Source organism: Chamaea fasciata, unplaced genomic scaffold, assembly GCF_029207755.1.
Source record: "Chamaea fasciata isolate MVZ Bird 193981 ecotype frontalis unplaced genomic scaffold, bChaFas1.0.hap1 SCAF_4, whole genome shotgun sequence".
Classification (NCBI taxonomy): Eukaryota; Metazoa; Chordata; class Aves; order Passeriformes; family Sylviidae; genus Chamaea; species Chamaea fasciata.
In genome coordinates, this window is record NW_027094089.1 from 50064242 (window position 1) to 50126102 (window position 61861).

A 61861-nucleotide genomic window follows, 5' to 3' on the forward strand; every position below is an offset into this window, starting at 1 on the left:
CTTTTGAGCGCACCCCGCCCTGGCTGAGTCTCCTACACCGTGCCCGGCAGCAGCGTGCTGGAACGATACGCTGTAGCAGCCCCCAGAAGCGCTCGCCTGTAGCAGAGGGTGTAAAGCAGCAGCACCGAGCTGCTGCGGGGCAGCTAGGGCTAAGTTCGTACTCATGCCCCTTGGAGGGCTGCACGCAGTCTTCTCTTGGAGCAACTCTGCATAAATGTAGTTCTCTGTCAGCAAGGCGGAGCTTGTTTCAGCTCGTTTCCTGGAAAGCATCAGGACTAGCTTTTCGTTAAATGCATCACAGCATCCTAGCAGGCCCAGTGGCAGGGCCTTCTGGAATTCTCCAGTCAAACATCTTGCTTGGAGCATGACTATTACCGGCAACAGGTGAAGTCAGCTGTGGTTTTGTCCCAATGAGTCTGGAAAGCTGCCCAGCATGACGATCTACACCTCTCTGGTGCCATGTCCCAGAGCTGATCCACTTTTCTGAGGAAAGATTTTCCTCATGTCCATCATCAAGCCAGTAGTAGTACCTGTGCAAGCAGGTCTGAGCACCATCCAACATCCCTCAAAGTTCCATGTGTTTTTCATAACTAGTGAGTCCTTGAGCCTGGAAAGAAACCGCCGTGGTTCTACAGGAAGAAACCAATCCTGTCTCGGCCAGCAGAGATGATGGGGGAGGTTTAGCAGTGCTGCCCTACTGCACGAGCAGCGAGCAGCGACAGTCAGGGACACAGCACTAATCTCGCTGCTCCCCTGGGTGCTGCAGACATTTCACTCAGAGCGGACTGGAAAGTAATCAGTGATATCGGTGATATCTTATAAAAAGGTATCGGTGACTCACAGGGTGAGACTGACAGCTGACCAGGCAAATCCTGCTCGTGGTCTGGCAGACTTGCAGACTTGAAACACATGAAGTGTTTCAGGTACACCATGTGACAGTCAAGTGGTTTTCAAGTGCAATAAATAATTCCTGCTACTAGCCCTTAATACTGTTCATTTGGTCTCATGAAAGCAAAGTAACTGCAGGGAGAAAGTGAATCTCATTCTTCTCCTTGGTTAAAAGTACTTTGTAACACACACACACACACAAACACATAGACGTGGTATTCCTTTTATCCTCAGCCCTTGTGGATCTGCTGATTTCAGCGGCCTCTGGTGCTGCCTGGTGGGCTGCCAAAGCGACATGAATGAGCTATCCTGCTGCCAAAGGGCATGACCAGAGACATCTGCTTTCTCTTTTCTGTTCATTTAGATGCTTCTCAGTTCTTTCTGACACATTCTGCAAGTCACTCCAATAATCACCTTGTGCTTTGTTTAAACCTGATGTTACGAGCAACATGATGGCAATGCCGGTGTCGGGTGCCCGTGACACTGTGATGACACCACCACTGATGGCACTGATATTCTCAGTCAGCATTCAAACAAGCATCGGCTCAATAATTGCCTCATTCAATGAGTAAACCTAGCTTTCAAAACCTTCAGGCTCTCCAGACATCTTTTATGGATCAATTGGCAAAAGGCAACCCACAATGTGAACCAGCAGAAAATCCATTCTTCAGAACTAGCAGGTCAATCCAGAGTTTCAATGTTTCTCTACTGTCAGAAAATACCTGGAGCTGTGCTAGTGAAATTTGTCTCTCTCTTCTTTCAGTTTTGAACTGCGCACTTGTAGGGGGGGAATCAGACCTCAATTGTGACTCAAGGAAGAGTCAATTTGATTTCCCATGACACTATTATATATGCCATATTTCAAATTTGTCTAGCAATAGCAAAAGAAGTGACAGCACAGGATTCAGTAAAAACATCAGAGAGTTAGGAAATGTCTAAAACATTTTTCCATGGGTCCACTTTAGCTCTTCACCATGAATCCCTGCTATGTTTTATGTGAATCCCATAAAAATATTGCCATTTTTTCTATGGGACCACTGTCTTGCTTGGTCTCAACATGTCTCTGGAAGTACAGCAAGGCTTTTTGAATAAAAAAGGCCCTGTTGCTGGCAGGGATCATTCACACTCTGTACCACTCAACTATGCAATGATGTGCGAAAGGGTAAACAGAAACTTATAGATCCAAGGAGGTAACCACGCACCTATTTTTGGCAAAGAAGTAAGGTGTTCTAATGAACCCATGATTGAGGAAAGAGAAATATAGGCCTTACAGGAGAATTAAAATGAGCATATATTTGTGCAAGGTCTGGCTGCTCACACTGCATGTCAGCCCTCTCCAGCTTTTCACCATTGCAGTTGACACTCCAGCCCAACCTGTAAGGAGTCCTTGAAGATCTCACTTTTCCAGTTACACCACAGTCCGCTCCGACTCATCATGTTGTGATGTTCTTTTTTGACAAAGTCAATTTTTAGTTAATTTTTTTAGTTAATTTTAGGTAATTTTTCTCCCTACAAAAAATTACTGCTTGATTATAATGCTTTGCTACACATGAATACATCTGTCCATCCATCATGCTTAATGACTTGCAAGTCTGGTTTTAATCAAACTTGGCAGTTGGAAGAGATTATAAACATCTAAAATACCTGCTGAAACAAGCCATCAGGGTGCAACAGAGTGAAAGCTCACTGGTAATGTGGCAAGACATTTTTAGTTAGGCATCAAAGTATGAGGAGGAAGAAGAAGAAGGAAGTTATAAGCCCCATATTCTTAGAAGAAAAGCAAAGTTCTCAAGGAGAATCCAGGAAAGGATGTGAATATGAATGAAATGTGAGGTTCTCAGTCAGGCAGCTCATGGAAGGCTTCCCAGGTCTGTGCTGGGGTCAGTATTTTAGCCAGAGCAGTAGCATAATGTATTTCCAGTGGGAAATACTTCCACTTCAGCTGAAGAGTAGCATGTGATCACCATCACATGAAAATGCAGTGTCCCACAGCAAAACATCTGGGTGTGTGGTCTTGTGGAGTTGAAGGTGGCTGGGACAGTGGAGGTGCAGTTGCTATTCTAGCCCTTCTGAGTCAAACCTCACAAGCCCCTTTCTGGCCAGGGAGGGCACAGAGAAGCACAGCAGCTCTCCTGTCTGCCAATTCCAAGCTCAGCATGCATCATGTCAGCTTCTCCAGGAAGAGCGGGAGTTTGGGCTTGTGATTCTGCTCTTTAGCGTGGTTGTGGCAGCCCTGAGCATCTATGGGACAAGAGCAGGCCCCACATGTGTGAGCAGACCTGGATTGTGCTGGAGTGAAGCCCACAGTCCCAGGTCACTGACAAGACCAAAAAATATGCAGTGCATGTCCCCAGGGCATGAAAGTGGTGTCTGCGATGAGCACGGCTTGGGCAAGAAGGAGGCAAGAGGAGAGGTCAGAAGGTATTGTCAGGACTGTGGTGTGTGGGCGTACATGCCAGGGTACCCTGAGTCACAGGTTCCCTCTGCTGACACCATGCTTCTGGGCGCTGGTGGGGAGCCCAGGCACTGCACAGCTTCCCAGAAAATCCAGCACAGCTCCCTCCATGGAAATGCTGCTTCCAAGGATGCCAGCAGAACAGAAATATGCTCCCTCTCCAGCTGTATGGGCTGGGGGACACACACCCTCTTTGACATCTTTGTTTCTGGGATTTACAGGACCTATTAAAGTGGTCTGATAGCTTTCCATAATGTATAGCTTTCCTTAGTATCAGAACTGCAGTAACCCAGATTAATGATACTGGGAATTTGTTTTAACTTTATTTATTTCAGAGTGTGCTTGCAGTCCAGAAAGCCAGTTGCATCCTGGGCTACATAAAAAGCATTGTGACCAACAGGTTGGGGGAGGTGGTTCTACTCTGCTCAGGTGAGCCCTCACCTGGAGTTCTGCGTCCAGCTCTGGGGTCCTCAGAAGAACAAAGACATGGACCTGTTTAGATCGTAGTCCTGAGGAGGCCATGAAGAACATCAGAGTGCTGGAGTACCTTTCTTATGAAGACAAGCTCAGAGTGTTGAGGTTGTTCAGCCTGGAGAACAGAAGCCTCTACGGAGAGCTTGGAGCAGCCTTTTGATAGTTAAATGGGGCTTTATAAGAAAGATGGGGGCAGATATTTTTTTTCATCAGAGGCTGTAATAACAGGAGAAGGGACAAGGCTTTCAAACTGAGTGTAGATTTAGACTGTACATGAGGAAGTAATCTTTTTTTCAGGGGGCGTGGGGGGGGGAGGGGTGAAACACCATAACAGGTTGCCCAGAGAAGCTGTGGATGCCCTATTTGTCAAAGTGCTCAAGGCCAGCTTGTATGCGACTTGGAGCAACGTGGTCAAGTGAAAGTTCTCCCTCTTCATGTCTGGGGGTTGGACTAGATAATCTTTTATAAGTCCCTTTCAGCCCAAATCTTTCTATGCTTTTTTTCTATTGCTCCCTTCAAGGCCTGCAGAAGCCCAGGGACACCCCCAGTGCCTGTCTCTCGCTCACTGACCCTGGGCCACGCTGTGTGGGTGGGCCGGAGGCATCCCTGCGGCACATTGCGGCACTATGCAGGCACATTCCTCTGGCTTTTTCCCAGCGCCGTCGTGGCAGCAGCGCAGAGCAATGTACTTCCGCAGGGCAGGGCCCCGAGGCAAGGGCGCGGCTCCGTGCTGCCTGCAGGTCACCCTGCTGCGGGGACATGCATGGCCTGAGTGCCACAGCACAGTCCCCTGCTCCCGGGATCCTGCTGCACGAGGTCACTGCCCGCTCCTGTGTGTGTTGAGGAGCCCTTCTGCCAAGGCGCTGGTTCAGGACGAGGATTGGGAAGGGCTGACTTCATCTGGAGGGACACATAGCAGCAAAGGAAAAAGCAAACAGAGGCAGAAAGCGTTGCAGATCCAATTGCAATATTCAGCTGCTTTTTGCTGAGAGCCCAGAGGAGTCAAATCAGGAGCAGCACTGTCTCCATGGGAAGAGTTTCATGAGAGACCAGGCCACAAGCTTTGGCTACAATTTTCAATGATCATTACTTGACATAAAGACTTGAAGACCTGAACAGAGAAACTTGAATCACCTTACAAACCTGGAAGTCCTTTTGCACAGTTCTGCTGCCACCAGTGAACTGTCTTTGTGAGGTTTTTGCACAGTGCAGCAATTTGGGAAGGGTCCCAAACAGCCCTGACACAGTGAATGTTGACACAGACCAGCTTCTAATCCTAATGGTGCTGGCTGGTCCTGTTACAGACTGAAGGTGTCCCATAGTTGTGACAGGAAAGACACATGAGCTTGTACCTCCTTACCCAGCCCCCTAGCAAGCTTATTCCCCCTTTCCTCTCAGTTATATCCAGTTGTGTAAGGTCTGCATCTTTTTAGCTACATGGTGCTAAGCTGTGCCCCATGTCTCAGGCCTCACTTTGTGTGCTTGCCTCAAAAGTGAAGTGACAATAATCTTCTACAAGAGGCATAGAGTCAGGCTTGCCAGAGCAAAGGGAGGTGCCTGCAAAAGTTTAGTTGAGTGTAGGTTGAGGAGAACAAGGGAAAAAAATTGCTTCCTCTGCAGAGAAGCTCATCACCACGCAAGAAGACATGTTCCATACATGCAGCTACATTCATCTAAGTGAAGAAAACTTCCACCGTTTCTTAGTTACAGTCTTTGATAGTTTTTAATCTGAAAGTTTTCTTTATCTGTTTTGGGGTTTTTGGTGTCATACAAAACTTTTTCTAAACACTAGAATAAGGTTAAATAGGCCTTGCCAAAATCTGTCTCCAATGCCAGCCTATGTTTGGTTACTGCTGCACATTCCCAGTTCCCTGCTCATCTTCTGTTGGTTTGGGTGGTTCCTGCTGTAGTGCCTAACATACAGCCTGATTATTTGTCACAGAGATTTAATATACAAATCACACAAATCCATTTGTTATAAGGATGCTCAGCCTTTGTGCCTATCACCGATGTGATTCTTCTCTGTGCACTGCTTTGCCTCCCTGGACAGACAGCAGCAAGAATAGCATGTGTCCAGAGGTGCCAGGACGTGGCTGGACCCTTGGACACTGTATTTTCTGGAGGAGAATCTGGGATGGCAGCTAAGCTCAGAGGTAGGGATTTTTCCACTGTTGAGCTGATTTTATCTGAAGGTTCCCAAAGGAAAGGCTTTGTATCAGCATCTGGCTACTTAAGAGTAAGCTGCTCTCAGTACTTTTAGTTCTGCTCTGATCTGCCAGTACACATCTAGATAATTGCACTGTTGGAGTGAAAAAACAGAGCTTCCATGAGTTAACAGAGGATATTGCTGTCTCAGTGCAAATGAGGTATCTCAGAGACTACCAAATTCTCTCTACAACTTTTAAGAGAAATGAAAGCAAAGGCTGCAGGAATGTGTTTAAAGAAACATGATGGGTTTCACTGAGCGTGACTGTGCCCTTCTGTTAAGTGCTATTTGTTGTGGTTCCCTCCTGGTGTTAATTCATACATACCCAAGTAGTAAATAGGTCATTTGGAAAAAAATTACACCTGCACAGTAGGTGGGCTCTGAAGTCAGAAGTAGCAGGCAACATCAAGAACACACATCTCTGCTCTTTGTGTCGATCTGTAAACCTGCATCTTCCTTCTCTGGCAACTTAACTAATAGGGAGGTGCTGAGCAGTTTGTGTGCCTGCACATTCACTGGATAAACAGAACACTAGAGAGTGTTTTTTTCACTGTTTTTTATTCAGAAGGATGCTGTACCTGCAGATGTGTAGGAGAAAGTGGAGACATATGAATGCTAACCAGCGGAAATGTGAAATGTGGCCAGGCATGACTGGGTGACCCTGCTGTCAGAGATCTATGCAAATGCAGCATCACAGAACAGCATCCCCTGAAAATGCAAGGAGAAAAAGAAAGACTTCTCCAATTCTCTCACACTGTGTCTCTCATTACATCAATTCACTCTGGGGTACCTTCAGGGACTTTAGCAATTGTCAGACTGGGAAGACCACGCCTCTCCTGCAAAAACCAAGGGACCTTCTCCACAAAAACTCACCAAGAGCAGCTGTCACTTTGAAGCGGGGGCGGGGTGCGGGGGGGGGAGGGGGCTGGCAAATGTGCTACCCCTTTTTCTCCAGCGAGGTGCTAAATGCAGGGTGATGACAGCATTCAGTCCCACACAAAATGGAATTAGCAACACCGTTCTCAGAAGGTATAAAAAACTGGGGCCCAGTACAGATTTGTTCATTCAGAAACAAACTCCAGGGGAAAAGAGACAGAAATCTTTTTTTTTTTTTTTTTTTTTTTTTTTTTTTTTGGTTGGTAAATTACAATGTGTAATAGATACATAGTATTAAATTCGTGGACTAAAATTGTGTGTGTTAAACTTTGCAGTGGAATGTAAAAAACCCCTGAATTCCTAGAAACAGTTCCAGGGCATCTCTTTGCATACCACAGTCTTTTCTTAGTCCAAAGGTGTTACCTCGACATCTGCCAGAGAGATAACCGGGAAACGGCCCATTAATCACGGGCTGACCACATCTTCACAGTTCACCAGGAGATCCGATACCAATCTGGGCAGAGGGCGGCAGAAACCTTCCGACAGAAGATTCGGAGACTTTTCATTCAGACGTCTTTTCAATTTCTCAGGAAGCTCTTTCAGATATCCCTTGCGGATACCAGACATTTCAATGATTATGTTATGTACATGATGTCATGTTCTTCGGGTTCTTTGTTACCGTCTTGTTTATGCCTCAGGGTAGAAAAATGGTATAAAACACCTACCCTGAGACCCCGAATTTGTGGGCAGTTCTCCGGAGACGCACCCTTTGCTGCTCCCGGATTGTCCACCCAGCATTCGATCGATGTTGTCCAAGTTTATCGTGGCGTTTCCCGAAATTGCTTTTCAAATTTGTTAAATAAATCTTTGATTTTGGAAATTGGCTCTGATCATTAACAAATGGGTGTGACTTCCCAGATAAACAAGACTGAACATAAGTATGCTGGGGAGCATACCTACCGCTGCTGCCAAACCCCAGGTTATCTGTGTCAGCTCAGAGCAGGAGGGGACAGTACTGCAACAGCAAGGGAGCTCTGCCTACTCAGCCCAGTCACACAGCCTCATCCCATCCCTGACACCAGCACTGGGGCTTGGCCCAAGCATTTACTGGCCATTAAGTAAATCTGTGTTTTTCTGCTGTTTTATCTGCTGCACTTGGAATTTGGTCACCCAGCCCTCAAGTGTGAGCACGTGGAAAAATGCAGGTCAAAGCCATCCTTAAGCTGTCAAGGAGCGGCAGAGCAGACTGCAGGTGCAATCCCAAGGTGACCTTGGATCAGAGCAAGTTGCAGCAACTTCTACCCAGCTACAGCTGTAATCTGCAGCAGGGAAAAAAGGTGTGCAGTGGATACTCCCTTAGGCAGTTGCACTTCTGAGATCCACCAAAAGTTTCCTCACTTGGCAGGAAGCTCTAGTATCTTCCAGACTGATGCCACCTTAGCTCAGACTGCATCTGGTGAGAATGCCAGCAGGCAGGATTAGTCTGTGTACTCACAGTCTTATGTTCTCCCAGCTGACAGTGTCACAGAGTAATTCTTCTATCATAAAAGAAATAATGAACACTACTCACTGCCTGACATACTGCAGTATTTACTCACACTATTAAAAAGGAGGAAGGTGGCCAAAGGTGTGGTCTGAATCCAGAAAGTCTGGGAAAATTGCTGGGAACTGGTGATGGCTGGTTGTTTTCCCAGTTACAGAGTGAGATTTCAAGTGTTCAGTTTTGAATTCACAGTATATCCAAAGGCAAACCTCTGGTGGTCACTTGCTTCTCTGGTGTTGATTTTGGTTTTGGGTTTTGGTTTGTTTCTTCGTTTGTTTGGTTTTTTTTTTTTTCATACAAAGGAGAACAAATTGCTCCTCCCTCTTACTTGAGTGGAGACCTCAGAGTGGTCAGAGGAACAGAACAGAGACTGTTATTCTCCCTATAAAAATAATCTATATGCAGGGAGTGAGCTAAAGATGAAAATGAGCATGGCATTTGCCCTCCTCTTTTTGCCTTGCCCCATTGTGCAGCAGGAAGGTAGATGGTGGGGTTTGGTTTGGGCTGCACAAGCAAGGAAACACTCTGCTCTCAGGGCACTGCAGTACTTGTGGGACCCCAACATCTGCTGGTATGCCAAAGCCCTGGGAGGACCAGCAGAACAGAAGTTAAAATATCAGTATGGACGCAGAATGTGAGAAGATCAAAAACAGCCATGAAATCTGAGAAAGGCAAAAGATAACAGCAAGGAAACGGCAGGTGCTGGGTGGAGTGGTGACGACACCAAGGCCACATCACTGATAAGGCCACGGGCAGTGGGGCAGGACCCGTGTGATGCAATCCGATCTGGCCGGCTGCCATCTGTGCCCACTCAGATGGAAAGCCTGCAAACAGAGCTTCAGTTCCCTAGGAGGGAAGAGGTGTAATAAGGACTTAGGATATGATGAACAGTCCTGGATGAGTGCATGGAAGTGGGCCAGTGGGTAGCACTGGTGTGGCACAAGTGCAAAGGCTGGGGCAGTGCTCTGAGGGAGCAGGCCTAAGGTTGGTTTCAGAAGTAGAGATCTCCTTGCTTGCTGCCACTGTCTCCAGCAGGGCTTATGTGTCTTGCTGGTGGTGACACTGGGTCTCCAGCTCCTCAGGCAAACCCAGAGCCTTCACATCTCCCCATCCTATGTCTTGAAGCCTTCTACATCACCATCTTGCTGGTGCAAGTACAGGGAGAAAATGCAGAGCCAGCCGGAGTTCCACAGCCAGTGTGAGGGAAGCAGCCACCAGAAAACCTCCTGCCCCACCTGAGGAAGAATTTCCCCACCTCTTCTTCGAGGGGTACAGTAGGGAGAACTTTCATTAGGGGTTGCAAGTTTTTGCATGGCAGAAAATCTTGAAAAGACAAAAACAGTTTGCAAGAGGTCATTTACCCTTAGTCAGTTCTTAGCATATCATTTTAATCTGCTTTGTGAAGGCAGTGGAATTTGAATACTACTGAGGAATGAGGTGGAGAAGATCAAGCCTTATATGAGCCAACAGGTTTGCTACAGTACTGCTGACCTTGCTGCCTCCAGCACAGAGGAGAAGCAGAAATTTCCCGCCACTCTCTATCCAAGGAAAGTGATGTGGGGTGCTCAATGTATCCCAGCAGCAAAGGCCCAGCCTGTTGTTTCTGTGCTGCTGCTAGCATGACCAAAGAACCAAGCCATGCTCAGAATCAGAGGCAGTGGAGGTGGCACCAGAGGCATTAAAATCAGCATTTGGATGTTTTTGTTGGGAGTAAAAACTTTGAAGAAGACTTTAAAGGTCCAAGATAGCCCTCATCTAGAGCTGTGAAGTGTGTTGGTGCGTGAGCAGTTTGCAGGTGGGGGCTCTGTGTTGTTCATGTTGTAGAGTGGAATCTAGGACCAGATTTACCAGATGTGAATGTAAGGACATACATCCATGTGTGCTGGAGACTGACAGCTGCTTGTCCCACGGACCCAACCTGCCGGTGGCAGCGTCCTTCAGGGCTCACCCAGCAAACCTTGTGCACAGTGAGCCTTGGTCAGGTACACATCCTGCTCAGATGGATTGTCCCAGGTCTCTGCTGGTTTGGTTTGTTCACCCTTTGGGATGAGGCTTCTTTCCTGATTCCTGACTGATCATCTCAAAGCTAGAATCTGTGACAATTTCTTTTTATTCTGTCATCTGGCACCAGCAAAAAGAGGTTGGCTCCATCAGCTTCCATTCCAGCAGTTGTAGGCTGCTATCAGATCCCCTTTGGCCTCCCTTGTACTAGACTAAACAAGACTAACAGGACCCCATGTGCCTTGGGAACAACTGCTAATGCAGTTAAATATTTACTTTAGTTGAGGGATTTCCAAAGTGGAATAATTATGAAAGTCAAAGGTTATTGAACTGTGCAAACTCCGTAAAGATGGAATATAAAACACATGTGCTGCTGCCTTGGCAGACTGGAGGAATGATTCTGCAAGGGGAACCCTGAGCTGGTTACGTTTCCCCTTCCCAAAACCTGGTCACAGCCCTGCTGAGTTGTGTGAACGAACCTCCAGTAGAAGGATGCAAGCAGCCTCTGGCAGGGCCCGTACCTCTCTGGCCACAAGGGATGCTCAAGCTGCCCCCTTTTGTCTCAGACAGACAGGGCCAGTGTGTATCTTCCTCTGGGGAAAAAACATCCTATGCACAGTCGTAGTCAGATCCTCAACAAATGCAAATACGTGTGCTCCATGCATCTGGAGCTCTCCCAGCCTGCGGTGGTTTCTGTGGGCACCTACCCCCTGCTCACCCCTTGCACACGTGATACATCCCATGGGGAAGGTGATTCTCTGTCCCTTCTGGCCCAGATCTCATTTCAACAAGTCTCACCCAAAGGAGTTTTTAGTCAACATTGGTCTTACACTGACATTATGACCAGTGGTCCTCTTTTCCATCCTCCACCCTTCACCAACTGATTTTTTTTTTCACCGAAGGAAAGTTGGGACAGATGTAGAAAACAAAGCTTCTGAGAAAGAGCAGATAAGAATGCTTACCCTGATGTAAAGTGTCCAGTCTTGCAGGCAAAGCAGCTGGGATATTCTGGGATCATGATGCTTGTTGAAAAGTCAGTGTTTCTTGCCACTGAGGATCATCTCCAGCCTCTCTGTCCCCTCCCTGCTCTGTGTGCTACCTCTGTGTATTTAATCTGGGTGTCTACACACAGCCCCCTTCCAACACACTGAATCTTAAAAGGTTTATTTTGCTCTGTCAATCTCAGCTGCACCCAAGGTGGTGAGTGGAGAAAAGTGTTAAACCACCTCTGACTATATGGCTCCTCTGAGCATAGGCAGTGACTGCACCTGCAGCTCTGGGCATCCAGGCAGCTGAATTTTGTACCTTCCAGACCCTATTCACCTCCAGCCTTTCCCATCCCACCCAGTGACTGTGTGGGCTTGCTGCAGCATGGTGACAGGCCTCCTGATGAGTTTGGGATCCTGACCAGTGCGTCAGGCAGCTGAGTATCCACCTGGCTGGGTCTCATGGGATAATGCTCATGGGATAATGTCACAGTGCCACCACCCAAATCAGCCTGAATTTCCTGGCTTTTCTATGTCTAGTCTCACAACTCAAGTGGAGATACCTATCACATGTGAAGAACAGCAGCTGCAAAGCTGAAGGGATGGTTTGGGTGAGATACATTCAGAGGTAGCTGACTGGGGTAAGCAGAGAAGAGCAGCATTGCCCAGCCCTGATATATTGGTTTTGCATGGCCTGGTATTTCATACTGGGGGACCATAGAGGTGGCTTCTGTGAGAAGCTGCTGGAAACTTCCATCATGTCTGGCAGAGCCAGCCCCTGATGGCTCTGAGGACGGACATGCCACTGGCCAAGGCTGGGCCAATTAGAGACATTGATAACGCCTCAGTGATAACATATTTAATAAGAAAACCAAAACAAAGTGAGGTGCACAGTGTTAATTCAGCCAGAGAAGAGGACAAGGTGAGAACATGAGAGGGAAACAACATGGAGACACCAAGGTCAGTGTAGAAGGTTCAGTGGGGCAGGAGGTGCTCCAGGTGTTATAAATGGGCAAGAAACAATGTTTCCTCTTTAACTGATTCCAGCTCTTAGGAAAGGGGGGGGTCTCGAGGGTGGCTTCCGCTCCTCCTGCTTGGAGCTACACTGCTTAGGGGGATGTGCAATCCATCCTGCACCTCTCCCCGCAAAATGTGAGTTCTCTTTCTTGCGGGAGTCCCAGAAAACTGTCTTGGCTTGCAGCGAGCCCAGGGATGTCCCGCTCTCTAAGAACTTTTGAAGTTACAGCAAGATACAAGCGATTGTTCATACATCCTTCTGGGTGTTGCCAGTTCAGTGCTGTCCCTCGCAGATCTAGATTCTGAGTTGGCTTGTTTCTATAGGGGCTTCTGATATAGATTCAGTCCCATCATGCACCTGGGCTTTGTAATTTACATACTCGGGCTGGCACTGGTGAGTGGGGGGGGGGGTGTCAGTGTGGGCAGAGACCAGCTGGAGGGGAGGCGGAGAGTAGGGCTCTGGCGGATGAGTCTGGAGCAACAGGGCAGAGAGGAGACGGAGTCCTGGTGAGGAAACTAAAATGGAGGGGGGGGCGGCAATGTTGGGGGGAAACAGCAGCAGTCTTACCTAACGGGGAAGCGATGGGAAAAGTTAGTAGGATTTTTAAGGCAGAGAGTACAAAAATGAATACAAACAGTTTTTAATACTATCATTACAATTTTTAAACTAACTTTGATCATGACTTTATAACTTTGTAACTAACATCTAGGAGTTGTTTAGACTTCATTTCTCACACAGGCACTGGAGCTGAGATTTCTCTGCAGCCTGTGGTGCAGCCCATGGTGAAACAGCTGTGTCCCTGCAGCCCATGGGGATCCACAGGGGATGCAGAGATCCACCTGCAATCCCTTGGGGGAGGTGCCCATGACAGAGAAGGTGGATGCCTGGAGGAGGCTGTGATCCAGTGGGAGACCCAGTAGAAAGAAGGGCCCTGCTCCCAGGCTGGAGCAGCCTGTCCTTGGAGGACTGCACCCTGTAAAGAGTGACTCACAAACACAGCAGTTTTGGGAGAACTGTTCACCCATGGGAGGGACTTATGATGCAGCAGTTTTGGGAGGACTCCTGCTCATGAGATTGGAGCCATGCTGGAGAAGTTTACAGAGAACTGTCTCCCGTGGGAGGGACCTCATGGTCTCACATGGGAGCAACTTTTCTCCCTGTGCAGCAGAAGAACACCTCAAGTGACAAACTGACCTGTACCCCCCTCTCGGTCTCCCCGCACTGTCAGTAGGAAGGAGGGAAGGGCTGTGGGGAAAGAAAGGTGTTTTTAAGGGCTTATTTTCCTTCTCATTAGCCTCCTCTAATTTTGTTAGTAATAAATTCACTTTGTACCTCTAAGTCAAACCTCTCTTGTCCTTGGAGTGTTTTCTGCCAGTCTTTATATCAAATCATGAAGCCTTCATTTAATTTTTCTCTCCTATGCCCAGGTGTAGCAGGGGAAGTTGAGTGAGAGGTTTCTGTGGCTGCCTGGCATTTGGCCAGTGTCAAACCACAACATCTGACTACAGTGCAAAGGGATTGTAAAGCAGCCTCCGGTGCTGCCACCTGAAGCTGACAAGTGGGAAGTTTCAGGGGAAAGTTTATCTTATGTGTGAGAGTGCCTAAGTGATCCCTTAGGGTGTACAGTCCAGCTGCTCCCAGCAGGAACAGAACACTACTTTTCCCAGTGTTCTTGAGATAAGGCTGTGCCCTCCCCTATAAAGGCAGCCATGAGCAGAGAGAGGTGTATGAGCAGGTCTGCCTGAACTGACAATGCCTGGGAGAAAGCTGCTGCTGCTGCTGCTGATGGCAGCAATCGTGACTCTTGTTGCTGCTGGAGGTAAATCTGCTCTGCTGCTGGAGGCTGGTTCATCGGTGGTGGGTTGGAAATGACAGACGTATCATGCATTTCCATGAAAATGCATGATACGGCAGAAAGACCCAGAAATTCTGATTTGGAGAGGAGGTGAGGTTAGGGAAAACAGTGGTAGCATGGTGAGGAAGAAAGACTGGAGCAAACACACAGTGCCTTCCTTATTAGCAGCTTGTCGCAAGGGTTACAGGCTGGTTCATCAAATGGATTGCACTTGGGAGTGGTCTGGGAGAGGGGAGAGTCCACAATGTGAAAAGGAACCAGACCCTGGGAGAACAGCATGTACACTGCAGTGGCAGCTGCTGCAGTTCCTGCCTCCATGAAAACTGGCAAGTCTTTGCAAGAACAGTATGTGCTCAGCATATTTACATGGGAAACACCTGTTTGTAGGTGCTGGGAAGCCATTGCTACCTATGTGCAGGTAGTGGTGGTCCTGCAACTGCTTGTGTGTAAGCCTTCATGCTCCCAGGACATCTGTGCACTGCACAGGTGGGCTGTGAACTGCTGCTACTGCTCTGCTTGCCTGAGTAAAAGAAACCCACAAAATACCACTCTCCCTAGAGGTGGCAGTTGTCCAGCTGTGCAAGACTGTAAGGGTTTTGGCTTCTTTTCTTCTCTGCCAAGGTCAGGACGAATAATACTCAGGAAATGCCAAGCTCGAGCTTGGATTTGGAATGTTTATTCTATCTTATCTATTTACAGTATTTACAGGCTCACAAGCCATGAGCTTAACTAGCAAGCTATGGAAATGAGGTAAAATGGAGAGCTTCTAACTCTTTCCAAGGTTATTTAAGTAATAATTACCCAATAACTAGGCAACATCTATATTATTTATACTTTTGACCCATTAATGATCACCCAAGGCCTGCAATGCGGACCTTTTTCATCCAATTACAGACAACTAAACTCATGAAGAAGAAGGAAGAAAAAGGCAAAGAAGGACAAAGACAACACCCAAAATCCTCCATCTTGACTCATATGTATTACTATCCACTAAAACACCCAATTCTAAGTTTCTAGGATTCCAACAATATCACCAAGCCGCATCCCTCTGAGGGTACCCTATGCTTCATGCTGCATTGCATGGTTTCCTATTTCCTGAGACGTGCTGGATACTCTGTGGAACGTCAGACCCAGAAACTGGGAGAGAGAGTTGTTGGGAGAGGGCTTAGGGGGTGGGAACAGGCATTCACAGCTTTGTTCCAGCCAGCTCAGCTGTGGATGGAAGCTGTGTACTGTGCTGCTGGCAGAGATTGGCATGCAGCAGCAAACTGATCCACCCCCCCCCACCATGAAACCCTCAGAGCTGATTCAGTCCTGAATGGGCTCTGCACAAAACTGCCTTCCCTTTGGTTTGGATGTGATCCTCTGTCAATATCTCATGCTTCTGCCGTCAGGCACAGGTGTGCCATGCTCATGGGTCTCTGCTCTGTTTCAGGGGCAGAGCTGAATGAAGGGAGTGGCCTGAGAAGGGTAAGATGCTTCTGGTTTTCTTTGTTCATGGCTTGAGATGGGTATGCCAGGTGTGTCTAGGAGACAGACTGTTCCCGGCAATCATCCCCAGCCTCATGCTAGCTGGTGTTCCAGCACCAAACCCACACCAAAGCCCAGGCCATTAGTCCTACTGAGGGATTCAGGAGCCCCTGCTCCTCTGTGGGCATGCACTGCTCTGAGACAGAGGGAACCAGGTTGCCTATGGCACTTTCTCCTGCCTGGGTTTCTGGGGGGAAGAAGTGGGTGCTGCTGGCACTGAAATGCATGCTGTGGTTTCTCCTTTCCAGCCGGTGTGTGAAGGCCTGGTTGACCTGCAGGCCTGCCCCCTCCTGTACTTGCCCATCTGTGGGACCGACGGGAATACCTATGCCAATGAATGCCAGCTCTGTGTGGAAAAAATGTAAGCTCATGCCCTTGTCAGGAACCTCTTGGGTCTAATTTTGGCTGTTGAAACTGGGTGTTTGTGAAGTAGTCATTCAGGCTCCCCAGAGCCTGGGAAAAGCCACGGCAGGCTGCACTTGCACGGCAAATAACACAAACCGTGTGCCAGGCTGCAGGAGGGGAGGGACGACCATCTTGTCAAGTGAAGCTGCAAGGAAATGCAGAGGAGCTGTACCCAGCCAGTCTGAGGAAGGGGATGCCTGTGGGTATCCAGCAGCGGCCTACAGTTGCAGATGGTATGGAGCTTCAGTCATCTGGGTGCAGGCAATACAACATGGGCCAACACACACAAACAGCAGCCCCAAGAGGGTGAAAACTTGACACAGGCACCAGGTCAAATTGGTGGTGCACCACAGAGGTGTGAGGGGGGTCTCCATTCTTGGGAGTGGTGGCTGGGGCTCAGAGACATGGCCACCATAACCTCCTGCTGGGGACAGCCCTGCTGTGAGGAGGTTGGGCTGCAGATGCACCACCAGTGCCACAGGCCATGGGAGGATACATCCGTCAGCCAGGATGTTGCAATCACCTCAGCTCTTGAGACAGGAAAATGATCAGCTCAGTTTTGTAACAGTCAGCTCTATTCCATTTGATGGAATGCAGCCGAAGTATGACTCACTGAATGGGTTTGGGTTTTTTGATGTCTTACTCTTTTTTTCCTATATTACTCTAGGAAAACCAGGCAAGACATCCGGATTTTGAAAGATGGGGAGTGTCAAGATACCTGAGCTTTCTGATATCTTTCCTGAGCCTAAAAAGCAGGTGATTAATTGATCCTGTGTGCTCTGTGCTGATTGCACACTTAAGCTAGCTGTAGTGAATAATAAAATGACATGCACAATCTTGTTTCAACAGCACTTTTTTTACGCATGGCCGGAGGAAAACAGTGTAAGCCAGTTCCCACTGGCAACTAAAGGTGCACAGTCAAAACAGTAATTTCAAATCCACATAACAAACTGGGGTGCTCTGCAGAGAGTATTACCTCACCCACAATCCTGCGAGAAAGGCTATGGGGGACTAGAAAAAAACGGACCAGTCCTGATGAAGAAGATGCTGAACAGGCACAGGGTTTTTTTTGTAGGAGGCAATTTAGTGAAGGTAAAATAAAGTTTCTCTGGCATGAGAGAAGATGACTCCCTGGGTCCCTGCTTCACTGGTTCCCAAGCTGATGTAAATTGAAAATAGAAACATCTGCACTGCTCATTTTAGATGTTATTCTACTTTTTATCTAAGGTTGTTTCATATACCCACCAGCTCAGATAACACATGGGAGCATGGAAAGAGCCTGAGCAGAGATGGTGAACACCAGGAATCCCAGATGTCTGCTCCAGCACTTGAGAAAAACCCCAAATGAAGAATTTTCAGGTCTAGGTTGCTCCTGGTGTCAGGGCCATCTTTGAGATTGTGGCAGGGCTCAGTCCCACCAAGGTAATAGTGTCAGTGTGCACCAGCAGTCTTTGGGGCTTCCTTTGCTCTTTTATCTCTCACTTCTAGCACATGGACACAACTCACCTTTCACAAAATACCTGCAACCAGGCCATACAGCTTGGGCAGGTGAGGGGCCCCCTTTGCTCACAGTGGCAGAGGTCAGAGGGCTAATGCAGGGCTTGCCTCCTTAGCTCATTTCAGGCCAGCACCAGATCTTGTATGTGCTCAGAATTCCCAGCTGAGATTTCTGACCAGCTTCAGGGTGAATTGAAACCTTCCAAGGATAAGTCTGTGCTCACCCACAGGAGATCATGTTGCTCTGACTTGCTACTATACTAGTATACCATACAGCTCTGATTTGCAGGCACCTGAGTAGGAGTCCAGGGTCCACCGTGTGGTCAAGTGAGCTCCACAAAGTCAGTGACCATCCTCGGAGTCTGGGAGATATGCCAGTGTCTACTACGACTGTTGTGCTTGGTCAGCTGGAATTCACCCTCTCACCCAGTTCTGCACCTTGCTGGAGCCACCCGGTGGGACACCCATAGCACCACAATGCACAACAAAGCCACTGCTGACAGATTTAATGCTGCAGCTGCAAATAGTATTGAGGAGCATTAAACAGCTGTGCTCAGTCAGATGTATCCACAATTTTCTGTCCCAGATGCAACTGCTGTCATCAAAAACCTTATTCTCCTTAGAAAGTTCTCTCCCAGGATTAAAAGTCCTAGCCTGACTAGTTGCTTAGGGTTGTCCGGGGCTTTGATTTTCCCTGTTTTCCTTTCTGTACCCTTTCCACTTTCTACAGAGGAGGGGACACCTGTCCATGGCAGCTGCCATTACCTGTTCATTTGTCCCAAGGCTCTGCAAGCCTGTTTGTCCCCTTCCAGTCCACAAATAGCATGGTGGTCTGGCTGTGTGCTACTCTCTGTATTGCCAGTTCTTCTCTGCAGACCTTGCTGTCTCCCCTGCACCACAGGGAAAGGCTTTGGTAGGGCTATGAACCCCAAAACATTCACAGTGAACAACACAAATGCATTGCTCACTTCTGTCCTGAGGTTTTCTGCTCCTGCTGCTGCCAACTGAGCCACAGGCAGGATTTATTTGGGCAGCTCTATCCCAGTTTTCTGCCAGGACTGAGGGGAAGGTTATGCCCAGCTTAGCATAACTGGGGCTCATTCTCTCCTGGGGTGGACAAGTGTCAGCAGCATCTCAGCCCCACGCCATGGCTTGAGCTGGGCTGGCAGAGTGGCTGCAGCCCAAGAGAGTGTGTGTGCTGTGTATGCCCTGAGAGCCACAGCTATTTATGTGCAGAGGCTAGGAAAAAACAACACAGACCATGCAGAAACTCTTCTGAAGAGGGAAACCATGTGCCTCCAGCACAAAGTGGAGTGTTTATTCAGAAACTGTGGAACTAAAGCACAGGCTAATAGGCCAGACCTGCAAGGTCAGAGCATGGGCAGCCACAGGATAGGGTCTACACACAGAAATTCAGAGACACTCATGGGACTTGTGGATTTGACTGTTTATTTCACATGTCTCAAAAGCAAGTGCCAGACCAAGGGAAGGGTGAAGGCAATGACTGAATACTACCACAGACCTCAGGGCCTGTACAAGACCAGTCTGGTGCAGAGAGCCTGACTCTGAAGCCCAACAGATGTGTCTGGCAAGGTCAGGTGAGACTCAGGAAGCAGCTGGTGGACAGCAAGATGTCTGCAATGCCCTGATCTGTGCCAGAGAGTATGCGTATGATTTTGCACTTTTGCATACACTCTTCCTGTTCAATTTGTCTGTCTGTTTCTCATCTTTCCATGCTTCAGTCAAGGCAGGGAAAGAAAGGGATTATCTGCTTTCACAGGGACTATAGTTTGTCACAGAGAGCAATGAGTAGTCCTGCTCCCAGAGCAATGTGTTGCAACCAGACAAGTTTCCTCAAGTCAGGGAGTGAAAGACAAGCTTGCAAGTTGCTTCTCTGTCATTGTCCTGTGAGCCAAAACTGGAAAAAGTGCCCTGACACCCTGTAAGAGTGGCAGCAGCATAGCTTCCCCAGTTGCGCTTGTTGACCAGGGCTGCATCCATGACTGCAGGGAGGGATATGTAGGTCTCTGGATAGCGCTCTGCAGCAGCCTTACCAGATGGGGGGAACAGATACCCTTGAGGCTCGTAAAGACCTTTGACTTACACATAGATCCAAAGCCTGGTGTTGTGTCTACAGTGAAAGCAGTCCCACCAATGGCAGGATCCAGCCCTAGGAGTGTTTGTCCCTTGGACAAAACTTTCCTAGGGTATTAGTGTGTTGAAAGCTGTGTGGGGACATGGTGAGATGTACCCAAGTTTGGTGATGTTCCCCTACCAAGCAGCTCCAATGACATTTGAGGAGTCTGTAACACTGGAGATACTCAGGTTGCTGAACACTCAGTTGACGTCTTCTAGGGCCTCACCTAGGAAACTGGACACATCAGTGAAAATGGCCCTGAGCTAGCTGAACTGAAATGTGGAGAGAAAGGGGAGGGAAGAGGCACTTGGTGCTTCCAGCTACAATAGTTCATATAGCCAAGAAAATTTAACCCACTTATACAAATCTATTTGCAGCAAAGTGGGTGCAGCTTTGGCCACATCTCAGTCCCTCTACTTCACAGCATAGACAACTTGAAAGTAGGTGGTGGGGCCTGTAATTTCCACATTGCTAACCGTTGCCAAAGTTTTCTGTGGGATACTGAAATTGCTTCCTTGGCATTCAAAGTAACTTATATTCAAGGGGTAAGTGTCTCCCAGAGATTTCCCTCCTGAGAGATGCAAGGGCAAGCTCTGTAAGATTTTGAAGTCCATCTATTCCATTTAACACCTCTGAAGAACCTGGAAGCACAGTGATTCTTTCTTTTACAAATGCTCCCTCCAAGGTCCAAGACAGACGAAATGGGGAAACATTCACAGTACCGGCTCTGCAGTGTCTTATGGCAATATTTTGCTGAGTCAAGAGTCACTTATCAGCCCTCACCAGGCATTGGGGTGACTGAGTAGATGGTTGGTATGAAAAGCTGACTTAGCCACAGCCTGAGTACATGCCCAGTTCCCACGGAGCACTGAAACACGCAGGGATTTCCACCCTTTCTTCCATGTTTCATTCCACTCGCAAGCAGTCCAGAATAGAGAATCATTTAGGTTGAAAAAAGACCCTTAAGACCATGAAATCCAACCATTAACAGTCATGTTCTGCAGGAAGCCATGTCCCTTAAGCACCATGTCTACACATCTTTTAAATATCTCCAGGAACAGTGACTCCACCACTGTCCTGGGCAGCCTGACATCCAACCTAAACCTACCTCAAAGCAATTTGAGGTAACTTCTTCTTGTTCTATTGCTTGTTACTTGGGAGAAGACATGGACCTCTACCAGTCTACAATCTACAATCAGGAAGCTCTAGAGAGCAATAAGGTGTCCCATCAGTTTCCTTCTCTTCAAGTTCAATGCCCTCAGCTCCCTCAGTCACTCCTCACAAGACTTGTTTTCTGGACTCTTTGCCAGCTTCTTTGCTCTTCTTTGAACATGTCCTAAGCACTTCAGTTTCTCCACCGGGGATGGGGCAACCCTGGATATGTGTATAGACTGGGGAATGAGAGGCTAGAGAGCAGCTCCATGGAAAAGGACCTGGTCTATGGCAAGTTGAACATAAGTCAGCAATTCCCTGGCAGCCAGGAGGACCAAACATGGTCTGGGGGCATCAGGAACAGCATCACTAGCCAGGCAAGGGAGGAGATTGTTCCACTCTGCTCTGCATTGGGGCAGCCTCACCTCGAGTGCTGGGGGCAGTTTTGGGTGCAGTTTTGGATATAAGAAAGATATTGAGCTCTTAGAAAGTGTTCAGAGGAGGGCAACAAAATGGGTGAATGGCTTTGAGGTGAAGTCATATGAAGAGTAGCTGAGATCATTGGTTTGCTCATCCTGGAGAAGACTGAGACCTCATTGCAGTTACCACTTCTTGAGGAGGAGGGGCAGGCACTGGTCTCTTCTCTGTGGTGACCAGTGACAGGACCCAAGGGATTGGCCTAAAGCTGAGTCAAAGGAGGTTTAGGCTGGGTATCAGGAAAAGGTTTTTCACCCAGAGCGTGGCTGGGCACTGGAACAGGCTTCCCAGGGAAGTGGTCTCTACACCAGGTGTGTCAGAGTTCAAGAAGCATTTGGACAATGCTCTCAGGCATATGGTGTGATTTTGTGGTGTTCTGTGCAGGAACAGGAGTTATACTCAATGATCCTGCTGTGTCCTTTCCAGCTCAGCATATTATGTGGTTCTGTGATAATGTCATTTTTTGTTAAGAGGGACACAAAAACAGAAACAATGTTTAAGGTCAGATATGTTTGGCCCTCCACAAGCAATGCCTCTGCCTAGTGAAGTGTTCTGCTACGATACAGTTTTCAGATGTCTGCATGACCAGAGTGTCTCTAGGGCTTTGCAGCATCACACAGTGCTGGAACATGGACACCCTCACCAGCTTGGGACACCTTGTCTTCATTTGTGACTGAGCTATAAGAAGCTTTCTGTAAATGACTTGGTAGCCCCACATCTCTTTATGCCATCCATGCTCCTGGCCCACCCTTCCATATCAGAGCCTTCCCATATCTGCTCTGCTGCCACCACCCTGTTTCTCCTTTGGGGCTGTTAGACCTACCCCACCTCTCTGGAGGTACCATGTAATCTGCAGTGGACACAGGGCAGGAGCCCTAGAGTAAAGTGATAGCTCGGGGGATAAGAAGAATGGCAACAGAGATGACCATGGACCTCCAAGGTTACATCTTAAGAAAACAACATTCATGAAGTTTCAAGCTGTAGAGTTTCCAGGGACCTAGAGAGAGATCCTGCTGAGAGCACAGGATGTACACTAAAAATAAAAAAGACTGGCAAAGATTGGAGGCAGCCAGATCTGCTCATCTCTGAAGAGCTGCTTCCCTCAGGGCAAGTCCTGAGACTGCTCAAGGAGATGGGATGAAAGGTAGTCAGGTCCCAGGGGATGTGGGGGTAGACACATCAAGTTGTTCTGCCAGCCTTTTGAACCACTTTTTAATTCATGGAGGGCAGGTAGGGAAGGGATATGGGGCACTAACACCTCATGTCCATAAGTAGTTGAGTGTCTGGTGGAGAATAGTGCTGATAGCAGCTGAGTGTGCTAGAAACTGGCTGAAGAGGTATCTCTGGTCCGTCAGAATTGTTACACACAATAAAAGCCTGAGCTTTTCTGTGCTATCCTGGCATAAGAAACTATGAAGGCAGTTTCAGGAGAGGCCAAGATTACCCCCTCATCTCACATGCACTGATGTAGGGGCCTGGTCATTCCCACAGAATAAGGAGCAGGCTCACAGCATTGAAGCCATAGTACCAAGCAGCAGCTTCCCCTTTGCAGCAATTCTGGCCCTGCAGATGGTCCTGGAGAGGCTGCACTAGCTTGCAGGGCTGGGGCTGCAAGGGGCTGGGGCTGCAACCAGCAATTAGGAACAGCCACTTAAGGAAATCATCCTATGGGATGATTTGGGAGTGGCAAGGGAATAGCTGGATCTTCCCACTGATTTTACTGGGGCTGCCCATTGCCACGTTGCTTCATGAGTGAAGTGCTTTGTTCATAGTCCTGATCCACCATGGACTGGATCAAAGAATCATTAGGAAATCCTCAACATGCATAGCCAGGCTGGCGTGGATTTATTATTCTATCTGGATCCCAGGAAAGTGGTGCAGCTCTTGGACAGGTAACATGACTGTAACAGTCCCCATTCTTAGGGGTTTCCAAAGAATATGACAACACAGCCATCCTAACCTTGTGAAGCAGCCAGTCCTGCTGTGAGGGGAGCTGGAGGATGTCCCTTCCTCCCATCATTGCTGGGATCCTATGCAAACACCTTCAGAAAGCATATGTCCCATTTCAGACCTCTCAAGGGGTCCTCAAGGACTAACAACACACCCCTGCATCTTACTCTGGAAAGCAGCAGTGAGGCAGTGCCACATCCTGCCCTGCCATGTCCACTACAAAGGAGAGCTTTTCAGTCACAGTTTAGCAGCAGTGAGTGTAAATTTCCTATCTGAAGTGGAATTATTTGCAGTACAAAAGCACTAACATGTTTTGCAATCCACACAGTAGATCCTGGACAGAGACTCACATACCTTTGCACTCCGATAAGGAGAATATTATTACTCCCCTAGTGGCCTGGCCAGATAAGAGGTTTGGGGCGGGCAGTCTGCTTTTTTTTTCAAGCTCTCATTATGCTGCACCAGTATCTCCAGATGCTGTTTCCAGGGAACTAAGCTGCTTTCTAATTAAAACTGCAAAGAGCAATGGAGAGTTTAGGCAAAGACCATGCTTCTTCGGACTCTTCCCTGCCAGCCTCTGCTACCTGTGAGGAGTATGCTGTGCCAGGTAATGAGAACATTCCTAACTTGAGTTTTTGGAGAGAGGAGAGCATGATTTTTGTTACCAAGCGTTCCTCAGAAAGGAACTAATAATTATTAGTCTATGCTTGGGGGGTGGAGGATGCACATTTAACTGCGAATACTTGTCTTTTTATATGTCATGTTTCAGATCACGAAGGCAGAAGCACATGTAAGAGCTTTTCAACTTAAGCCCTTCAGAGAGCATCAGTAGACTGTCTGTTTGCAGACTGGCAGTACTGCCTCATTGTTTTTACAGCTTGATTTTTTTCTTCTTCTTTTCATTTAATTCTGTTTCTTTGTGTCCTCTAGTAAATATTTTTTTATCAGGATGCATATGTTTTACTGTGATCTTTCCTGCATAGTGCTGGCAGGTGACAGCTTTGGAGCTGTTGTGGGAGTGCTTTCTTGGACCAAATAGAAGTGAATGAGGGGTGTTTTCTTAGAATGGACTGGGAAGAATACTGATTGCAAGCAGCTAAAATTACTTTTACAGCTCACAAGACATTTGAAAGGAAAAGAAAATTGCCTTAGCTGTAAATGGGATGTGCAAGCGACTATGTACTTCAGTAGCTGAACTGAGGCCCTGTGCAGATCCTGCTACTGCAACTTGTAACCTCATCTTCCCAGGGAGTTTACTGCCTTTTTCTATGTGGATGGCAGAGTCATCTCCTGCTGGCTGAGCCCTACTGTCTCTGTTACTGCTTCATGTCAGAGAACAACCTCCCATTTGTCTTAGAGTTATTCTCAACTTCCCTGGACAGTGTCCTGAGCAGTCAGATGTAATTTTAAAGTTGACTCTGCTTTGATGAGGACATTGAAGCATAGACCAACATAAATACTCTCCAAGCTAAATATCTGTAAGATTATTATTAATCATCAGAAGTGTCTTGTATAAAAAGTCTACTTTGGGCAGAGACTGGCTCCTCCTGTCAGTTTTCCATTGTCCTGTCCTGGACTACAATTTTTCTTGCATTTAATAAATGTCTGGGATAAAAGAGCTGTAATCCCAGCTCAGCTTCAGAAGTCTTTCTCACCTTGACACTTCTACGTCTGATCAAGGGAATGACAAAATGACAAATTTTCAATGATTCACTATTTTAGTGTGAGGTGAGTCTTTTTGTGAAGGGAGCTGGATCTGATTACATCTGGAAAGAGCAGGTCATAGTTTTGCTTTTCCACTTGTGTGGGTTTTGTTGAAACTATGAAAAACAGTTCTTTTGTGGTCTCTTCCATGTACATTTGGGAAGAATTCCCTCTCCCTCAAGGCCTCAGGGCAGTAGTGTTGCTCCCCCTGTCTCCCAGGACTGGATCTCATGCTCCTTCATTTTAGACAAGTTTTTATTATCACAGCTTAGAGTCTACACTAGAAATCATCAGGAATTGCTGTCTTTTAGAACAAAGATATGGAGAAGTAAAGTTCAGACCATTTTCTAGGCTGGTCTTTGCCTCGGGAAGCCATTTGGAGCCCTTTGCAACCAGTGAAATGGACACTGGTTACCTTGGCCAAGGAAGGCATGTCAGAGAGTGACTGGGATCTGGGGAGGGCTCCTCTCTGCTGCACATCCTGCCCAAATAATAAAGCCAGAATTGGAGCTTTCTCACATCAGTTAGTCTTTCTTCGGCCCTGCCATGGTCTTCCTCACAGACAGACCAGCAGACCAGCTTGGGGCTGTTTGTGTGGGTTTTAGGACAAATCTTCTCAAACCTAGCAGTGTGTACTGGCCCTGTCTTGGTCTCTAGTTATATCACCATCTCCCCCTAATGCACATGAGCATCTGTGTGGGTAAGGCTGGACCCTCTGGCTCATCCTTGCCGCCACAGTGCTGTTCCTTTTTTGAAGGACTGTCTGTTCTGTGGGTCAAGGCTTTCTTCTTGGTTGTTAGACAGATATCTTAATTTCAGTGGTGGCCAGTTCCAGCTGTCTGGGGAAAAAGGGTAACAGAGGAGCAAACATGAAGAATAATCTTGCAGTCTGTACTGACGTCTGATCAAAGGCACCATGCCCTAGGTGCCTGCAGTAGGGGAGTAGGTTGGACATGGGTCACCCCAATGAATTGTAACTGGAAATCTAGAGTAATTGTCAGGCTAAGAGCCTGGGAATTTTGGGTGCTGTGTCATCAAATTCTACCACTGAGGCTGTGCTGGAAATACAGTGCTCAAGTAGTTTCACATCAAGAACCCTTTGGGACAAAAGAAATCATGGCCTCTTGCATCAGTGCTCTAGTACCAGGCAGGGGGGATCAGAATGTCATGTTAGCACCCACTCTATCCTTGTAGATGTCATCATAACCCGTCGCTTGAGAGACCGGGAATTGCTCAGGAAAAGAAAAGCAGAAGCCCTGGAGAAAGATTCAGCTCACTGGGTTCTGAGGTAAATCTTGCTTTTTCTATCATTTCTTTTGTGGTGCACTTAACCTGAGCCCAGACATGGCCCAGCCCCTCCATCTTCACCCAAGGACAGAGGCATCAGTCTTCAGTGGGGAAACATGACCAGGAGCCACTAGCTGCTCAAGGTCTACCCAGGCACTGGGGGGAGAGGTGGATGGGGGAATAGCAAGACAACCCCAGTTGTAATGTGGGCTGAGGAAAAATTTGTTGCCCTACCTCCTGACTGGTGCAGCTGCAGAAGGCTGTTGTGCAGAGCTCAGAAGGGGGGCTGCAGAATTGCAGCCGGGATGAACTGGGTCATAATCACAACAGGGGGACCCAGCAAAGCTGCCTTAGGGCAGAAGGGAAAGTCCTTTGTCCTATTCCCAAGCCATCATCCTTGTGAAATCCTCTGGCAGAGACTATAAGATGGAACAGCAAGGGAGAGGCAGAAGAGCCAAAAGAGGACGGGGCCGTCAGACAGCAGTGAAGGCTGTCCTGGAGTCAGAGCCAGCAGTGGACCCCCAGCCTGACCCAAAGGAGAAGGCTGAGCCAGTGCCCTCTGAGCCAGCACTGCCTGAACCAGAGTATCAACAGCAGCCACCTATGCTGACCATCCAGAACATTCTTGATGGGATACAAGCAGTGGCAACGGAAGGGGATCTGGCAGACAGGAGCTTGGACCCTGCTGGTGAGTGGCCGCAGAGCTTCTGGCCCATGGTGGCTTGGGGGGCAGTGCAGTGGTGCCTCTTGAGCACTGTCAGCCAAGGGCGCCCACCTTGCCAACAACTCCACAGCACCTCCAGGGCATGGGTCCCTGCCCCACAAAACTTGGGTAGCTGAGAAAGGGTGGGGAGATGGTCGGACTGTGGAGCCAGATAGCTCTCTTCAAGTCCAGGAGGGTGATAAAAAGTCCACTACTGTCAGTTATTGGAATGGTGCTGTGGACCTGGTCCTTAATAACTCCTTGTCCTAAGAACACTTCTGGGGCTCTCCCAAGAGCCATACTAGTGCAGGGGGATATCTCTGTGAAGATCTCTTCTCTGTGGAGAGAGGATGCGTTTTTTTGTGGTCAGAGCTGGTTGGGGGAGCCAAAGTCTGGACATGATCTGTCCACAGTACGTCCAGTTTCAGGACTGACACTGGCATGGTGGGAGCACAAAGTGGGCATTGGGACAAGGGGTGGGTGTCTGCAGGCAACTACACCTTTGAAACCTGCCAGGACTGAGGCATGGAGGGCACTAAGCTGGTCTGAATGGCAGGCTGGTGTCTGGGCAGAAAATCCATTTACAGCTACTGCAGCAGGAGTTGCTCTCAGATCTAGTGTGGGAAGAGTAGATTACATTCATTTTAGCAGTCAGTGGGTCAAGCATGCAGGTTGCTTCAAAACCAGGATTTTCTTCAGAGGAAGTGACAATCCTCTGACCCTCAACTACTGCGTTTCCAGCAATGTCTCTGCAGTGGGGAAGAAAAGGCCTGTTGCTGCAAGGCATGTGGTACCCTTGTGCCATGGAAAACAGCTATTCTGTGTCCTGGGCTCTGGGGTGGGTGTCCAGCCTCCAGCCCCGAGGTCTTGAAATGGGCAACCATCAGGATTGAGGTTATTGCCTCAGGCTTTAAACCTGCCAGTGCTTTACCTTTTCCAACTCCCCTCCACAACTCGGTCTGTCCTTGAAAAGCAGGCAATTCACTCTGATCTAGTTAACACCTTCTCCAGGCAATTGCAGGAGACAGGGAGGCGGGGAGTGGAGTTGTTTTAACATGGAACAGAGAGGTAAACACAGGAGAATCCCTCAGTATGAAATGATCTGCCTTTTACATGCCTTATAGGTGAAGAGGATGTGCTGAAACCAGCAGAAACTGATACACTAGAAGAGTTAAATACTCCTCTGGAAAATGACCACCAGGATAATGAATTCAACACACATATTCCGTAATAACTTTCTGATTAATTTGGGATATTTTTTATTTTGACTCTTGCCTCACCAGCTTGATAAGTATGGCACAGTGATTTTGAGCAGCTGCATTCTTGAGAGTCACAAAGCCCACACTCTCCTTGTCACTCTGCTTTCTATGCTTCTTCCAGGTTAGAGAGGCAGCCCCTAGGAAGTTGCCTGTGGTTTATAAGCTCCCTGCTCTCTCTGCAAGCAGGCTGTTTTCCTTGGGCCCACAGAAGTCTTCACAGTGCTCTGCCACAATACAGTTCAGTCATACAGTCCAGCATCCATCTATATTTCTGAAAGTCATTTCTTATTTATATAAATGTAAGTGGCATTGCAAAGCTAACACCCACTGTGATTTTTAGCTGGCTGAGGAAGCCCAGCTTGGGCTTTCTGCTGCATCCTATAAACCTCACCACTCTTTGCACCTTTTTTTTTCTTTCTTTTTTTTTTTTTTCTTTTTTTTTTCTTTTCCTGGGAGTTTTTCTCATAGCCTGTTTTCCTCTGCAATAAACATCTTTTCTAAGCTGGAAGTATTTTTTGGTTTTAATTTCTGTGCAGCTTCACTCTGACATTGTAAGACAAACAAAAGATGGTTGAAAACAGCTGAGTGCATTGGGCTGAAACTTGGCTGAATTATACACTTTTGTCAGGAAAATGCCATTGGGGCAAAGAGAGGAGACACTATGTGCAGTCATTGTCTTCCTGTCTCCCCAGTCTTCACACAGGATTTCTGCTGAAGCCAGGAGGTAATGGGGTTCTCTGTGTCTCTCCCCATGTTTTGGGTCTTATGGTCCTTGTTCCTGTGCAGAGCTGGGGAAGAGGCTGTCTTTCATTCCTGTAATATCCTGACACAGAGGATCCTTCTCCTCTTGATAAGGAGTGGAGGTTATATTGCCATTGTCTGACTTCCCAAAGGCCTGTCTCCCAGAGCACAAGGCTGGCCAGGCCCTGAGGGCACCCTTGATCTGAAGGAATTTTTTTTGGCTCTGCACATGTTGCTCCGGCTGTCCCAGAGCCCTCGAGGCTCTATGTCACAGCATGTGTGACATCTAACCAGTAAATGTCTCTCCAGTGACAAGATGGAGACAACCCACCCCTGCTTTGGTCCCAGGGACATCACATGAGGAGCAAGTGCTTGCCAGCTCTTTGCACAGCCTCCCCACGCTGAAATCCTGACCCCAACAGATACACTGCCAGAAGCTCTAAAGCACCTGGTGGGTGTGAAAGCAGAAAGCATTCAGTAGCACCATACCAAAGCAAATCCAGCTCCATTCCCCACGGGGAGCTCCTGGAAGGATGGGTTTCCCTACACAGGCAACCTGACACTGTTTTGGTCTCCATAGACATATCAGCTAACATGAGGTTTTCCTCTCCCCTTGAGTTAATGACACCCGTGACAGCTGAACAAGGTCTCTCAGCTTCTGCCATGAACCACTCAAACTTCACCCACAACCCCAAATACCTGAGGTACAACAAGAGGACTTTGTGGAAAGCCTGCAGCATGGAAGGAGCTTCTATCTGGGAGATTTGCTTTTAGACCAAGGCACTGGGGGAAGGTAGCTGAGGCTGAAGTGAAGCCAGAGGCTGGAGGTCATGTTATGGTTGAGCAACATCACAACAGTTGTGGGGGGTCCTCCTGCAAGTGTGGTGCCTGCACCATGCTGCAGAAAGGCTGGGCTTTGGCTGCTGCAAGGCAGGCCAGGAGACCCTTCCACCTGGTGGAGTCCCACATGTGCCATGTGGGCAGAGACCAGCAAGAGTCAGTGGCCCTTCCCAGCTTCCCAGTCCTCCATAGTGCTGACAGGGAGAGGGAATCAGCCATCCTGCCCGCTCAGCATCTGCAGACATTTAACCCTCCTAGCTTCCAAAGCCCTTTAGATTTTGGGGAGAAGAAACTTCTGGGGAGCTTTAGACTCGTCTTACAGCTCATATCAATCAAGGAGGGCACAGAACAACCGCATTCCACCTTCTCCATTGTGAAGTGAAACTGTAGGTGGTGGTGAAGGCCTGGTAGAGTGAGGAGTCCATGAACATGGGGCAACACCCACTCTCGAAACACACATGGGCAGCAGAGCTAATGTTTGCACTGGAAGGGCTGGGGGAGCTCCCTGAGGGCAGAGATATGCAGGAACCAGAGCAAGCACCTCTGCCCATCTCTATGGAGATGCCTTTGGTGACCAGGAAGTCCTGGAGTCATCCCAGGTACTGCACACTCTTTCTTAGAGCTGCTCCTAGTCTGTCTTCTTTGTCAGACAGTAAGAAAGATGTACATGCAAACAACAAATCTTATCACCAACTGAACAAGAGAAAGATAAAGCCCTCCTAATCAACACTTAAACACACCATGCACTGCTTCTCTCTCTGGTGAGAGGACAGAAAAGAGAGCTGTTGCTTATACAGATGTGGTTCAGGTGTGAAGCTGGACTTATGATGGTCCATGTGTACCTCTGAGGTAGTTTCTGCTGCCTGAATGGAGCTGGGGACAGGCTGGCAAGCTGTATCTAGGATAGGGAGGCTGCTGTTTTGCTTGTGCAATAAATCACCTTCTCCCTCTATTCCCTCCTTCCTGAGTCCAAGACAGATGTCTTTATTACATTATAATGGGCCATTGACAGAGAGTCCAGTGAAGCAAATTTTCACAACTACAGTCTAGGTCTGACATGAAGGAGAAGTCTGGAGGAAGCCAGAGACCTTTAACTGACTGCAGCCTGCTTACTGACAAAGAAAAGGAATAGGTGCAGGGAAATAGCTTCTAAGCTATGGGACTAGCACAGGGAGCCAGATAAGTGCCTGACATGTTTTGCTGTGCTGTAAAGTGGCAGGGGCTCCTGAGGCTCCTCCAGGATGCTCTAACCTGCTCCCTGAGGCATGCAGATGAAGGCATGATGTGGTACACAGTGGACACAACCACTGTGGTTGTCTTCTCACTAGTGAGATTCAGGAGGATATTGGTTAATGTCAACTGGGCTGGATTGAACATGGTCCTGTGAGCTTTTCTCAGGGCTTCAGGTTCTGTCCCCTCTCCTTCCAAGAATGGGAAGCCATCCTGAGTGTTGACAAGTCATGACATGACAGCTGAGGAGAGGAAACCTAACATCATATCCTGGAGAACCAGACTCTCCTCTGTCCATTTTGATTACCTTTCAATACCCTTTCAGGAAACATGCTTCCAACTCTATGGGACAAGGGAAGTTGTTTGGTTTGTGCACCTTGGCTTCCCACTACTCAAATTGCTCTTAATATACGGGGTACCCTACATCTGCTGAAAGTCAGGGGTGATCTGTGGCAGGCTGTTGCTCATGGGTGATGTTTTGAACCAGAAGAATCTTCCTGTCCATAGCAGAAGTTAAGTCATAGCTAAGCATCAGCAGAAAGAAGTGGGCAAGGAACTTAGAGCCAGAGGCTTTCACCACAGGTCAGTGAAAGCCATTCCACCCCATAAGTGCCTGGTCTTGCAGCGATAAGAAAAATCTGCTGATTAGTTTACTAATATTGACTTTAAGCAGTAAATCCTGGAGACAGCAAATACCCACTCCCTCTTTGGCCACCACCTCCTGCTCAGAACTTGTTAGCTCTGCTCCTTCCCATCCTGTTCACTATTTAAATAAACACCTTTGCTGATGCCAGGGCTGCCACAGAGCAGAGCTGTGTCTCCAGCTAGGGTCATCAGTGCTCCACTACCTGGCCTGCCTCTTCTGTTTCACCAGGAAATCATATAACTTTAGAAAAAGTTAAGCAAGGAGAGATTTCTGGAGATCTTCATTCCAACCCCAGCTCAGAGCATGGCTAAGTCTGACCAGACTGCTTTGGAATTTCTCCAATCAAATGTTGACCTTCTTCAAGACATGAGATCATCCCCCTCTTGTCCTCACTCCAGGGCTGCCCCACTTTCAAGGAAATAAAGTTTTTCCTTTATGTCCCATCAAGCCTTCCCTCAGCACAGCTTAAACTCCTTGCCTCTTTCTCCATCTTGGTGCACTTCAGAGAAGATCTCAGCTCTGTCTTCTCTGAAACCCCTCTTTCAGCCTGCAAATTAGACTCCATGCTCACCTCCTCTCCATGAGAACAACCCTGAATCCTTCAGCCTATCCTGTGCACCAGCTCCCTGCCCTGATGGCCTCAGTTGAGCTCCAATATAAGAATGCTCTGGGTGACCCTAACTGGATCCATTATTCCTGGTGTGGGATCGCATAAGGCAGCAGGGATGGCACTTGTCGAAGCCCACGACCTGAAATTCAGTCCATCCAGATGGACGTGGGGTGCTGAGCATGAAATGTGCCTGTGTCTCCCTCAGACAGCCTGAGGTTTTTACTGACAGGACACAGAAAACACAAAGTAACCAAGATACAGCTTTTGTGGTAAACAGTGTGATCTGTGATTTGCAGCCTTTAAAATGACGCTTTTATCGACTGTCTCCTCTACAGACCATCTCCTTGGGAACTCACAAAAGCACTAAAACGGAGCTTGGGTGCAGCATTAACCACATGACCCTGGACATGGCTGCTTGCTCCTCCAAACTCGGATGGCGGGCTGAGGGCGCAGTTCCCGTGTGCGCCTTTGGGGCTCAGCACCGCGCTCTGCGCAAGGACGAGCCTCCCTTGGCAGAGGCCCAAATCGGCTGGTCTCCTTTTCCAGCGGCGCTCCGCGCTCCGTCCCGCCCGGCGCGGCCGGCAGTGCTCCCTAGCGGCAGCACCGAATAGTTTGGGTTGAAAAGGATCTTAAAATATCATCTCTTTTCCCCCGATTGTTCACAGACCCATCCAGCCTGGCTTTCAACACTTCCAGGGGTGGGGCATCCATACCTTCTCCGGGCAACCTGTGCCTCTCCACCCTCACAGGAATTTCTTCCAAATACCTGATCTAAATCTATCCTCCTTCACTTTTAAGTCATTGCCCTTTGCCTAGCACATGGATCTTGTCAAAAGTCCCTCTCCAGTTTTCCTGTAGGCCTCCTTTGGATAGTGGAAGGTACTATGAGGTCTCTCCAACTGTGTAAGGTCTTCCTGGATTTAAGTTCAACTCCTGTTGTGGCAGAGTGGTACTATATCTTATATTCACTTAAGAGGGAAGGCATGAAACCTTCAAAAGGCCTTTTTCTTTTGCCTTTTCTCTAGAAGGGAAGGGTGGAGAAAAACTCCATGAAAAGAAAATACAGAAGAAATTACCCAAGAAGGAATTTTTTTTTTTTTAAACAAATGTTTCCTGCATAAAGGTCAAAGCCCTGATTCATCCCCTTTTCCTCTATGAAAAAGCCACCAACAGCAACAATAATACCCAGGCATGGCCTCTCATACCATGACAGGGTGGCACTTCTCACTTAGGCATTTATTCTGTGTGGCCTGACCTGTCTGTAACTCCAGTACAACACCAGACTGTAACTCCAAGGTCCAAGTCTATTGCAGTGGTCAGTCACTTATTGCTGTAGAAATGCAAGCCCATGTTATTCAAATAAAGGCAATTTTAGAGAAAAAAGGAGAACAAAAAAAAACCAAACCAAAAAACTCGAGACCAAACCACCAAAAGAATTTACTGAAAAAGAATACACATACAGAAATAAACTCAAGTGTACCCAAAGATGGAGAAGGAAGAAATCATCACCATCAGTGTGAGCTTCCTGATGAAGAGGAGGAAACCTTCTCTGAGAACATCATGATCTGCCTGTTGAAGACACCACAATGCTAATACCCTGTAAGTCTTCCTCCCCCACTATTCTTGCAGTCATAAACCTGAGAACACGGGAAGGGTGGCTAGGGAGCCACTATTTAATTGGCCAATTCTAGGGCACTCCAGTGAGCCTGATGACAGGCCATATGCTAAAACATATGGCTGTAGAAGTGATATGGGGCCTAGGACATGATTTGTTAACCTCAGAAGCTGACAGCCTGGATTCATGAGCACTTTTCCCCAAGTGGGAGAGGTCAACATGAGATGCAGATGGTGTCCTGGCAAAATCCAGCCTCAGGGATAATTGCTTTAGAGTGGTTCATGCACCAAGCAAGATGTGTTTCAGTAACTGGACCAAGAGTTCTGGTGCTGACACTGAACAGGAAAGGTCAGAAGCTGTTCCTTAATCAATTAGGATGTCTCTGTATATGCACTAGTTTGAAATCAAACCAGTGGGAGATCGTAAGTCAGAATTATAATTTTATAGGGAAAAAATTAAAAGAAATAAATAAATGCAGTAGTACAAGAACACTGACAAAGACAGAACACAACCTGACACCTTATGGTGGTAGAAGTCCAAGCAGAGTGGTTCTGTTGAAGTGGTGATCCTGTAGAAATAGCGGGTCTGAAGATCCAGCAGTAGCTCATGTCCTCTGGGAGTCCAGTAAGTAAGCGCTGCTCTGGTGTTCAGAGTCTCAGCTTATATCCAGGCTGGAATGCTTGGTTCCTCCCTCTGGGTGGAGCATTTCACAATGGGATGGTGAGTCATGTGATAAGGCCTGATGGGCCCATTAACAGGAGATAGTCCAGGAGGGGGTTATCTGTGAGTCGTGTGGCAAAGGTGCTGATGGGCCCATTAACAGAAGATAATCCAGAGTGGGGGAGGCAGGGAGCACTGCCTCACCTGGTTTCAACAGTTCATGAAGATGGTGATAGAATATACTTCAACCCAGGACAGCATAGTTCACATCCAGACAACAGCTTTGCAAATTCTTAAATGGCTAATGAATCTTAGCTTCCTGGCATCAGAGAAGGGATAGCAGTGAGCTCAGTAAGCTCTTCTGAGCGAGCCCACAGTTAATATTCCTGCTTCCTCTCCATGGCCATTTTCAGCCAGACACGTGGCCCGGAGCGTACTATAGCTCTATTAACTTCTATCATCAGAAGAGGCTAGGATACAGCCTCTTCTCCTCATAGCCCAAGCAGTGTGGCTGATGGCCAGCTGCACCCTGTGTCCCAATGCTGCAGAAGTGGTGAGAGTTCAGTCAGGCAGACCTGAGTTGGGCCTCCCTCCTCCTAAGTCTGCCCACACAAAGAGGGATTGGATGACTGCACTACATCCAAAAGTAACTCCCAAAAATAACATCAGCTTCTAGGTACAGCACATGCCATCATCTCCTACCTTGACTTTTTGACCTCGGACATGAGAAGACATACATTTCAACTGGACTGAGTTAAGAAATCAGCTCTGCTGTCTAGAGAGGGCTTCCAACAAATCAGCGCTTCAAGATTACACCAAGACAAGTGTGTAAAGTTTTTCTTTGTGCCAACATGGGCCACTGTATTCTCGTACACCAGACTCTGTAAAGTCAGACCCCCATCAGCCTTCCTGTGCTCACATCAGTTCACTTCCAGGTGCTGCATGAGTGGGATGCCCTCTCTGGTCACTGACATGGCAGCTCTAGGTAATGGATGCAACTAAAGCCCAGCTCCAGCTACATAGACTGCCCTCCAACTACAACTCACAAAGCTTTCGACTCTCTCCAAGGTACTTCCTCCTGGCTAAATGGCAGCTGCCTCCCCTGCCTATTCTTTCTCATAGATAGAAGTGATCCACTCCTTGTCACTTTCAAAGGCAGATAAATCATACTTGTGAGTCCCAAAGCTACTGAAGAAGTCTTTCCTATCTGCTTTTGGGTAACTTGGCAGATTAAACTACCTGTTCTCATCTCATTCATTGCCCTCCAGGCAGCTTGGGCTGTTGACAGGGCAACAGCTGCAGAATTCACTAACCCCCAAACACCCTCAGGAAGCCAGTCACCACTCTCTTAGCGGGAGAAGGGGCAACATCTGCCCCCATCTCAACCATATGCAAGCCAGTTCATCATCCCGAGATGTGGAGCTGCCCCTGAAGGCCTGTTACTACCCCCATTATCTATGGTTATTGCTTGATGAATTGTTCCCAGAGATGTTCCCATTGCATAAGGTGAACACAATGTCAGCCTGTGGTTGTGGGGACTTGTCATGGGTTTTGTAAAGAGCATATTATTCTATTCCATCTGGGTGGAGCAGAATTGCTTATCTTTGCCCAAATGGGTCAGTATCGCTTATCAGATAGTGGAGTGCTACTTATCTCTCTTCATTGTTTCACTACTTCCATGGGAATGTTTTCTGCTAATGGACCATTAAGAGCTCATCAATGACATGACACATTACACTGTGCTATTGTAAGATGCTCCACGCAGGGAGGAGGAGCCAAACCATCTTAACCTAGATAAAAAGGAGCCACAGTCCCACTAGGTATCCAGTTTTTTCCACCGAACCCCTGGAGGAAGACCAGACTCATCTCACCATTACTAGACCCTTTTTTTTTTCAACAGGACCATCTCTACTCCAACAGAACCACATCTGCCACTCCAGGAGGGTTTACTGTAGACTGCTTCCAACACCCTGACCAACAGGGTGTCAGGTTGTATTTCTGACTCTGTCAGGTTTTTTCTAGGATTTCTTGTTTGTTTATTTGCTTGCTTGTTCTTCTGTACTACAACATCTGTATTTTTATATCCCTAGTAAAGAACTGCTATACCTATTCCCAAAATCTTTGCCTGACAGCCTTTTAATTGCAAATTTATGATAATTTAAAAAAAGAGAAGAAGAGCTTACATTTCAAAAGAGACTCCAACCCTCCCTGGCAGATACCTGTCTATCTAAACCAAGACAGAGCTCCATCTCAGCAGCCAAAAAAACCAACAGGCCTGGGGTGCAGGAGGCAAGACCAAGCATTTCTGATGCTGCTGCAACAGGACAGGCAACATAATGTTTCCAAAGGTAAGACTTCCTCTAGCTGGCCCAGCCCCATGTTGGAGCAATCAGAGACTAATTAATGCCAAACACAAACCCCTTGCCCATCTCTGAGCTCCTGTTCCTCTCACAGGTAGTAGCCTTCCCTACCTGTCCCTTTTTCTAGCAGAGACACATGGGTGGGATGGAGCTTTATGAACTGATGTCTGGGGCATGTTTGTGGCCTGACAGGAGACCCTCAAAGCAGATTGGTGACTCAAGGGGTTGTGAAAGTTTGACACACCACCTTGGCCTGGCCTGGCTGACCCATCCCTCCTCCTTCCCTCTGATGTCTTCAGCAACTCAGCAGACCAAAAAAAGCCAAGGTAAGACAGATAGGGTTAAAAGCAACGAGCAGCACATGACACGCATCTTGCTCTGTATGCCTTCCAGTCTCAGGAGTACAGGGAAGGCTTGGAAGAGTAAACTCAGAGACAATTCATTACAAACAAGATAAAGATTTATTTCTATTTCAGGTGTAGTAGAAGAGTAAATACAAAAAAAAAAACCAACTCCCATATAGAATATAATATTCTCCTAGGCTGTACAGTCCACTTCTTTCTCAAACTCTGCTCAGTGCCTGACTATACCAGAACCTGAGCAGAACAAGAACCGAGAGGCTCTGTCCTTTGAGCAATGAGCACTTCCAAGGCCCCTCTCTCTTCTCATCAGTGCTCACATGCAAGAGTTTCCTACAGGTTTACAATCCAGATTTATTGAACTCTTCTGACAGAAATCAAGAGAGTAGTTTGAAACTTAGACTAATTTTGCTAGAAGGAAGGCTCTCAGATATTTATAATAAAACTTACAGAAATCAAATTTTTTCTTATTCTTGGTGGTGCCTAAGAATTACAAGCAATGTGCCAGACAAAAGCACATTGAGATTCACATGTTTAACATCCCCATGGCACAAGAACACACTGAGATCCAATTGTCTAACATATCCCCTTGGCATATCCCCATATCCTCCCAGAGAGACCTAACCCCATTGCTTCCCAAGGACAAGACAAGTGTATCTTCCTCTGTTGGAGGTCAGGCAGTCCCATGTCACACCTGGGCACAGGGGCAGCACATCTCAGCACCACAAGGCATAGCCTGGACAGACCTGCAGCACTCAGCACACCCTTGGCACCTGAGCCTACACAGCAACTCAGGTTGAAATAGCCACAAAACCACAGCAGTGATGGTGGGAAGGGATTGCTGGAGTCTTCAGGCCTGCTCCAAGAGGGAGGTTGGAGCACAGCCAGCACTAGCAAAGGGCAGGTGTAGCTTTGTTTGATTTTGCCTCAAAAACCTCGAAGCACAGACTCCACACAGATATAGAGTCCCTTGAATGGTCCCAGTAGCTCTTCGCAGTCCTGTCCAGGGTTTCTAGCTTTCTAGAAGCAGTTTTTAACCATGTCTTTCTTAAGCAGTTTTTGTCTCAGGCTCTTGATTCAGCAAGCTCATCACTGTACCTGCTGCAAAAAATTTACCATCTATATATGCCCGGTTCCCCTAGTTTGTAGGTATAAAAGATCTGGAGAGACACAAGAACAAGCATCTAGACCTTCTCTCAAACAACACACAATGGAACCTACCCAATCTGTGCATTCTAAGTCACCGAGCACTGTCAGGCTTGTCCTTCAGACACTGAGTTTTGCTCTCTGAACTGCCTACAGATGCTATCTGAGCTCACAAGCATCTTCCACAAAACCTGTGTCATCACTGGTGATCTTTTTTTAGACTGAGCTCTGAACTGGCACAAGGGCTGAAGCTGGGAACAAAATGAGGGGAACACGGACCAGAAGACATCTAGGCTCTACATTGTCGTGATCAATGACAAGATTCATGGAGGCATGAAGGGAGGTTTAGGTTGGTATCACCCCAGATGGTGGCTGAGCACTGGAACAGGCTCCCTAGGGAGCAAGCACCAAGCCTGACAGAGTTCAAGAAGCATTTGGACAATACTCTCAGGCACATGGTGTGATTCTTGGGGTGTCCTGTGCAGGGACAGGAGCTAAGCTTGATGATCCTGGTGAGTCCCTTCCAACTCAGCATTGCTATGGTTCTATGAAAATTACCTGGTCCACACTGATAACTGCTTCTACAGGAAGGAAAGAAAGCAAGGAAATTAAAAGGCAGTTCTTCTCCCAGCTACCCTCAAATGAGCAAGAGGTTGGCATGGCTTGCTGTCAAAGTGACACAGTCCAGTCCTTGCAGGCAATGAAAGCAGAACCAGCAGCTATCAAAAATACTAGGAACTGGCACAGCTAGGTGTACAGATCCTCTTCCAAATGGTGAAGGGAGTGGTGGGAGAGGTGCCAGCACAGCTGCTTGGGAGACCTACCCCTGGCTGAGACAGCTCTCTCTAGCATGGTAGCAGCTTCTGGATGTGCCAGGACCAGGAAGAACAATGAAGATACAAGGTAGCTCTTCAGAAAGGATAGGAAAGGAATAATCTGACTGACCTCAGCACACCAAAGAGTTGAGTGGTGCTTGTGCTTGCTGTCTGTGCCTACCCCCCCCCCCCCCCGGCTGGCTCCATACATGGAGCAGCATCCCCAGCTCTGTGTATGGACAGCAGCTTCCTGCAGTGCCACAGACATGTCTACACGGACACAGGAGAGTGCCATCAGGTCAGTCTCAGCTTCCCAGCCCAGGAGCTGGCTCACCACATGCCATTCCTGGCATTCTGAATCCTTGAATCCAAAACTCATGTCCTACCTCACAGCCCCACGGAAGGCAGACATACAACTTCTCCTGCCTGCCTACTGCAGAGGGCTTTACTCTTCTTCACACCAAGCTGTCCTGTGAGGACACCCAACCACCTTCCTGCTCCACTCCATTTCCTCTCTCATGTCCTATCTGGATATGTGGACCGTAGCACCCACAGAAAGCAAGGAAGCTGCCTCTACACAAATTTCCTCCTGCTGAGGACCTCATCTGAAAAATGCAGAGCAGAAGGTACAGGTGTCTTAATGGGATCAAAAACTCTTTGCAGCAAAGCACAGCAGTAGGACAAGAGACAGTAAACACAAAATGAGACTAGGGAAGTGCTAAATGGAGAGTACAAAAAGAAACTTCTCCCCCCCACAAGGACAGCCAGGTTGCCCAAAAAGACTGTGCTGTCTCCATTTTTGGAGGTGATGAAGACTCAACTACATAGGTCTGAGCCTACTGGTCTGAGTCACAGCTGACCCTGATTTGGGTACCAGGTTGGACAGAAATTTCCCAAGATCTTTTCCAACCTGAGTTATACTATGATCTATATCCTTCTCTGGTGAGAAAGACTCTGGTGTATGTTCTTCCAAAGTTCCTGCTGAGGCTCTGGCTGTACTTTCTCACTCCATCTCCCCATATAAGGGCCCACCAGACCAAGATCTTCTCACCAACCTCCTCCTGGCCCTGGATATACAGGCTCCCCACCTCTGGGAGAAGAAGGAGCAGTAAAAGAAGAGCTGGGAGCAGGGTTATGTCGGCTCCCTCCACACCCACAGCCCCAACCAGAGCCCAGGGTATCCATTACTGCTCCAGACCCCTTTCCAGGGTGGTGGGATCTGTTGGGAGGGGTGTGCTTGAGTTTCACCATTGATCTAGTTTCAAGCTTTTGTCTCACAGACATTCCTATTAGTTGTTCCCTCTCCATATTTTTCTCTAGACTCTTTTCAATCCCAGGAAAGCTTGAAAGTGGAGCAACTGAAGATGAAAAGGCACCGTAATCTGCCTCATGTGTTTCAGAAACAAAAGTTTTCTCCTATATATGCCAATTTCTCTAGGCTATAGGCAGAGTTGGGCTGACGTTGGGATCAAAGTAATTTAGGCTGTAAGTACCTCTGCAGACCTCAGGGTCAGGTCTCCACTCTAAACAAGTCCAAATTCAAGGTTGGCTAAAACTTCAGAGGCAAATCAGGCTCCATCCAGTCGAGTTGGAAAGACCTCCAAGGGCAAAGGTCCCACAGCCTCCACGTGTCCCTCTTACAGCGGCTGGGCATGCTCATGGTAGAGATTTTTGTAGTTCTAGTCCCACCACTGTTCCCATCCCTGCAGCACAGAGCACAACACCTGGAACAATGTGACTCGATGCGTTTTTCCGCAGCCCTGGCATCCAAACCTTCTCCAGCCTTGGCCACACTGCTAGTGAAAAGCCCAGGGCTAATGCAATAGCCATCAGGGACACGCCACCACATGAGTGCCATACATTCTACTTTTACCGCTTTGCCTGCAGGAGGCCAAGGAATGCTTCCTCCTGCCTCCCTCCTTCACCGCACCAACAGACATTTAATTGTCTTTAAAAAAAAAAATCATCAACAGCAGAGAGACTTTTAAATGTGAAATCTCCCTGGGTAGACCAGATAAGGCCCAGCTGGGTGTGCTGGGAGGGTAGGAAGCTGGCAGGAAGCTTTGAGCACCTGCCCCAGGAAAGGCTGTAGAAGACGAAGAGACTGCTTGACCCATCCAAGCGCTTGGGAGACCCCTAGGACTTTTCTGCCGAGAGCGGACAGGGCTCGAAAGGACACCCCTGGTCCCCAGGGCCGACTGCGACACTTCTCGCCAGGAAGCCTGAACAGATGGCAGAATGAGTAGGTGCAGCCCAAGGTTCTTCAGCATCTTCCCGGGCAGCGCCGGGAGCAGCCGTGCAGGGTGACCCCCGCCGTCTGCCGTCCGATCCGCGCTGTCGGGCCTCTCCGGGATGCGTCAGAGCGCTGGGACGAACTTGTCGGGGCCTCCAGGATAGGTGCCGGACTCGGCGGTACTCAGCTGCCCTCCGGCGCCGTAGGCATGCGGCAGCGCCGGGTACGGCGCGGGGGAGCGGCGGCCGTAGAGTGGAGGGGGTCCGGGCGAAGAGGCGGGCAGCACGATGCGCCCCGATGGTGCGTACAGCGGCCTGTGGCCTCCGGACGCGTAGGGCCCGGAAGCGGAGGCCAGCGGGCCGTAGGCGTGCGGCAGGGCGGCGGAGGGGCAACCTTGCGCGGGGAAGGCGGTGGCGAAGGCGCAGGAGGCGGCGGGTGCCGGGGACAGGTCGGTGGGGGGCGGCGGGGCGGGCAGCGGGAGGAGGCGGCAGGGAGCGGCAGGGTGCTCGGCGAGGAAGGACGGGTAGGTGGAGAGGTCGCTGCGCTTGAAACGTTTTCTGCGGCGGAGGAAGGAGCCGCTCTCGAACATGTCGCGGGCGTGAGGGTCTAGTGTCCAGTAGTTGCCCTTGCCGGGACGGCCGGGCTCCCGCGGCACCTTTACAAAGCAGTCATTGAGAGTGAGGTTGTGACGGATGCTGTTCTGCCACTTGCGGGGGCTGTCGCGGTAGAAGGGGAAGCGCTCGGTGATGAAGCGGTAGATGCCGCCGAGCGTCAGTCGCCGCTCGGGCGCCTGCCCGATGGCCATGGCGATGAGCGCGATGTAGCTGTACGGCGGCTTGCCCCGCTCCGCCGGGCGCTTGCGGCGCCGCCGCCCACCCCGCGCCCCCGCCGCCGCCTCCTCCTCTCCCGGCGGCACCGCGTCTGCCTTCAGCAGCGGGGGCGGCGGCGGGGGACCCGGCGGCAGCCGGCTCTCGGCTGTCATGTGGCCGTCGGAGCGGCTCCGCGCTGGACCGAGCCGAGCCGAGGAACCGCAGCGCTGCGCGACCGCGGCTTTTATGCGGCGGTGTCCGGCGGCTCCGCGCCCGGACGGCCGGCACTCCCCCTGCTACGCCCCGCCGCCCGGGAGGCGCGGGCAGGGCCGGGCGTGCCGCCGCTGCCGCCGCGGGTAGGGACAGCGCCCTGCCCGGCACCCCCCTCCCACCCTTCTCCGCTGGTCCCCGTCCCCAGCGCCGTCGGGGCGACGGCGGAGGAGCGACGGGCGCCGAGCGAAGCGGGGCCGTCTCCGGGATCCCGGTGCGGGTGTCCGGGCACGGATATCGATCGTGCCTCCCCGTAGGGCTCGGCGCCGTCGGGGCCGGTTGTGCTGGCAGCCGCGGGGAGAGGTGGCGGCGCTGAGCGGCCGCCGCTATCGGAGAGGATGCTGCCGGTCCGCGCTGGACAGTCGACCCCGGGCAACATTGCCCAGAGAGCCCCACGCTTCTTTGCGGAAATCAAGCTGTCGAAACAAATTAGGCTGGAAAAAGATACCCGCTGACAGATCTGCGCAGGGAGTGATAGTAATTACGGGCTTAGGCTCGGCGGTTTGCGTGCAGAGCTGCTATGTAGAATGCACTGAGGCTGGGGCCCTCATACCTGGTACCCAGCAGCGATTTGGCACAGGGCTAAGCTCCCGTGCCCCTGGTTCACCCCAGAGCTGACCTGCTTGTCCCTGATCCTTATGCCACTGGACCCCTCAGGTCCATGATCCAACAGAAAGGATGCCATGCTCTCCACAGGCTAATTCTTGGACAGACCTGCCAGATCCCTCATATTTGCTCAGCTACTTGGGGCTGAGGGTCAGACCCTAGCTGAGTGTGCCAACTCGTGAGGAATGCTTGCCCTGGACTTCAACCCCTGTGACACGTACCCAAAGGCCTGGGGACAGTACAGCCTCCTCAGCTGCTGGCATGATGTTCCCTGCAAGGCAGAATATAAAGGAGATGGCAGGACATCCTAGAGGTGAGATGGAAAGTGTGTGCAGGTGTACACATGTGTGTGCATGGAAGGGTGCATGTGCATGGGTACATGGGTGTGCAAGGGCACTGGTGTGGGGGTGAGGATGTGAGTGAGTGTGGGTGTGCAGTGGCAGGCGAGTGTGCATACAAACAAATGCCAGCACACACAGGTATGTGGCTGGACCTGAGGCTTGCATGTGGGCGTGTAGGCAGGAAACAGATGTAGACAGATGTGTGTGCAGAGATGTGGATGTGCACAGCTGTGCAGGTGTTGTGCATGGCTGTACACCTGCTCCTGCCCATGTCTTGGTGTCTCCTGCCAGTACTTCCAGAACTTGGGTCATGAGCACACTGTTGAGTCTATCTTTGTAGGAAAAACTTTTCCAAAGCCCTCTTGGGCATTACACAAATTATTTTTAAGGGAGAAAGAGGAGGTAAGAGCTGTTTATCCTAGTGAAACACAGCTCCCTTGGAGGTGTCCAGCAGATTTGTTGAGCTGTTTATCTGCTTGGAGTAAAATCTGTATGTGTGTTTATGTGTGTGAGGATCCATTTCCATGCAGCAAACAAACCCCAACCCTCTTTTCCAGCTAAATAAGGGACCCAGGAGTCACTGGCCACCTGCTTATCTCTGTGGCTTCCCAGCAATCTGGGAGGTAGCAAAAAGTCCTATGGAACTAGCAGAATAAACCATGAAGTGACACTTGCTGTGGACCCACATGTGCATGTAGCTGGATGCAGAGAGTGGGCAGTATTTCAAATCAGACACTGCAGAGTTTGTGTCGAGTAAAAAATCAACCTCCTGTAGCAATACCCATGTTCAGGAAGTGCACAGCAGACTAGGGTAATAGTGGCCTGTATGAACCAAAACCCAACTCCTTCAGTATGAAGCTGTCTCAGCAGTAATGCTCTGCCCTCTGGCTCCTGAGAAGCTGCAGCTGGGAATGGGTTTTCCTATCAGATGTTCCAAAAGGCAGTGCTGTAGTTCAGTCACCTCTGGGGCTGTGTCTCTCTGTGCCATGCCAATTCCATGCCTCCAGAGGGCAAAGTCAGATCGTGCTTCACTTTGCACTTGCAGAGGATGGGGAATGAAAGAGGTGTGTGCTGAGGAGGGATGGTGTAGCTAAAAAACAGCTACTTTTGCCCCCTTGCAGGTGACGAAAATCCTTTCCCAAGTAAGCACTTTCCTTGGCAGAGCCCAAAGCAGAGTGAAATGGATACCCAAAAAGCATGTGCTGGCTCTTGTCCCTTCTCCTTTCTACATCACACAGCTTAAACTGTGGTGCCAGTATTTGTGAGTTAAAGTGGGAGTTGTATAACATGATGCCCTGGAGACTACCCTCAATCTGACATTATCATAAACCTATTTAAAAACACTTTTAAGTCTGTACTTTGGGAGCAGGAGTACGCCCCATTTTAAGCATTGGTGTCTCTTTTGAGTGCTGGTTCCTATGGGGAGGGAACTATGGAGAATATGAAACTCCAGTTCACCCCTGGATCTTAGACTGCAGATCTCCTCTGTCTGTAAGTCAAGTGGTGCCTGTTGCTGGAGCAGAACAGTTGGTGTTCGTGTCTGTGAAGCACTGTTTTCTCTTTTGATTCCGTCATGCTGGAGGAGGGACAAGAGTAAGTAAGATGGAAAACACCTTGCATTGATTAAACCTGTTCATAATGGAGTTCATAATACAATCAAAAATGTATCATAGCTACACAGTATTACCCATACAGAATCTATCACTTGAACTTTATTTTGGTCTCTGGGAAAAAGTTTAGAGTTACCATTTTTTCTGTCTAAATTTCTCAGCTCAGATACTGCTGACACTAAGGTCTGCAGCCTTCAGCTGGGCAAAGTAGTCATTGATTGTGAGGCCACTGCACTGCAGAGCTGTACCCTGTACAAGGGCACTGTGCCTCTCAAGAATGGAGTTTGTTAGTACTGGTAGCTGCTAGAGAATTACCCCGACCAAAATCCCATATGCTTGGATCTCCAAGAGCAGTTTCCACCTATGGAAAAGAATCCAGTTCACTCCCACACAGCTGCCATGTTACAAACCAACATCATTGAGATCCCTCAAGGGCAGACTATGGGGGCACCCTGCTCTTTGTTAGTCCTATGACCTGAGCTGCTTCTTCCACTTCAACCAAACAAGGGGAAGTGGACGCTAAATGTGTGGACAGCCCCTTCGTGTGCAGCATGTTGATAGTTTTGTTTCTACGTCAGAATTCCTCTCCTCTCTGAGGTGAGGAAAAGTTTTGCCTCTGTGTCTCAGGAACAGCAGAGCTGTATTTAATGTGCTCCAAGTTAAAGGTCTGGCAAAATCAAAATCCCAGATCATACTGGCTGAATGTAAATCTAGTGTGAGCACATAGCCATGGCACAGCCACCACTCCAAGCTCAGCTGTATCTGTCACGGAATGGCAAGTTTGGGGTTTTTATTGGCTGTGTGTTTGGTGCCAGGACTTTGCTGTTAGAAGTGTAGAGAGCATCATAGCCAGACACATCATGATACTTTGTGACAAGGAGCTTAACAGTACTTGCAGCTTGTGGTTAAGATCTGAGAGGGGTCCATAAGCCTGAGCCTTTGGGAATAAGACAGATGAAGGCAGGACATCCTTCATGCACTTTCAGAGCACATTCCACAAAGAAGTATTCAGTGTGACTGAGCTTAAGATATCTTGCACCTAACTGGAGCTAGTGGGAGACAAGAAAACAGGGAGGTGGTTGCAGGGATTTTGGAAACTCTCTGTGCCTAGATTGTGGTATGGGGACCAAGGTGAAACTTCGGAGGGAGAACTGATGTTCAGCTGAACATGGAGTGTGACCACATGGCAGAAGAGAGGCTGGAAAGCAACATACTACAAGGATACTGCATATTTTCACCAGTTGTTCACTTACCTTGTCTAGTGAGGGCAAAGTTTCACTCCCCATCAGTGGCCTGCTTGTTTAGTATTGGTGCTGTTTCTCCAAATTACTGCAGCTTCTCATGCCTTTGTTGAGTTTTCTATGGGAAATTGGGGCTGCAAGGGAGAAAGAATTGCTTGCTGAGAGGATCACATGGATATAGCCAGGTTTGTATGGGAGACTTGAGTTAGCTGTTGTGGTCATTCTTCTGTAGAAAAAGCCAAAACATCATGGTGGCTTTAAAATAGGCTGTGTCAGGCCAGAAATTGGGACAAGAGCCATGGGCAGCCTTAGCCTCCATCCAGCATGGTTCCACCTGGGCAGGGCACCAAGCATGCTTGCCTGACAGCCCAGCAGCTCCCCTGCCTCTTGGGAGGAAACAGGACCTGCAGCAGGTGAGGTGCAACAGAGGCAAGTACAGGTGGGCAGGGCAGGCTCTCTCAGAGCAGAGCACCACAACTGACCATTCCCTTAGGACGCTGCCCCCCTCAGGAATTCTGTGTGAGCAGTGTAATGGCAAAAGGATTTGCCATACAGAATGGGAGATGTGCAGGATTGGCCCTCTGGGGTGATGGTAGTTCTGAACTAGAGGAAGTGGCTGACACAGGATGAGGCAAGGCCCCAGCCTAGAGGGATCACCACAAAAGGGAGCACGGGACTGCTGGAAAACTTGGGAAGCCCAGCAAAGGAAAGATGTGAGTGGTGCCCTGGGACAGCAGTGCCCTGTGTGCGAGTCCCAGCTGGGGTCCTGCTGCAGAGGCTCTGGGGAACACCGTGCATGGGGCTGGACACAGGCCAGGAGTGACTCTGGCAGCAAGTGAGGTACACTCCATACTGGCTTTCCTGAGGAGAAGCACAGCTTGTCAGGCAAACTGAGGACTGTGCCAGCACTCCTAAACAGTTAAACATATAAACTAACTGTGCACACTGGCAGTGGGAGCCTCATTTAGCTAAGACATGGTGCCACAAAACAAAGCAACAGAAAACACCACATGTGATGTGGGCAGCAAGGAGCAGGCACCATCTTGGTGGAAGCTGTGTGGATGCAGCCTGAGTTGGATGGGCCATGACATATTTATTTGTTCTCCTGCTGAAGGAGAATTTAGAGTTTGTTTCCCCTATTCTTTGCCTTTGCACCACCAAGATATCACTGGGAGTAGTGCAGATCTGTCAGATGCTTCAAAAAGGAGGAGCTGGCTTTTTCTGGAAACATGCAAAGCAGAGTCAAGCTCCTCTATAAGCTGAAAATCACTTGCTATGCTTTTTGGGTTTGGTGGGTTTTTTTGGTTTTGGTTTGGTTTGGTTTTTTTGTGTGTGCAGGTGTTAGGAAGTTTGCATGGCTCTTGATTCCCTGAAACCTGTGAATTTCAGCACCTCATGAAAATCTTCCCGATGGGTGTCTTTGAATAGCCGTCAGACACTGTTGGCATGGAAATAAGTTCTTTCTATTTTGTCTATCAAATGCCATATTTGGGCAGTCATTCAACAGTTTTGAGAAGCTGAATCTCTGGTAGGGTGAACATCTTTTAGTATTTCCCAAGTACCCTGCTGGCTCACAACAGGTGTCACTGGCATCTGACAGAAGTTCCTACTGAGGGACTGCAGGGTCAGAAGGACCCTGAGGCCTGTGGACAGGGAGTGTCACTGATGACAATTTTTTAAAGACAAATTACTATTTGCCAGAGTAGCATTCAGCTGTCTTTGCAGCTACTAGTGAAAATTGATGCTTGATAGAAAATGATAGAATACAGCTGTTTAGAGGGAATTGTTAATTGCTTGCTGTGGAAGCTGGGAATTAATTATTTAAGTATAATTGTTTAAGTAATTGCCATATTGTGAACACAATATATTTGCAAATATCCTGCTTTATTTCAATAAGCTATGTGGAAAGTAGTGTTATTCTTTTTCCTTTGCTGCAGACAGAACCACATTGTCCTGGACACTGGCTTTTTCAAACTCACATTTAAGCATGAGATGGAGAGAAGACAGGTCATTTTGGCCAAACTGTAGAGTTAAGAGGCAAATTTCCCAGTGCGGGTGACAGAAATTTCTTGGTGTTCTTTGTTGGCAGTGTTCTTTATGTTTTTTCACCCAAATATGGATATTTAAAACTCTAACAAATTGCAGCGGCAATGTCCTATAATTTACTAACCAATTCCCGGTCCCAAGACATGCTCTGCACTGTGGTCCTTGCAGAGCACTTTGCTTGTGGACACAGACAGTGCATCAGCTAAGGAGGGAGATAAAGGGGAGCAAAGGTGTTGGAGGTAGTAGATGGGAGCAGTGGGGTAAGACTGGGAACATATGAAGGAGGGGAAAGGGAGGGAGAAGTACCGTGAAAAAGCAAGGAATGTGGAGAGAAAGGGTTGGGGGTGGTGCTGGAAGAATATGAAGAGGCTTTGCTGGAACACTAGTTAGGAGGTTTGTTTTGCAGAGAGAATCTGGTACGGGTATATAGAAAAAAGCTCAACTAAGTTTCGTCTCCTCTGGGTCTTGGTCTGGAATCAAAGACTCTCAGCATCACATTAGAACAAGAAAAAGAAAACCCATGAAAAGTAACGTCACACCTTTCTGGGACTGGTCTACACAGACCATGAAAATGTGCTTTATTGTTCCTTATTTTTTCTTTAAACCTAGGAAAATCACTGATTAAATTGTGATTAATACTGAGCATTAATAAACAAAACACTTGTTGCCCGTCCCAGGAAACTGCAGCTTTTAGCACGCTTTTCGTGACTCTACTTGATCAACAAAAATAAGCTGTTTCAGTAGGTAGGTTCAGGCACCCAGCCCTTTTGTATGCCGAGTCTCTGACTCTTCTTCGGGGTTTTCTGGGGAAGTCCTTAGCGACAAAGGGGGTCAGAGGCAGAGCTGGGGAGCAAAGACATCGGGTCAGAGCCTGCAGCAGGGATTGCAGGGAGAGACAAAGGCACAGCCATAGCGTGGCCCTGAGACTGGAGGCAAAACTCCCAGCTTGAAAGCAGCTCCCGGTTAAAGCTGAGTAGCCTCTCCGGGCTCTTTCTTGGCCTTGGACGCAGCCAGTTTGATGTCCAGGCTGGGGAGTATGTGTCAAGCACTGATCAAGGAAGGAAAAATTGTACTTAAAAAGGCACAAAAGCTGTAGCTCTGTGTGCGTGCGTGTGCCCGAGCAATGCACAGTGCACCGCTGGATGTTTAACCAAGCCCGGCAGTAGGGTGAGCTGTGAGTATCGCCGCCACGGATGCATTCAGCTGTTGGGGGCTGATGCTGATGGACGATTGGTAGGACCCAGCGCTAGCCCTCTGTAATTCCATGCCTCAGAGATGTAAATAGTCTTTATTTTAAAAACAAAGTGTGAAGTAGGGATAGTTCGAGCTTATTGGCAGTGGCAGACAAAATCTGAATACTTTTACAAAGAGCCCCTGTTTTTTTCCCTAGGCTCCTTTGTTCTCATTGCCTCTCTCTGACCCTTTAGCAATCACCATGGCAATTACCAAGTAATGCCCTATTTACAAGTACCTTCCGAAATCCGCTGGAGTTTTGCTTGAGCCTGTAACAAAAATGTCTCTCCCCAGATGAGAAAATTGGTTGTCAAATTCAAGTGGTTTGTTGTTGTTGTTGTTGTTGTTGTTGTTGTTGTTGTTGTTGTTGTTGTGTTGTTTTTTTGTTTTTTTTTTTAACAAGCCTGAAAAGGCAGTGAATAGCTGGCATTCTGCTGAAGTTAACAGATCTGTGGGGATTTACACTAGATAAGTATCTGCCCAGCGTATAGCCTGAGGCAATACCTCTAACCAAAAGTGTGTAGGTCTCGGTAATCTGAAGAGAAAGAAGTGGTTTAAAATTTTGTGCTGCTAATAAAAATAGGCAGTGCACTGCATGTATTTCCGGGGACAGCAAAAAGTTTCAGGAATCACTTTTTAACTTTGGACAGTCTGATCTTGTTCTGTGACCAGTCCATATTTCTCTTGTGAAGCCTGTGCCATGAGACAGGTTTCCCAAAGAGAGGGTGGGAGCTCTGTCTGTCGGACTTTTTAAAATTTGACTTGGTCATGGCCCTGAACAAGCTGATCTAACTTGGGGTATAACCATGCTCTAAATTTTTGTTGGAGAAGAAACCTTGTCATCCCTGCAGTTCTCTCTTGTAATTGTGGTAAAAACACGATTTCCAGGAGTTTCTGTAAAATCAGCTCAAGTCCTGTCAATAATACAGGAAAGTGATCTGAGAACAGAAGCAAAGGACTTCTCAAAATGCCAGGTGCTCAGATTTTCTTTCTTCCAGCTGGCTCAGATAGTTTTGCTTATGCTGTTTGGGTATTCATATGCAAATCACAGATTTGCCGACCGTGCTGGACCATTATCAGAAAACAGATCTTACAAGTGGTTTAGCAATCGCTTCCAGGATCACTTCAGGTTTTGGACTTGGAAAGGGAAGCAGAGTGGCATAATTTTGAGACCTTTGAGATTCCTTCCTCTTTACTCTGCTGTGAGACAATGCAATATTTGCTGTGAGAGTGGCCTGGTTTTGGCTGGGATCGAGTTAATTTTTTCAGTGGTGGCTTGTATGGGGCTGTATTTAGGATTTGTGCTGAAATAAGTGTTAGTAACACAGGAATGTTTTTGTTGCTGCTGAGCAGGGCTTACACAGAACCCAAGCCTTTGCTGTTTCCCACCCGCCGGACCCGAGAGGGGGCTGGGGGTGCACATGGAGTTGGAAGGGGATGTAGCCTGGATATCTGATCCCAACTGACCCAAGGCATATCCCAGAGCATATGGTGTCATGCGCGGCATAAAAAGCTGGGGGAAGAAGAAGGAAGTGGGGGGAGGTTTGGAGTGATGGTGTTTGTCTGCCCAAGTCACCGTGAGGCGTGATGGGGCCCTGCTGTCCTGGAGATGGCTGAACACCTGCCTGCCTGTGGGAAACGTGAATTAATTCCTCGTTTTCCTTTGCTTGTGTGTGTGGTTTTTGCTTTACCTGTTAAGCCGTCTCTATCTCAGTTTTCTTGGTTTTGCTTTTCCAGTTCACTCCCCTATCCCACCGCGGGAAGTGAGTGAGCAGCTGCGGGGGACTCAGTTGCTGACAGGGGTTAAACCACAACAGAGAGTGTCTTCATTACTTTAAAAAACAGAGAATAAGGGAGAGGTGGAAAATTAAATGTGAAAATAATTTTTAAAAATACTGTTTCTTCCTGTAAAAAATGTTTATTTAGATGTGAACATAAGAAAAGGTCTGAGGGCAGGGACAGGCTAAGATCTGCTTCCAGCAAGTGAGCAGAAGATGTCCTGGTCTGGACAAGGTGCTAAACACAGGAGATACAAGACTGATCTCTACAGTCAGCAGAAAGAGGCAGCATCCGGAAAGTACCTCCATCCTAAAGGCAGATCACAGCTGGGCTCAGTGCAGCCTCCCTGATGATTAGAGAGCAAAACCAGGGCAGTGCACCCCAATGGCAGCACATGGTGCCCCTATTCCTTCCTGGGGGCCCTCATAGGTCATTCTCAGGACACCCCCTCTGGAGTGTAGAGCAAACTAACATCTCTGCGTAGACCACAGCAGCAAGGGGGAGTAACCAAAGGAGGGAGGCATTGGTGCACCCCCTTGGCTGGAGCTGCCAGCCCAGTGCTGTCAGCAACGCTGTGCGATGCTGAGGGCTTGGCTGTGGTGGAGAGATGGGGTGGTTCTTGCTTGTCCAGTGCAAATAGCTGAGCACTGAAGGTAATTTCTTTCATTCATTTTTTGCACATTCTGAATGGGGCGTGTCAGTTTTTTCTCCTCAGAACTAGTCTGGGCAACTCAGAGAGGAGTTGAAAAATCAGAGCTAATCCTGCAGGAATGACTCATTCTGGCATAGGTTTTGCAGAGCAAGATAAGAAGTTCAGGTAAAACAAAGGGAAATGGAGGCTGTAGTAAAACTCTGTGGTTTGGAGCATGACAGATAAACTGCTACTGAAGTTAAAGTTGAAAACCCCCCTCCCAACAAACTGCTGAACTCAAAACCTTGGCAATGTCTAGAGCAAGTCAATATTCAAGCATACTAGTTGCAGAAACTGTGGCTCTTTCCCATGGGACTGCAGGTTGGATTGCTAATTACCATGTGTCTGGAAAACAATTACTATTATTTCATTATTATTTAAAATTAAACACAAATATAGCAATGCCTGTCCTTTTAAAGTTGGACTTTGAAATATTTTCTACATTTTTTAGCCAGGATTACACTGGCCAAGTCCAAACAGAGAAGAAATCGAATTTTGACAAAGGCTTTAGGTAATTTTCAACCAGATTTCTCTAGCAAGGACAGTAGAGTAGTTGGGGTGAAAGCACAAGCCCAGCCTAAATAACTGGGCCCAGGTTGGGTTTCTAGAAAGGAAAGGCTGGATTTCTAGAAGCTACAGTAGACATAGAAATAATTTTCCCCTGCATTCTTTCACAAGTCTTTTAACTGCTTTAGCTTGTTTTCTTCACCTGATATCTTGGCAGACACATCCACTAGATTGCAGACCAGTAGCTCAAAAGAGCTCACCTCCAGAGCATGGATTAGAGAAAGTAATTTTTCCACTATTATTTAGGTCATGTCACCTTGTAAAATAAAAATGTTGGTGTGATTACAGCAAAAAGCTAAATCGGAGTCACAGAAGACACTTTTCCATCGCAGCCTCTCCCACTCATTAGTAGAGAGATGTGACACTTGCAGGAGAGTTGTACTTAGCTGAGCATAAAGACTAAGTTTTAAAGGAAAATATTTCTGAAATGCCCAGACCACTGGCAGAAGTGTTGCAACCTTTCGGTAGATGAGGTCCTGTTCTACAAGCCAGGATGGGAGAAAACCAGCTGACCTTTATAAACAGACCAGCTGAGACCTGCTAGACCTTTGGGTGCTTATACCTGGCAGGCAGTGAAATGCTGGAGTCTGTGTAGAAGGGCTTTGCCTGCGACAGTTTGTGTCTGTCTTCAGACAGCTAAAGCTGCTCTTTAGACTTCGCTGTGGGCAGATCTGAGCTGCAGAAGCGTCTCTGGCAGCAGCAAATGGGACAAGACTTGGGAGAGGCTTGGGACTGGGACGAGGCTTGCTGGAGCTGCCAAGGCCGCCCAGGGCCCGGTGGGGCTGCGGCCGGGCCCAGCGCAGGCTCGGGGGTGCCTTTGGCCGGGCCGGCGCAGCTTGGGGCTGCTGTGCATGCCGCCGCATTCTCCCGAGGATTAGCCCTGCAAGGAATGTGGTGCCGAAGGAATGTCCTCCCTTTGCAACCTGAAACCCTCGGTCTGATACAGCTTGAAAAACAGGGCGGATTGTGGCGGCTCCGACAGTTCCACCACCTCTGAGTCTCAGGCTGGGGGTCATGGGAAATACTTTCTGGTGTCTGGACTCAGAGAACCCGGACTGGAGCAGTGGCCTTGCATGCTGCATGGCTGGGGTGGAAGCAGCATCCCCCAAGAGCAAAGGACCTCAGGTGAGGGCCCTCTTGGCAGGCTTGGACTCGATTCTCCCAGTGCATTCTGCCAGTTTCTGTGGCACCAAGGTTCTCTGCCACTGCAGAGCGAGCTGGGCACTGGTTGTGGGGAAATGGCTTTTTTCTTCAACTCTGGGGCTTGAGGGTTCTCTCCCCACTCTCTTACACACAGCTGCTTGGCACAGCTGTCAGTGGATATGCTGACCTAGCTCTGGGACCACCAGTGTGCCGTCAGCAGGTGTGTGCTGTTGTGTGCCCTTTTATACAACACCCCTTGGGCAAAGGGTGTAACTGTGGCCAGGAAAGCCATGCTAGTTCATATTGCTGTTCTAAGGCCAGCTGGCAAATCCAAAATAAAACTCAGTCCACATATGATGCTCATCCCAACTGATTCCTTCGGAGAGTTCAACCTCTCCCCACACTGCTTGCTTCGGTGACTGACCACAGGTGTCTTTCTGGTCCCAAGCCTTGCTTTAGCACCAAGTGTCATGCAGCTTGCACAGCAGTCAGATAGTGCTGCCTCGCCTCTCCACGGAGTGAGGGATGTTTCAGCACTGCATGAGTCTCCAAGGCCAGGGCTGGGTGTGGAGGGAAGCGTATCTCGTGTGGCTGCTATGCATAAAGCTGTTTTCCAATGAGCTCATGGCAGGGTCAGTGCCAGAATGAGGGCAAACGGAGCATAGAGAGGGTTTGCACCCACGTGCAACCTGTGTTTGGTGACTGGGACTTAACTTCTGATCAAATTCCTGCCAGGTTATTGCTCAACCTCCTTGTAGAGGCAGGAGCTGTGTGCACTAGGTGAAGGCGTTTAGCCTCATGCAGCTACACGGCAATATCTTTTCTGGCAGCTGCTGCTTTGGGGTTTTTTCCTTCTCCCTGTCTGGAGGGGCTGCCAGACCCCCCTGCAATGACTGGGGATCCTCTCCCCTTATGGGCAATTCAGCACATTCCTGGCAGCACCCAGCTTTGCCTATGACTAAGCCAGCAGATAGTGGGTCCTGCTGCATGAACCAGAGACTTAGTACTAGTCCAGCATTAAATATGCTGGGACCCAAAAGCTGAGAGCTTCTTTGTACTGCTGCTTGATGTAGCCATGTGAGATATCTCATCTGCCTGGCTCCTGTCTGGGAAGTCAAACACCAAGACAAAATCCCAGCTAATAGTTTAGAAACCCTGTGAAATAGAAAGCTGGATGTTTGGCTTATGATTTGTGTGAGTGCACCTGCAGTCCATTTGCACTACAAAGACCTGGGGGCAGGTGAACCTGTAGAAGGAGATAGGAAGGGACAGAAGAAGGAAGCTCTGAGAGCACCACAAAAAAGCCACAGCAGAGTCAGGGAGTGCCATTTCTGTCATGGGTAGATAGAGGAAACAGTGTGGTTCTCCCTTCCTTGAAACACAGACAGAAGTTGTTGCACATGGCCATGGCATGAACCCTGGGATGAACCCTGCCCCTTGAGCAGTGAGATTGGACCGTGCAACCCATTGTTGTCCCTTCCAACCTGGCCCATTCTGTGGTTCTGTGAATTTGGAGTACCAACCAGCACAGGTGGCCCTGGGACCTGCTGGTGACAGGAGCAGCTGGACTGAACTGCCCCCTGACATCTGTGGCCCCAGGCACATCAAGCACTGCCAAAGAGAAGTGGAGGCTGACTCATACTGATGAGCAGAACAAAGCCTGATAGGGTTGGGGGCACAGCCACAGAGAAGCTGAAGCAATGAAAAGGGGATGGCCCCCAGAGGCCTCAGACAGATCTTCCAGGGCAGATCATTGTTCTTTTGCTCTGCCCTAATTCCTTCATCATTAAGAAAAGGTTCTGCATCAAAAGCATGGCATCACCTTCCTTTTTCACCCTCTCTTCCCTCCCTTGCAAACCAACAGAGCACCAATGGCTGTAGGATTGCAATCAACAGTTTTCCATCTCCCGCATCTTATGTCTCAAGGAGCCTGAAACCTGTAGATTTTCACCCAAGACCCTCAGCCAATTTCTGGCATTATTGTGAGCACATATTCCTTCTGCTCAGTTCCTGTTTCCTTTCCGTGAACCAGTGATAATGGCTTTCCTTGTCTTTCCCCTAGAACGTCTGGCACATTGGGCAGCTACTAGGTAGGAAAGATCTGAATCCAAACCTCACCACTGACTCATTACCACTCAGGCCCTTAAAATGTTCCCGCATAGGGGACTTTTTCTCCCAGAACCTTTCCCAGCCTTCTAGGTATTAAGCATAGATGGCACAGTGCCGGAGAAGACACAGTACTTTCCTTAATGGTGCCTGAGGTTCTTCTCTTTTTTTTTTTTTTTTTTTTTTTTTTTTTTTTTTTTTTTTTTTCATCATATTCCATTTCTTAGATTTTTTTTCCCCCTTTGTTTGTTTGTTTTGGAAGCCTAGAGGGCTTTCAGAAGAGGTCACTTAGGGAGAGAGGCCACAGAAAGACAGGCATTTCGTTCTGGTTTTATTCTGAGTCAGAGTAGGAGGTTTGGTACAGAGGTTTGTGAAAGGACTTAGGATATATGTCTGCTGCTCCAATAACTCTCTTGGTCCAGTGATGGAAGCACATGGAACTTGTAGGCATGTCACTTCTCCCAGCCAGCTGTACTCTGTATTATGGTGCAGGGCAGCTCTTGGGCAGATGCAGAGCACATTACCACTATTTGAAGTCCTGGAGCTGAGGTGGGAAAGAGCACCTGCTCCCAGTTCTCAGAGCAAGTTCACTGGGGGTGCCTGGCACCTGCAGCCCACAGGCATCTCCTCCCACACCTGCAGGAACAAGGACAGGAAGACACTTTGGCTGCCAGGGCTTCTGGCCTTGTGGGATTGATGGCAGGTCCTGTGGCCCCTGGGGTCCACGTGGACCCAGGGCACAGGGGGCTGCCCAGATTAGCACTAGCACCATGAAGTGCACACCCCTATGCATAAGGATGAGTCCAGCAACAGTTCAGCTTTTGCCATTTAGCAGGCATGGGGGACAGCAGCTAGCGCTGCTCTGTGCACTCACAGATCACAGTGGCACTGGTGGAAGGTGCTCAGTCCCTGAAGTGGCTGGAGGAGTACAGAAGTGGCTCTTCTGGATTGGTCAGCATCATCCTCCTGACCAGGCAGGGCTACTGTCCACTGCAGAGGAGCCAGACCACCCCACCATGGGCTGCACTTTGTGTTGCTCTTGGCCTGGAGGAACTTCTGCCTCTTTCTGGCAGGACCTCTAGTCATAGTCAGAATAGCACAGGGCTCTGAGGGGGTCACCTGGCAGTCACAGCTGTCCCTGCCAGAAGAGATCCATTGTGCCTGGTTTGCTCAAAGGACTTTTGGAGTTTTGTAAATGAAACTGCCAGTGCATGAAATATGTAAATACTCCTCTGAGCAGTGATGCTGACCCTTGGTCCCTCTTTCTGGCCCACTGGTCTTTAAATAGCTTAGCTTTAATGGAAAGGGGTCTGACACCACCTCCTTATACCCTCCCACTAAGAGGGCAACATGTAGCCTGGAGGAGCAGGAATTGCTCTGTAAAGGGAGGGAAGGTGGGAAAGGGTTGTCCACGGGCAGAGGAGTTGGCATGGGGGCCCCAGTGCATGGGGTTTAGGAGTGCTGGGTTCAGGAGGGAGAGTGATCTCCCTTTAGGAGGCAGAAGCAGGAGTACCCTGGCAAGAGGGCTGGTGTTGGTGAAGTTTCTGCTGCAGACGTTCCTGGAGTTGTCCATTGTCCAGCAGAAGCTGGGTCCACATGTCTGCTCACACCAAGAGTACCTCAGGCACCATGTGCCCCAGCAGCTGCAGGGAAAAAGGCCTGGTTTGGGGCTGGTCTGGGCTTTGAGAGGGGAATGTATGCACAGTTCAGCGCCTGAGGTTCCTCCACTCGGGCTACATTACCAGCAAGCTGCTGAGTAACTTCTGGGCAGCATGAAACAGTATTTCCCAAACCAGCCCTGCCCATGATTCATCAGAAGAACTCCTATTTTCATCATTCAAAAGCTTTTGTCATTTTAATGAATAAACAACTTCCTGCTGGCTGGATGGGCCAACACAAACTGCAGATATTCAAAGGGAAGGGCCTGTGATCCATTAGTTGGCTAAGTGCTATTCTTCACCCCAAGAGTCAGGATAATCCTAGGTGGGAACATCCACAAAGGGGTCAGCTGTTAAAGGAATTTAAGTGTCTTTACATTGGCATCTAGAGCCCTGCTGGGAAGCTGAACCCTATGGAAGACCTCCTGTGACCTTTTTCACAAGTCTTGGGGGAAGGCTTCTAAATCACTGAGGCACGTCTGAAGGCTTCGCCCTCTGTTTTCTCCATCACTGGGCTTTCAAACAATTGCATCCTTGTCACACATTTGTCAAAGAGAAAGGGGGAGATGAAGAAAGAAATTTCAATAGTCTCAAGGCTTTGCTTGCAGCTGTGTTAATGCTGAATAGCACGCGGAGGTGGAAGGGATATCCTGAACAATGTCTGGTCTCCAGGCAGAATCCGTTTCCCATGACAGTGCCTTTCTGAAGCAGGAATGCCAGCATGAAGCAAAACTTGTTAAAGTGGTAAAAGAAGAGGTCTCTATTGTGTCCTGTGTGACAGAATAATCCTCCCTCAAGAGCAGACTGCTGTCTTTTTCCCTCCCATCTGTGAATTTTGGCTTCAATCAACTTCATGATTTTCACAAGGTATAAAATTAAAGTCCTAACCCTTAAAAGCAACCAGCCAACCTTGCAGGATCTTCCCACAGATAGGCCCACAACTGTGAACATAGTTTTCCTGTACTGACTCTAAAATGTCTGACTGCATTAACCTGAAATAAGGTTTCCTGTTAGGAATTGCATTTGAAAAGAAGAAACAAACATTTTCAATATCTCCATCTATTCCTCTGGTTAAACATAATTTTCCCTTCTCAATGCTTTAGTCACAGGTTATCACTATGTTCCTCAATTTTCTCCTTAAATTTCTCCTAAATTTTCTCTTTAAAGCTTTCCTTTCTGAAGTACCTGTGAAAACCAAGACAGTTATTTAGACTTACCAAATGAGCAAAGTTCTTTCCAGCTCCTTGTGCCCTGTGCTCAACCCACATTTGTGTCTCCTCTCACAGCTCAGCCTCTTAAGGGTTGTATTAACAATAATCACAAGTGTCATCAGTATTGTCCATATAGCTATACAGGAGCTGAATATACCAAATTAAAAGTGAAACAAGGCCTTAGCAGGGGAAACAGGACTGTTCTTTCCCCTTGTTTTATTTCAAAAAGCTACTGATTGTCATGTCCTTTTCACTTCTCTTCTTTTTTAATTCCAGCAATACTCATTGGACGTTGTTCATAGTATGCCTGTGATTCTGCTATCAAAGGAAAATGATGATTTTTTTTTTTTTCGTCTGGGAATGAAGAAAATCCTAGTAATGAGTCTGGTACTCGTGTTAAACAGTCTTCATTGGAACAGAGCATCCCTCCAGGTCCCTGACACAAGGGAAATGATGCAAGTAGGGGATGCCCAGCTACTGGAATACATGCTCTCAGCTCAACAGACTCCATAAAGGATCCTGGAGACAGAGGGTTTTAATTTCATGTGCCCACAGTGAGCACAAGCCCTGGACACCAGCCACCACAAAAAATGGGTCTCACAGCCCTGAGACCTGGCTGGGCTCATGTGCAGTCCCTGCCCAGGAACCACTGGGCAAGTGCGGTGCACGCTTCTGGTGTCCTCACATTCCTGTCTTGTGAGATTGGTGGGGGATCTGTAGCCTGGCATATTTGAAGGGAAGTCACCACGTCAAACACCAGTGCTAGTGTTGGTGGGACCTTCACTTTGCTGGAAAGTGCTACCCAAATTTGGCTCTGGCACATGAGGCTTAAGTGACTTGTTACAGCCTTTGCACACAAGCAAAACAATTCCTCCTAAATTTCAAAGTTACACATCTCCAAATCTGATAACAGCTCTGCACTGTTTACTTAGGAAGTCTGTCAGCAAGCACTCAGACTATGGATCTTGGTTACTAGTTCATCAGTAATTTATGTAGTTAAGATTCAGACTGCCTCTTTCTGAAAGGTGTGCTCCAGCTGAAGCTGGTGGGTTTGGTAATCCTGTACCACAGTCAAAATTGGTCCATTTAGCTCCACTTACAGTGAGGCTCATAAACAACCCTCTCACTGCACACAGGAACATCATGATGCCAGACAAGCAGGGTCCACACTGATGCTGCACGCTTTGGACTGTAAAGGCATGCTTTTGTGACAAACTAAATTATTTATTGAATTTGATCCAAACTGGCGAACTACTTTAATTGAAAATAAGGGAGTAAACCAGCACATTTTGACATTTTTCAAAAGAATTCCTTTGCCTTCTTGTTTCATGAGAAGCTTTCAGTTTGAAACGGACCCTGAGTTGTTTGTTTGGTGGGGGGGTTTTGTTGTTGTTGTTGTTGTTTTTCCTTTTTTTTTTTTTTTAAATTTTTTTTTTTTTTTAAATTCGTATAAAAAACCACAATCCTCAAAGTTAGAGGAAGGTTTCCTTTTGATCCAGGTAAAGCAAAATAGTCCGGCTCACCTGCTGCCATGCAGAGTCAGAAACTTGCCCTCCCTAGACATTTGCATGCTGAGAATAAGTGTTCTGTTTACAGAGAGAAGAAAGTTCAGGAGAAGCAGGGTGATGGGTGCATCATCTCTCAGACAGGGTGTTGTAAAAATGGTTCTTTAAAAACTCTTTAACTGACAATTACTTCAAAGTGTGGAGGGATGCAGTTTCTGATCATAATCCCACCAGCATTGTACTGTTGCTACAAGTGGGCTGGTCTGTCTGTAATGAAAAGCCCATCCATGATACTCTCTTAATTTAGAGCTGCTCAGAGAAGAACACCCACTCCCATGGCTCTCCTGTGGGCTGAAGTGGTTTCACTGAAACCATCTTATCCATTTCAGTGAGTCCCCACTTTCCAAAAATTGCTGACAGTGGTGCATCCTCCATGTGTGGGAAGTGTGGCACAACACAGTGTGTTTGTGTAGGTACCACTCCACTTGTGCTTCCATCAGCTGTAAACTTCACAAGAAACAGCATCTTCTCCTACCTAGATCTTTGGCTACTTTACTTTGGAGCAATGCACTAAGAACAGATGTCTGCTGGATCTGTGTCAGGAATAGTCAAAAAAAGAACTTGCCACAGAGCTATTTTTTATCAGTTGCTTACTTTTTAGTCCATGTGACAAGTAGATCACAGATCTTCAAGGATACTTATTAGGCATCTAAAATGAGATTAAGTGGACTGGCAAAGCCATTTGGCTGCTATAATTATCATCCTCCTATTTACGTTGTGCCCTTAGCTGAAGTTTGGGCAGGACTGATGAGAAACCAGGATCACTTATGGATCACTCATGGATATAAGTCAGTGTTAGTCATGTTTCCCTGATTTCTGCATGGTGGCTGTATATTTCAGGTGGGAACCAAGTGGAAAGGAGATGAAACTTAGTGCTGCTTCCTCCAGCCCAGGCTCTCTTACACAGTCAAGATGTTTCAGCACTTTTGGGGCAGTCCATATGTTTTTGAGGTTGTTGTAGGCCTTCATAGGTGGTCCCCTGGCCACCTTCACTGCACTATCTGTGGTTCCTGCAGTTTCTTTTCAAAGGATGGGGAACCCATGCCCCTCTGAGGAGTATGCTGTGGGGATAAGCTCAGATCAAATGGCTTGGCTCAGTTTATGTGAGTAAAATGCCATGTGTTGTGATGGAAGAGATATCAAATAGAATCTTCTTAACAGAGTTAGCCCACTTTGACAACAATATCAGGTGATGAGATGAAAGGTGTGGTACTGAAACTTAGTTATAGCTTAAAATTTCTTTCATACTAAGATAGTTTTGTTTGAAAGGAGATTGGGTTGTATTGCATGGCATATACAGTCTCTATGCTGCGATGCTAAGGGTGAA

The 61861-nt window shown here is 48.2% G+C and overlaps 3 protein-coding genes across 4 annotated transcripts; 2 read left to right on the forward strand and 1 right to left on the reverse strand.

Annotated features, from left to right (window-relative positions):
• The first annotated feature begins 14110 nt into the window (after positions 1-14110).
• On the forward strand, positions 14111-17072 carry SPINK4 (serine peptidase inhibitor Kazal type 4). Its single transcript, XM_066182397.1, has 4 exons — positions 14111-14266; positions 15738-15772; positions 16081-16193; positions 16905-17072. The coding sequence occupies exons 1-4, from the start codon at positions 14200-14202 to the stop codon at positions 16957-16959; spliced, it is 270 nt and encodes an 89-aa protein (XP_066038494.1). The 5' UTR covers positions 14111-14199; the 3' UTR covers positions 16960-17072.
• Positions 17073-23914: 6842 nt separating this feature from the next.
• Positions 23915-36829, forward strand: HEMGN (hemogen). 2 transcript variants are annotated; one of them, XM_066181485.1, is made up of 4 exons: positions 23915-24057; positions 26349-26442; positions 26858-27129; positions 36646-36829. In XM_066181485.1, the coding sequence occupies exons 1-4, from the start codon at positions 23976-23978 to the stop codon at positions 36717-36719; spliced, it is 522 nt and encodes a 173-aa protein (XP_066037582.1). In that variant the 5' UTR covers positions 23915-23975; the 3' UTR covers positions 36720-36829. The 2 variants fall into 2 exon arrangements, with proteins under 2 accessions (XP_066037582.1, XP_066037581.1); XM_066181484.1 differs by lacking the exon at positions 36646-36829 and adding an exon at positions 28269-28911.
• Positions 36830-41782: 4953 nt separating this feature from the next.
• Positions 41783-42640, reverse strand: FOXE1 (forkhead box E1). Its single transcript, XM_066182398.1, has one exon. The coding sequence runs from the start codon at positions 42638-42640 to the stop codon at positions 41783-41785; it is 858 nt and encodes a 285-aa protein (XP_066038495.1).
• Positions 42641-61861: the final 19221 nt, after the last annotated feature.

Bases quoted from the DNA above. Each gene is read 5' to 3' on its own strand.
- SPINK4 (XM_066182397.1), top strand. From the start codon at position 14,200: ATGCCTGGGAGAAAGCTGCTGCTGCTGCTGCTGATGGCAGCAATCGTG. The intron at 14,267-15,737 runs GTAAATCTGCTC...GCTCTGTTTCAG, and splicing joins GACTCTTGTTGCTGCTGGAG to GGGCAGAGCTGAATGAAGGG. The intron at 16,194-16,904 runs GTAAGCTCATGC...ATATTACTCTAG, and splicing joins CAGCTCTGTGTGGAAAAAAT to GAAAACCAGGCAAGACATCC.
- HEMGN (XM_066181484.1), top strand. From the start codon at position 23,976: ATGGAGAGTTTAGGCAAAGACCATGCTTCTTCGGACTCTTCCCTGCCA. The intron at 24,058-26,348 runs GTAATGAGAACA...CTATCCTTGTAG, and splicing joins TGAGGAGTATGCTGTGCCAG to ATGTCATCATAACCCGTCGC. The intron at 27,130-28,268 runs GTGAGTGGCCGC...CATGCCTTATAG, and splicing joins CAGGAGCTTGGACCCTGCTG to GTGAAGAGGATGTGCTGAAA.
- FOXE1 (XM_066182398.1), bottom strand. From the start codon at position 42,640: ATGACAGCCGAGAGCCGGCTGCCGCCGGGTCCCCCGCCGCCGCCCCCG.